Genomic DNA, 69945 nt, shown 5'->3' with positions numbered 1-69945 from the left:
GCAATGGAAGACAGCAACAGCAACAAGAGCAAAAGGGAGGGGCAAGCCTCGTTTGGTACCTTACATTGTAAGCAGCTGTAGGGCTGCTGCAGTACTCACACCCCCATCCCAGCACTAGACAGTGAACCAATCCCCAACTCTAGATCCAATCACTGCCTCTGAAAAGCCTGCCTTGGCCCATGACTGCATGAGGCTTTAGGGGGACATCCAGATACAAACCACTTCCTATGTAAAGAAGTAGAAATGGCAGATAAATATATGAAAAAAACGTTCAGCATCACTGGTCTTTCCAGAAACGCAAATTAAAACAAAGTTGAGATTCCATCTTAACTCCGGAAAGAATAGCTATCATCAAGAAACCAACCGGTAACAAATGCTGAAGGGTCTTTGGGAAAAAGGAACCCTTCTCCACTGCTGGTGGGAGTGTAAACTGGTGCAACCACTGTGGAAATCAGTGTGGAGATTCCCTAGAATCTACCAGAGGTTCCATTCAACCCAGCCCCCTCCTTGCAAAGATCTTGGGTTCAAACCCCAGCGCTGGGTGTGTGTCTGTGTGTCAGAGACCCCGTGGACACTGCTTAGGTCCCACGAGGCTCCGTGGGAGGGGCACACGATGACATGGTCACCACCACACAGGCAGAGCTCAGTGAGGAGATCGCGCACAGCCACCCCGCCGCCGCCTCGCCGGCAGAGGGCGCGCACGCTCCACCCGCGCAGCCGAACGGCGCAGGCCCCGCCCGGTCCCGCCCGCCCCGCCCTCGGCCCCGCCCCTCCCCGCCCCGCGAGGTCCAGGCACCATGGCGGGAGAGCGCACGGCGGCTGCGCTGTCGGGCTTCGTGCTGGGCGCGCTGTCCTTCCAGCACCTCAACACCGACGCCGACACGGTGAGCGGCGTCGCCTCCCCGCCTGGCCACTGCCCGTCCGGGCTCGCGGCCGACCAGGCTTTCCGGCTGCTGCAGTAGCCGTGCGCAGGCCTCCGCTCCGAGGGGCGGGCCGGCCAGGCCGCGCGTGCGCAGCCGGGGCGTGAAGAGCCCGCCCGCGCCGCTTCCCGGGCCAGAGACTCCCGGGCGGGTTCCAGGGGCCGCTGCCGCGCGCGTTGGTCCCTTCGTCTGGGGTCACAGCCTCAGGGGCGGGGTACCAAGGTGTGCAAGGGCGCAGCGCCGCTGTCAGCCTGGGAATGGGGAAGGCGTCAAGGCTGGGGGCACCGCAGAGCCTCACGTGCACCCAGCCTCGCCGACCCAGGGAGGCCCCAGGTCAAGACATGTCCAGGGGCTTTTAGACAACAAAACGCATGGCCTGCGCGTGTGAGCGCAGCATTGGGAGGCTGAGGCAAGAGGATCGCCTCCAGGTTGAGGCTAAACTGGGCTACACGTTGCGGAAAGGCCAGCGAGACTCTGCCCCCAAAACCAGTACATACATGTTGTGTGTTCCCCCAAGTCGCTTTTTAACAGATCCTGAGAGGTTGTAATCGGTATGTTTTGTGTATACCTTTTTTTTTTTTTTGTCAGTGTTTTTCTTTTTTGAGACAAGGTCTCACTCTAGTTCAGGCTGGCCTTGAATTCATTTCTATCCTCCTGCCTCAGCCTCCTCAATGCTGGGCTGACAGCTGTACGACATCATGCCCAGCTGTGTATACTGTTTCCAATAACCTTACATGCTATCATCTAGCAAAGAGCAGATACAGAAGGAAAATCAGACTGACCAAGGCGCTTGTCTGGGGCGAGCTGCGTGCAGTTGTGGATGGAAGGCGCTGCTTTGCGGGTGCCCAGGCCGCTGGCCCCCGGCCAGGCCGAGAAGGAACGCAGGGCCCTGTGGGAGGAGTCCTGTGGTCAGCTCCTGGAGTAGGGAGGTGGCATGCTGTAGTAACATTCAAGAGGGTAAGATTTCATCAGGCACCCTGGCTCTTCAAATGCACGCCCAGGACAAATGGTTCTCCAAAATGCAGCGATGTGGCCGCGTTGGGTGAGGCATTGTCCACGCAGGCTCAGAAAACGAACTCCGAGCTGCAGACCCATGGTTTGCAGTTTTCAGTTCGAAGAGCGGGCTCCTGGCGGAACTTCCAGCCCAGCGTGCAGCCCCAGCCCTCCAGGCCCCGGCCCCGGCCCCAGCCTTCCGTGGTCAACGGCCGCAGTGCCGCCCCCCCCCCCCCGTGTGGGCCGCGTTGCTCAGCCCCTTCCCAAGCTACAACTGCAGTGCGCCGCCCTCCGCCATGCATGGTCAGGTGCCCTGCACGTTCCATACGCGACTTCTCTGTCCACAGGAAGGGTTTCTTCTCGGCGAAGTGAGAGGCGAGGCCAAGAACAGCATCACCGACTCCCAGATGGACGATGTGGAAGTCGTTTACACAATTGGTAAGGCGCCTGTTTCTGTGTCCAGCTCTGGTAAAAGCTGAGAATCACAGATTTTTTTTTTTTTTTTTTTTTATCGGTACCGGGGATCGAACTCACGACCGCCTGCTTGCAAGGCAGGTGCTTATGCCGCTGAGCTAAATCCCCAGCCCCGAATCACAGATATTATTGTTTTTAAATTGTTAAAGGTATGCTAATTTTGGCCAGGCACAGCAGGCACACACCTGTAATCCTTGCCCTCTTGGAGGCCGAGGCTGTAAGGTTTGCTGTGAGTTTGAGGCCAGCCTGGGCTACACAGGGATGTCCTGTCTTAAAAAACGAAAACCAGTGCTAGGACCAGGGGTTTCGCTCAGCAGCACAACAGCTGCCTGGCTAGTGCAAGGTCCTGTGTTCCATTCCCGGTCCCCAAACAAACAGACAGTGGTAACTTTTGTTTTTCTTTGTTTTGTAAGACAGGATCACCAGTGCAGTGCAGCCATCTGCCCTCCAGTTCAGGGTGATCCTTTTTTTAAAAGCTTCTGCCTCTTGAGGGCAAGGATTGTACATGTGCACCACCACACCCAGCTAAGCGAACATTCTGGAGTTACTGTCTTATGCTAGGTACACTGCTAAACTTTCTTTGGTCCAATTATTTACTCTCTTATTTATTGATACGGGAAAGCAGCCTCACGACCTTGCACTTGCCAGGCAGGTGCTGTGCCACTGAGCTATATCCCCTGCCCCAGTAATCTAAAATGTTAGATTACTTCAGCATGGATGGCGGATGGGTTAAGGTACAAGATGGGCAGATTACATCTTGCTTTGAATCATGGGGTTTCTGTCATTTTCACACTGTCTTGTCATGTCTGTGCGCTAGAGTGGATTTCACCAGTTAGCAGGTACAGACTGTCTGGTGTTTTTGCAGTTAGGATTGATCTAAGGGTAACACATAGATTTGCCAGAAGAAAAATGTCTGAAGAAGAAGAGAACGTTCCCTGTTCCTCTTTAGCTGCAATATTGCCATGAAGAAGATTAAAAACTCCCATTTTGAAATATATATATATATATATATATATATATTAAGATATACTAATTTCCAGTAGTTCATTGAAAAAGAAAAGTTTGTGCTTATATTGTCTGATCAATTTTCATGCCTATGTCTAGTCATATGAGCAATGACTTTGAAGATAACAATACACAATGTTAACTGTTGTTACTCTCCTACTATCTTGTTTTGAATTTTATATCATTGTTTTTTTCTCTTTAAAAAAAAATTCCCTTTTAAGATGATAGAGTTTTTGTTTTGTTTTCTTTGATTGAAAGCTAACACCAAGAAAAACTTTTTGTAACAACTACTTGGGATAACGAAAGAGATTCCCTTTACCAGATATGCCTTAATTTTATCAGCTGGGTAAATTTAGAACTTATTGTTTTTCAGGCTCAATGTACACACAGCAGTTTGGACTTCCCTTTTTGAGGCGGATATGATTTCCTGTTTAGTGGTCATGGAGCCTGTGGCCCTGAGCAGGACTCCCAAGTTGAACCCCGGCTCCCCAACCACTATGGGGAGACCATGCAGAGGCCAAGAGCATGTGTCTCGTGGGTTCAATATGCAGAATAAGTGAGATAATCCATAGTGAAGTACTTTTGGGCATGAAGAATGCTCAGTATGCTATTCAGATGGTCACTCATTGACTAACTAAAACTAAATAACTCATATATACAACTTCTCCTTTTCCAGACATTCAGAAATACATTCCATGCCACCGGCTTTTCAGGTGAGTAGCCATAGTGAGAGCAGGTCAGTTACCCGGCGTGATCCCTGTAAGTGGGAGGGTTTGAGGCTTACCCAGCACCTCAGTTATCAGCTGTACATGGAAAGACGCCTTGGGCCGCTGTCTGCAGGGCCGGCCCTTTAGCTAGTGCCACCAACGCTGAGGACAAGTGCTCATCCCACAGGCACCTGCCTGTGTCCTGTGAACCCGGTGAGGCGTTCCTAGAGGTCAGCACAGCCCCTCCTCCCACCCTGATTGCCTTTCCAGCAGCTGTTGCTTCACCCGCTTTTTGGCGTTCTCCTCTGCTAACCGGCTGTCTTCCTAGACCTCTCCTGGTACTCTTCTCGGTGCAGGCTTATGCTGTCAGTCTCACGGAGGGTTAGAATGAGTTTGATCCCTAGTACCAAAAAAAAGGACTGTGAGCCCTAATGGGCTGTATTTGCGGACAGAGGTGTAATGTACACGTAGACAGGGGCCCAGGAGCTTTACAGAGGAAACCACACAGAGCACCACTGCAGTCCTTCTCTCACCCGCCTCAGAGCTGGTGGGCACGTGGCTAAGCGCAGAGGGGCGTGCTGGGGACACAGCAGACAGAAAGGTTGTGTTTTCACACAGTTTTGTGCCTTAATCTTAATACAGAGATGGCAAAGTAGACCGCAGTGAACTGTTTTCATGTGGCCCTGAATCTAAAACTGCATTTTTTGGGTCAGGCATGGCATCACAAGCCTATAATCTCAACACTCAGGAGGCTGAGGCAGAAGCAGGAAGATTGTTGAGAGTTTGAGGCCAGCCTGGGCTATACAGTGAGTTCAAGGCACAGGGACTGCAGAGCAAGACCCTGTCTCAAAAAAAAGGTTTTGAAAGGTAGTTAACAAAACCAGAGGAAGTGCACACGGTAGGAAGCACACACCTAGCAAAGGTCCAAATGCTTGGTCTCACCGTTACGGGGGAGTTTCTTGCTCTGTAGCGATCACCACCTCTCACACTTACCCCCTGGACACCCTGTTTCATGTACCTTAGGGATGGAGGGGGAGGTACCTGGGAGACAGCCCACCAAAGTTCAGAACTAAGTCACTGAAAATCAACTTGTGGGTCACAGTGGGCATACCTGTAACCCCAGCACTCTTGAGGCTGAGGCAGGAGGGTCACTGAGTCCAAGGCCAGCCTGGGCAACAGAATGAGACCTTGTCTTAAAAACCAAAACAAAATGTATGTGAAGTTAGGAACTCTGCACTGTGTGCTTATTTCTGTATAGAAGTTGCACCCTGCCCTCCCTGAAGCCCCGCGTGCATGCGGCTCTGGCCTGCAGGTGCTGGGGAGACAGCAGGAAGCTGTGGTGTGGCTTTCACACTGACAGGAGAGGATTAATGGAAGATCCCTTTGACCAACTTGAAATCTTCCTTCTTTGCACGCTGTCACTTTGTTTTGTTTGCTTTCCTATTAAAAATGTTTTCATGTAAGTCCTTGTAAATTTTACAATTAAAAACACTACTAGGATTCTTTTCAGTTTTACATACCTGAATGTTTTCAGTTTACACAAAATACCACGAAAGCCCTTTGTGATGAATATTGTTTGAATAATATTTCACCATAAAAGTGGAAGGCCAGGTATGGTGGCACATGCCTATAATCCCAGCACTCAGGAGGCTGAGGCAGGAGGACTGCTGCGAATTCAAGGCCAGCCCGAGCTACATAGTGAGTTCTAGGCCAGCCTGAACTACACAGCGAGACTAAAAAGCCAACAAACAATAGAAATAGGTATTATTGATCTTGACACTAAAAATAAAGAAAAAATTTTGGTATCTCTGCTGTAGAAGGGAAAGCTGGAAGTGCCTCAGGTTAGAGTCTTTTCTTCTGAATCTTTGTATATAGTAGACATTTCAGTGGCAGAAGAAAGACCACCAAAGCTCAACCAAAACCTGCCCTTCTCTGGCCTACCCAGGACACCCTCCTCTAGCCCTACCCTAGCACGTTTGTCCTCTTGTTCACGTGCTCCCATGATCATGCACTCATTTGTGCCTCAGTGTTGTACAGAGCAGTCATGAGCAAGCTGAACGGTGGTGAGTGGGCCTTTTAGGGAAACTTGAGTGCTGTACGGATGGATAGTTTAATGTTTCCTTTTAGGCTGAAAACACACAGTACCCAACTTGGCTCTTGAGATTTCTCCACTTCTCCTTTCCCTTGCTCAGGGACTTCCTGTCTCTGTGATTTTGAGTCTGTTAATTTGTGAACTTTGTCTGCTGGTTAGGATTTTATGTACAGACAGGTAGGTGTGGATTTTGGTTGGTAGTCTGCATCAGGAGTAACTGAAATTAATATGCTACTAAAACCATTCAGATTTCTAGCTCATTTGAAATGTCTTTAATTTTAACTTTTTTAGCTTTTATAACTCTTCAGGTGAAGTCAATGAGCACGCATTGAAGAAAATACTTTCAAGGGTTGAAAAGGTATCTCCTGATTTACTTTTTGTTGGTTTTATATCCGTTATTTTCAACTTCTAAGAACTGTACTTGACAGAACTTTTAGGCAGTGATTGTCTTCATGCTGGACCATAAAGCAGAAAAGAGACGGCTTGCTCTCACCGTTCAGGGAGTGTGCTAGAGGAAACAAAGGCAGGCGCGGAGAGCCTTCATCTTCCCTCCTTCCCTGGCGCCTTGATGAGGTGCCTGCCCCACAGCCTGGCCAGCAGGATTCACCCAGACTTACTCCCTTTGTGTGATACGGGGTGTCTGGCGTTGCTCAGGTGGGGTTTGAGCTCCTGGGCTTGCGGACCCCAGCCGGCCTCCCTGCAGTGGGGACTACAGGCCAGCACTCTGGGTGGCCAGGGCTTTTACAGAGCAGTTGGCAGGGCAAGTTTCCTGCCCAGCACTGAGCAGCAGCTCTCACAGGACAGCGGGGACTTGGCCAAAAGTGAGTGAATACTCCAGATGGATTTTCCTAACCCCAAAATCAGGTTTTTCAGAGTACCACTTTTCTCCTAAAACTTTTGTATCTGATCTGAAAATCAGATTTAATAAAAGAAGTGTTATTTTCCAAAATTTATTTTATTTTCCAGAATTCATTGAAAATGCTTGGAGTTCTTCACAGTTATATTTGGCTACTTAAAAAATGTACCTGTAAAGATGCCTTAATTTTTAAAAGCACAGAAGCAATTTTAATTTCTTCAGTTATTTATTTTTTTTGGTAGTGGGAATTGAACTCAGGACCTCACACTTGCCAGGCAGGCCCTGTGCCACTGAGCTAAATCCCCAGCCCCAATTTCTTCAGTTTAAATGTGCAAACATAAAATTGAGTTGCTGAATGCTATAAATATATAACTCCTCTGAATCAAAGTCATTATTTATAACTATGTTCCCATTAAATGGGTTTTTACAGTTTAAAATGATTTTGTAATGCTCATAACATAGTGTCACATTTACCAAAACCCTGCCATGTAATCTTACCAACACTGAAGCCAGCTCCCTGGGTGGATGGTGATCATTCCATTAAATTTCAGGTAAAAGCTGCAGGGAGCCGCCTAGCTCATTTAACAGACCGAATACGCATGCAGGAAATGAACTTGTTCCCAGGGGTGATGGCACTGGTATTTTTTCATGTAAATTTCCACTAAAAATGAAGGTGTCAGGGTAGCAAATGCCCTAAGACACCAGCATAAGTTATTTTTCTCCTTGAAATCTTTGTGTCAAAACTGTCGCCTTCCAACTGGATAAAAGCAGCCTAAGCGGCAGTCAGTTTGCTGACCTTGTAAGGCTGGTCACTCAGTGTAGTCTTTGCCCAGATCTTGCTATGGAGAAAGCCAGCTGATTAAGAAAGCTAACTATGAGCTGCGGAACTATGAGCACTGAGGTGCTCTTCTTTCTTTGTTTCTGTGTCTCAGAATGTGGTAGGTTGGTACAAGTTCCGCCGTCACACAGATCAAATCATGACATTTAGAGAGAGGCTGCTGCACAGAAACCTACAGAGGCGCCTCTCAAGTCAGGAGCTCGTGTTTCTCCTGCTGACGCCAAGTGTAGTGACGGAAAGCTGCTCCACGCACCGGCTGGAACACGCCTTGTACAAGCCACAGAGAGGGTGAGTTCTGTCCAGTGCTGGTACACCTAGACTTTACAGGACATTGGCTGCCCTCATGGCTTTCTCAGGGTCCCTGAGGTTGATCTTCCATCTGTTAACTATGAGTGCCAGCAGGAACCAGACAGGAGGCTTGAAGCCCATGTGGGGTGATGGCTTGTACCCTGTCCTAGAGCCAGAACCCAAGGCCTTCCCACTGAGCAGCAGCCCCAGCCCTGGTTTCATTTTCCAGGCTGAGCTGCCCAGACTGGTCTTGTATTGTGATCCTCCTGTTTCAGCCTCCCAGGTAGCTGGGATCGCCAGTGAACAACAGTTTGATGGGACCAGTGAAGGTTAATAGTTGTGATGGCACTCATAAGGCTTCAGATTTTGGGTTTCAAGTTTTTGGGCTAGGATATTCAACAAGAATGTTTGTGCCATTTTTTTGGGAATGATGCTGGGGAGCAAACCCAGGGCTGCCTGCATGCTAGACCATCTGCCCTCAAATGGGAGTCTCACTGTGTGCCCATACTGACCTGACATGAAGCTGTGCTGTCCTGCCTCAACCTCCCAGGTAGCTAGAGTATCTTAAATGTATATATACTCAATCAGTTAGTGAAAGTATTCTTTCATACAATTTTCTACTGTGTACATTTCACTTTTTTTTTTTTGGACTTTTTCAGACAGGGTTTGCTGTGTAGTTCAGGCTGGCCTCGAGCTCACAGTGATCATCCTGCCTTAGCCTCACTAGTGCTAGAATTATAGGCGTGTGCCACCATGCCTGGCTACATTTCACAATTTTTAAAAGCAAGTTGCTTCATGTCGCTAAATTTTACCTTGTAACTAGTAAGGATTTTTTTTTTTTTTAAATCGTGGGGAATGTATTCTGTTATATGATGTGCTCTTTATTTAAAAAGCTATACTTACACATTTGACTTCAGACTTTTTCACAGGATCCCTTTAGTAGTGGCCAACCTGGGCATGTCTGAGCAGCTGGGCTATAAAACTACATCAGGCTCCTGTGCGTCCCTGGGCTTTAGCAAGGCAGTGAGAACACACAGGTAAGGCTGACCAGCTGCTTTTCCACTGTGTGTGCTCTTGTGTTTGGGAACTGTCTTGTTCCACATGCAGAAAAAAAAAAAAAAAAAAGGAAAAATGATGAATACGTTAAGCAAACTAAACTGGTTTGTTTTTATTTCTTGGTTCTTTAAGACAGGGTCTTGCTATGCAGTTCAGGTTCGCCTCAAACTCACTTTGTAGTCTAGGCTGGTCTTGAACTCACAGTGATCCTCCTGCCTCAGCATCCTGAGTTCTAGGATGACAGGACACACCACCATTAGCACCCTCTTACTCTAAATTCTGGACATTTAGCTGAGGAAATTGTGTTTTACAGCTCTGAATTTTTTAAAGAAGATGGATCTTTAAAGGAGGTACATAAGATAAATGAGATGTATGCTTGTCTACAGGAAGAGTTGAAGGTGAGTTTACACTGAGCATTGAAGGTCACTGTATCACACTGATCATGATAAGGTCTTTGAGGCTCACTCTTATTTGTCAGGTCTGTGGCGTACTCCTTGAACTGCCGAAGAAAACTCTCTTGGGGCTCAGGGCAAAGCTCTAATCTGCCCACAGATCAGGCTGTGGCTTTGCCATTTTCCAGTGTTACCTGCGTTCCAGGATTTGGGCTGAAGAGCAATGCTTATCTGGAGCACATTTTTGTTTTTCATTTTGAGACAGTGTCTTGCTATGTAGCCCAGGCTGGCCTCCAAATGTGGTGATCCTCCAGCCTCAGCCTCCCAAGTGCTGGGGTTACAGGCATGCGCCACCAAGCCCAGCTTCGGTCACGTTCTTGTGGCAAGAGGAAAAGGCAAGAAGGCCGGCAGGAACGCACAGACTCTTAAATCTTAAGACTCCTGAGCAGCGTGAACTTGGCTTCGCTGGCCAAGACATAGCACCCGGCACTGGGCAGACGCAGACTCCTCTGCGGGCGAGGAGGGCACCAGGTGCTTGGCAGCTGCCCAGGTATCACAGTGGCCTCCGTGCGAGGTCCGGTCCCATCAGGAGGCCCACCAGGGTGGGGTCAGGAGCTCAAGAGGCTGGTGGGGCTGTGAAAGACAGAGAGGGAGTAGGACACGCAGCGGAGGGCGAGTGGGCCAGCCTGAGGGAACTGAGCGAGGCTGCCACTGTGCTGAGAACACCTGCCATTCACCTCTCTGCATTTCTGCACATGGTGCCAGTGTGCCCAACCTGCTGTCCCAGTGCCCAGGAAGCTGAAGCACGAGGATCCCAAGTCTGAGCTCAGCAGGGCCACTTGAGAGAATTAAAAGCCTCTGTCTCAGAATTCAAAAACAGGACTGCAGATGTGGATCACTGTGATCCACATCCTGGGTTCTGTGCCAGTACTGTCCAAAAAAAAAAAAAAAAAAAAAAAAAAATCCAGCATATTCTACTGTCAACGGTAGTCGCCAGTCTGTGGGCCTCTTGAGCTACTGCTCCTGCTCCACTGTGATGCATTTTTTTTGTTTGGTTTTGGGGTTTTTTTGTGTTGTTTTTTTTTTTTTTTTTTTTTGTCTTTTTCGTTTTTATCGGTACCGGGAATCGAACTCGCGACTGACTGCTTGCAGGGCAGGCACTTATGCCACTGAGCTAAATCCCCAGCCCTTGCTTTTGGTTTTTTGTGACATGGTCTCACTATGAAATCCAGGCTTTGATCTCACTATGGAGCCCTGGCTGGCCTCAAATTTGCAGCAATCCTCCTACCTCCGCCTCCCAAGTGCTGGGATTACAGGTGTGCATCACCACACCCGGTTAAATGTCTTATTTCTTATCAAGGAATTAACTAACTGCTGTGTAGAAATGAGAAGTTAAATATCTGAAAAGCATTGAGGTCCTCTAGAAATAGCACACTAAAATGAAAGGCAAGTAGTTCACAGGATATAGCACTGAGAATTTTATCTTATTTGGGAATCTAAACTTTTAGTGCAAAATTTGGGGTTTTTATCTGTGCCCTTGGATTATCTTGCAGGATGTATGTGAAAAGGTGGAAGGAAGTGAACGAGAAGTAGAGAAGCTAATGAAGGATGTAAACAGGTTAAAACAAGAAATTAAACAAAGGCAGCAAGCACAGATTGAAGCAGCACGTAAGTAAAGAGCTCACTCTACTCTCCATGCTTCCTTTGCTGATCTAAATTGTGAAGAGCCGAGCATGGCGGTGCACACCTGACATCCCAGCACTCAGGAGGCAGAGGCAGGAAGATTACTCTGAGTTGAGGCTAGCCTGGTCTTCATAGTGAAATGCTGTCACACACAAACAAACAAAAGTTATAGAAGAGCCAACTCTACTAACCAGTAAGTTTGTCCACCTTGGGGTTAAAAGTCATTGTAGCTGGGCTTGATGGTGCATGCCTGTAACCCCAGCATTTGGGAGGTTGAGGCAGGATTGCTGTGAGTTGAGGCCAGCCTGAGCTACATAGTGAATTCAAGGCCAATCTGAATTTGTTTCCTTCCCAAAAAAGTCGTTTTATTAATATTGGCTAGTCTCACTGAACAAAGAACACGGTTCTGTAGTAGATGTATTATTAATGCATAACTTAAATGTGACTTTCTTGTAGAATAGTGTAGCATGTGAACTGGGTGTGGTGCGCACACACAATTTTAGGACTCATGTTAGGCTTAGGCAGGAGGATCCTGAGTGAAGTCCAGCCTGGGCAACTTGGTTGGTGATTTTAGCAAGCCCCTTTCTCAAGAATAAAGATAAAAAGGGCTAGACATGCAGCTAAGTGCGAACGCCCTGAGTTCACTCCCGACAGTCGAGAAAGAAAGAGGGAAAGAAAGAGAAATTGTGGCACAGAAATAGGAATTGGGGTTTATGCATGTTGTTCATATTTTGGGCAGTTTTGTTGCTGAAATCTTTGTGTTGACAAATAGCTGATTATAGAAGCTTTGGAACACATACACTGAACTATGGCTTTGTTTCCTCCAGGTGAGCAGAATGTCCAAAAGGACCCTCAGGAGAATGTTTTTCTTTGCCAAGCTTTACAGACCTTCTTTCCAGATTGTGAATCTCTCCATTCTTGTGTGATCTCTTTGAAAACCAGAAAGATTTCTGAAAGCAGATGTGATGCCTCACACACTGTCGACGTGGCAGACAAGCTGACCTTGATGGTGGAGTATGCTCACTCCCCAGAAGCCAGCCCCACCAGGACCGCCGCGCAGGCGCCTAAGCGCAGAGCTGCAGGCCTGGAAGACCAACAGCAGCAGAAAAAGCTGCGGCTGGCGGAGCCAAGAAACAAGCTGTGTGAGACAGGTACTGAGAGCAGTAACGGAGAAAAGGCATCTGCAACAAGCAGCCCAGAAACAGAGGACGAGAGGGAAAGAACGCAGGGTGCTGACAAATATCCAGAATCCCCCACCTTTTAACCCTGGTGACCAGAGTGAAAGTGTTGACTGTGGAAGGGGTGAAGCTCAGCCACTCTCAGGAAGCCACAGCAAAGCCCACTTGCTTTGGCTACGTTCAGCTGCCCATGTGCTATCTGGTACGGTACTGGTTGTTACCTTGGTTGCCTGCTTACAATAATTCCTAAGTAAGTTCCACTGAACCTGTTCCATAAAGGACTTTTAAACATACGGATGCTTTGTTATTTATACTGTTGCAGTGCTAACCATTAAAGCTAGGCCAACCGCATTTCAGGAGAATGCTCTATCACTGAGCTGCATGCCCAGCCCAAGATGCTTCTATTTGAGAATCAAAACCTGCTTTTCTTTCTAAATTATGGAGGGAAAGACATTGTTTTAAACTGCAAAATATACTCATCAATTCACAACCAGAAAGGCATATGAAGTTTATATGAAAATGTGTTTTACCTAAGTCATGAAAACTCCTACCCCTTACGTGATCGTGAAGATTATTAAGCTGGGCGTGCTCACATGTCTGTCCTTACAGTCTCAGCTGCTGAGCAGGCTGAGGCAGAAAGACGCTTGGGCTCAGGAGTTTAAAGCCAACCCGGCAGCACATTAAGACCCGGTCTCAAAAAAAAACATGTTCTGGCTAGGGATGCCAGTGAGAATGCTGGCTACCATGCAGCATTTGAGACATTCTTACACTGAAAAATAATCTGAAATTCAAATTTAGTTGAGTTCCTGGGTTCCACTTGCTAGGTCCAGCAACCCTAATTACAGCGCAGCTGTCCAGCAGCACACCACCATCTCTCCCCAGTGTCCTCTGCACAAGACTGAGTCAAGTTTTGGATACAGTAAGAACCTGGCAACCCAATGTTTGGGATAGCAGTTGGTCAAGTAGGTGCAGTAGGAATCACAAACTATGTCTGTGTAAGTGTGTGTATGGGCAGGCCTATCATAAGCTTTTATTTTTCTGTTTGGTTTCTGAGACAGTGTCTCACTATGTAGTGCAGGCTGGCCGAACCCGAACCCTAACCCTAATTCATTGGTTCTGCAGAGCTTAGCGGGGTGGGGGTTGGGAGAGTCCTGCCCATCAGTGTGGTCTCCAGAGTAGACATCATGGCCCAGGTTACCCTGCGGGTGTTGGCTAAGGTAGCTTTTCCCAGGCGGGCGCAGTACTTCATCCTAACTACTTGGTGGTTGGCAGGAAGGTCACTTGAGCCCAGGCCTGGAGGGCGGCCTAGGCACTACAGTAAGACCCCATCTCAGAAGATAAGAACAAGGGCACTGGGCTTGTGCTGTAATATGCACATACATGTGTTCTTTACATACAATAGTACACATGTCACTGGGTACCCTGCCATGTTTCACTCCTGGACAGCGTGCTGACTATACACCATGAACTCTGCTCTTCATCAGTTAGTGTTAAAAGAAATCGCTAGATAAAAGTCAGGTGTGGTGGCACATGCCTGTAATCCTAGCACTCAGGAGGCTGAGGCTGGAGGATCACCACAAGTTTGAGGCCGTCCAATGAAACCCTGGCTCAATAACAACAAAAAAATTTACTGGATAGAGATTATGTTCAGTAACAAATGTTACTCTTCTGTACTCATATGCATTAATTATAGGGTGTTTTTGTAAAGTCAGTATCTAGGATTGTCTGTGCGAACTGCTGGGGTTGATCAGTCTGGACACTATCAGTACCACTGCCATGAGAAGACGATCGAGAGCGTCTCCACCATATGTGTACATACATACACCTCCCCCTACGAGTCTAAGGATAATCTTCCACATGGATAACAAACTAAACTGGCAGAGTAAAGACCAGCAGCTCAGTGCAAAGAAAGAAAGATCTCTGGGAATTAGAAGGTGCTGACAGGAAGACTAGAAACTGGAGAAGCTGGAACAACAGCACAGCTAGAGCTGGACAAGAAACTCAGCACAGTCCCCACACGGGAAGCTTTAACCAGGAGCCACTGCAGGAGGGCGTTAACTGCTTACAACGGAGGCGCAGAACTACCCACTGTCCTTGGGGTCTCTGGTATCACCTGCCAGGGACTGGGTGGGTGATGGCCATAAGAGACAGCACAGGAGAGGGTGTGGGCTAGACACAGATCCTAGGAAGTCTGAGCTCCGGCCAGGGAGAACATGGGGTGGGGGCGCCTCAGGGTGAGAGGCAGACATGGCGTGTGTGGCTTCCAGAGGACTAGGAGTGAAGGCACTGTGACCTGACAGTGGCCTGCTTGCAGCCTGGCCCCGATGCCCACATCCAGCACAGAGCTCAGCCGTCTGTTCACTTTATCCATCTGATCACATGAGCAAGCCCACATCCAAAGCATGTGGGCAGTGGGGCCTCTGAAGAGGGCTCGAACACACAGGCAAGAAAAACTAGACAGAGAAAGCTGCGATATGGGGTGCACAAAGCAGGAGCACCTAAGCTGACTACAGCCATAGGGCAGACACCACAGACAACCATAGCCAGCGGTGGACTCATAGCAGCACTCAGCACCCCAACTTTATCAAACAGACACTTGTAGACATAAAAGATCAGATAAACATCAGTACAGCTGTAGTGGGTGACTCAATACCCCACAGTCACAAGTAGACAACTAAACAAAAAGTCAACAGAGAAATAGAATTCAACCCAATCCCTGAAGAGCCAGACTTCACAGATGCCTTCGGAATGTTCTGCTCAACAGCAGAATACACATTCTTCTCAGCAGCAGAGACTATGAAGCATGCTGAACTGTCGTCAGATCTTGGACTGCGAGCACTTTGGTCCATAAGTGTGCTGCAAGATGAGCATACATTTCTAAAACTCAACTTGATAAATGATAAATGAGGGAGGTCTTGCAGTATGAGTAGCACGTCACACCAAGTGTCACATGATCACAACTGCTGCTTCTCATTCTCATGCTGCCTTGATACATAACTCCTTGGGATTACGTGCAGTATAAATTATTCTCACAGACCAGCATATCTGTAAGTGTAAAATAATCAAAATTATCCCATGCATATTACCAGATCGTAATATAATTAAACTAGAAATCAACAGAAAAACAGCCAATGCTAGTACAAAAAAGAAAATAATAAAAATCAAATTAATAAACAGACTAAAAGAACAATACAAAGAATCAACAAACTGAAGAGCTGGTGCATTCAAATAAACAAAATGGATAAACAGCCAATCTTACAAGAGGAAAAAGTCAAATTCTAAATCAAAGCAATTAGAAATTAAAAAGGTAAAATCGCAACAGTTACTACTCGAAATCCAGAAGATTAGTTACTACTTTGAAAACCTGTACTCCAGAAAATTAGAGAATCCAGAAGAAATGCACAAACTGGCCACTGTGCTGCATGCTTGTAATCCCAGCACTTGAGAGGCTGAGACAAGGATTGCTTTGAGTATGAGGCCAGCCTGAACTGCAGAGTGAGTTCAAGGCCATCCTGAACTGCATAGGGAGATCCTGTCTCCAAACAAACAAGAATTAGCCAAATGGGACCAAGAAGATACAAAACCCTCAATAATTCAATAATAGGCAATGAAATTGAAACAGTAATTAAAAAAAAAAAACCCTATCAACTAAAAAAATGCCCAGGATATGATGGATTAGAGGGGACTGAGATAGGGCTTTGTATAGTTTGGCTGGTCTTGAACTTACTTTGTAGCCCACGCTGTCCTTAAACTTGCAATAATCCTCCTGCCTCAGCCTCCCAAGTGCTGGGATAACAGTCATGCACCACCACATCTGGTTCCGGACACTATGGATTTACTGCTGAATTCTACAAGAACTTCAGGGTCCATCTAAGGACGAGTTTCCTCAAACTCTTTAATGAACTGAAAGGGAAGAAGTACTCTCAAAGCCATTCCTTAGAGCTAGCATTACTCTGATTCCAAAACCAAAGAAGGACCAAATGAAAAAAGAAACTATAGATTAATCTCTTTAGTGAATATACAAGCAAAAATCCTCCCCAAGATATTGGTAAACAGAATGAAGCACACCAAAAAGATCATACATCATAAAACAGCTGGGTTTCATTCCAGGCATGCAAGGATGGCTCAATCTGTAAATCAAATGCAATTCATCACATAAACAGAAACAAGGACAAAAGTCACATGATGATCTTAACAGATGTAGAAAAAAGCCTACATCTGTTCACAAATGCAAGACCAATTCATAATAAAGACTCTAAAGAAAGGTATAGAAGGACCTTAGCAGGTGGTACTGGGAAGCTGGTTGTGTGCAGCTAGACCCAGATTTCTCACTGTGTACTAAACCAAGGTTGAAAGGGATCAGAGACCTAAATGATAAAACAAAGCCAGGTGGGTACATGCCTGTAATCCAAGCACTCAGAGCAGAGGTTTAGGCCTCAAATTATCCACCAAGACTCTGTCAAAAACAAAAACAAAACAGAAACAGACAAAACTGATAAAACTTTTGAAGATACAGGTATAGGCAAAGACTTTCTGAACAGAACTCGAATTGCACAAGAAATAGTACCACAACTCAACAAATGAGACAAAGTCAAATTAAAAAGTTTCTCGCTAAATCTGCTGGAAGACAGAATAGGTAAAACTCTTAAATACACAGGTGCAGGCAAAGACTTTATGAACAAAACCCAGTCGCACAGGAAATATCAAAGAAACAACTGGCATCTTGTCTTTTTTGGGGTGGGGAGGGGGGTGTACCAGAGATTGAACTTGTGACCTCTCACTTGCCAGGCAGGTGCTTGTGCCCTGGCCCCTGGGATCTCATCTCACTAAAAAGTTTTTGCATAGCAAAAGAAACCATCAGCAGAGAAGCAATGACTCACAGAGTGGGAAAAAAATTTTGCCAACTGTTCCTCAAAGTGTCAATATCTAGAATATATAAAGAACTAAAAAAAAAAAAAAAAAATCAAACCTCCCCAAAATTTAAAGACCCAATCCAAAAATGGGCATCTGAAATGAACATGCAAGGGCCCAGATACAGCTCAGCAGCACAAGTGCCTTCCTGGCAACTGCAATGTCTTAAGTTTGACAGTCAGTATCAAAAAAAAAATAAAAAAGTGAAATGAATATGTCTTTCTCAGATGAAGAAGTAAGAATGGCAAATAAATGTAAGAAAAATGTTAAATCTTACTGGTCATTCAAGAGGTGCCAACTAAAACAACACTGAGATTCTATCTCACCCTAGAAAGAATGACTCTCATCAAGAAATCAACTGATAACAAACACTGATGGGGCTGTGGGGCAAAAGGAGCCTTTCCCCACTGTTGGTGGGAGTGCAACCTGGTGTAACCACTGTATGGAGATCCCAAAAAAACATAAAACTAGAGATCTCATTCAACCCACCTATTCTGCTTCATGGGATCTTCCCAAATTAAAAGCATCATACTTTAGTGATGTATGTGCATCCATGTTTATAGCAGCACAATTCGTAAAGGTGAAGTCTTGGAAACAGCCCAAATGCCCATCAATCAATGAACAGATGAAGAGAATGTTTTTTTTCATATAATGGAATACTACTCAGCCATAAAGAAGGATAAACACGAGACATTTCTAGGTAAATAGATGCACCTTGAGACCATACTCTTAAGTGAAATAAATCAGACACATGTTTATTATTATTTTTTAGGGTGAGTACCTGGAATCAAACTCAGGACCTTGTGCTTGTCAGGCAGGCACTTATGCCACTGAGCTAAGCCCCCAGCTTCCAGACACACAGTTAAAGATCACATAGTTTTTCTGGTGTGAGAAGCCAAAAGTATAAATAAGGACTGAAATGTATAGTAGATATTGAGAAATGAAAAGAAAATGTTCAAATGGGAAGGAGAACTAAGGAGGAGTGAGGGGGAAAGGACAGGAAAGGAAAAAAGTAGAAGAAAAAATGCAAACAAAGCTTTTGTAAATAAGGGAAAGAGGAGTTGAAGGGAGAAGAGGGAAATGGGAAAAGAAGCAATATATATCATGCAGAAGTATAAATTCCCTTTGATGACTGTGATCATTATATATATATATATATATATATATATATATATACACACACACACACACACACACCAATAAAGTGAAGAAACAACCTATACAGAAGGAAAAAAATTTTACCAGGTACTCCTTGGACAGAAGACTAGGCACATGCCTGTAATCCCAGCACTTGGGAGGCTGAGGGAGGAGGACTGCTGCAAGTAAAAGGCCAGCTTGAATGGCATAGCAAAACCTTGTCTCAAAAACAACAACAACAACAACAACAAAACCAAAGCCACAAAAACTCAAAACTCAAGAACATATTTGCCAAAACAAGAGACCCAACCAGAAATTGGGCAAGTGAAACAGATACTTCCCAAGAAATGCAAATGCACAATAATTATATGGAAAAACGTTCAACATGTCTGGACATTATTAGATTGCACCTTACTCTAGAAACAACAGCTGTCATTAATAAATCAAATAACAAATACTGAGAGACTGCAGAGAAAAATAACCCTTCTACCTTGCTGGTGAGAATACAAACTATTACAATGACTATGGAAATAAGTATGGATATTCTGCAAAAAGCTAAAACAAGCAGGCCTGGTACACACACCTATCATCTCAAAGTGAGTTCAAGGCCAGCACTTGGGACACTGAGGCAGCAGAGAGGTCAAGGCCACCTGAACTACACAGTGAGTCTGTCTGAAACAAACAACCACTAGAACAAGAAACCTGTTTGAAGGATAAGTCAATACATATCAGTTATAACCATTGTATCAGTTATAACCATCAATGTCAGTGGTCTCAATTCACCGATCAAACAAGAAAGACTGGCAGAATGGGTCAAGGAGCAAGATCCAACAATATGCTGCATACAAGAAACACATGTAATTAAAAAAAAAAAAAAAAAGCAGGCCGTAGCTATTCTATTTGCAGACTAAGTGAATGTCAAGCCAAGACTGATTAAGAGAGATAAAGAAGATCACTATATCCTCATAAAAGGAACAATCCAAGAGGAAGAGATAACAATCATAATTATACATGAAACAAGTACCAGTGCACCCAGCTATATAAAACAATTACTAATGGACATGAAAAATCCAGTAAGCCCTAATACAATTGTATTGGGAGACCATATTGTTAAGTAAAATAAGCACATAATAAGCTTAAATATTACATGGCTTGTCTCATATGCAAAACCAAATAAATTAAAGGATAATATAAGCAATAGAAAACAGGTGTGGTAGTGCACCCCTGTAATCCCAGCACTTAAAATGCTGTGAGTTGGAGTCTAGCATGAGCTATAAAGTGAGTTCAAGGCCAGCCTGAACTGCACAGTGAAACTCCCTCTCAAAAAAGACAAGGGGCGGGGGCTGCAGATTTAGCTTAGAGGCATAAGTGCCTGCCTGACAAGCACAAGGTCATGAGTTCAATCCCCATACCAAAAGAAAAACAAAACAAAACAAAAAAACACTATTGAAAAATACAAAAAAAAAAAAAAAAAATGCAACAGAAAGGGCCCAGGATCTAGCTCTACCTGGTAAGTATGACATCATGAGTTTGATCCCCATTACCAAAAAACAAAACACTAGCAATGATGAGGCAGATCTTTTAGAAAGGGAAAGGAACCAAGAGATTGCGGGAGGGGAGAGAAGGGGGTGAGAAGGGTTAAGAGATGTGTATGTCCACGCACAACTCCCCTAATAAGTCATTATGGGACTACATATGTACTACAAACGTGGACTAATAAAAATTTTAAAAACTGTTGAAGGGGAACTCACCTAGGAATGCTTTGTCCTCTGTGACAGCCCGCTGCTCATCCCTGTGCACCCCTGCCAAGAAAGGGCCTATGCTCTCGACCAGCTATGCCTGTGCCAGTCAGCAGCTCTAACTCCGCAGTCAGTCACGGGATTGCATCATAAGCATTCCTGTCTTGCACTCATTTCCCTAAATGCGCCACTTTTAAAGACACAACTGGGCCCTAACACAGAACTGTTCCACAAGTCATTCCCTCCATATTTCCTAGCCCAGTGTCATTGAAAACCACTACAGGAATGAACTACGGCAAAAAGATACAGCGCATTTATACAGGACAATTATACAGCACCACTTTTATTCTGGGCATGAACAATGTACTAAGTATTAACATTTCAAGTACACAATTAATGAACATTCAATGGAACCAGCAGAAGCTTGAGTCTTGAAACACTTTCTACCCAAAGGTTAGTATACTTCAGTGACAGCATGCAACCACTTATAAAGTAAGTTACTGGTAATAACTTCATGAGATTTATTCCCGATATTTGATGTTGCAAACTTTAGGGTCTTTGAGATATGCAGGATCCTTGTGCGTAACTGGCATAAATCCTGTAAAGAGATAAAGTTCTTCACAACAGATAATGAGAAAATATTGACTAGTACAATTCAGTGATTCAAGCATGCTTGCTTACCCATTACTTGAGCTCTCTTAATTGCTTTTGAAATTTCTTTCTGTTTTTTCCCACAAAGACCTATAAAAATTTTTATAAAAAATGCCAATATTTAAAACGATTTTCTAAAAAAAGTTTTCTAAGTCAAAGGCTGATAAGTTCTTTTCTGTAAAGGACAGGAGTCATAAACATTTTGGTTTTTATAGGCAATATAGGCTCTATCAGAACTATACTCAAATCTGATATTTTTATCTCAAAACCATGTGGCAATAGGTAAGCAAATTTACAAAAACAAGTGGCAGGCTGAATCTCGGCTACATATGGGGCATAGTTTGCCAGCACTAAAGTGTAGCCATGCAGGAATGATTACAGAATACTTAACAATATCAAGCACATCATTTTCTTAAGCTCAATTTTCTGTATGCTGTCAGCCTGCACTTAACACTGGGCAGAAGGAAACATACAGAATTATAATCCTTTAGGTCTAAGCAGCTTTCTCTAAGTACTTAACTCCAGTCCTCATAGCACCTGTCATGCAACATCTAAATATGACTTACAGCACAATTTAAACGCTTGTCACTTTCCTTTAATGACAGAAATAACGCAATTGTCACCTACATTTAAATAGCAGTGATTTTAGAAATACCTGTTATATGCCTCCCATGAATACAGCCGGTATATGCAGAAATAAACTGGGACAAAAGCTGTTTATGAGATTTAGAGGAAAAAAAATTATTAATTCATGTTACTCAGTCCTGATGTAAAAAAAAAATTGGGGGCGGGGGGTACCAGGAACAAACTCCTGACCGAGCGCTTGGCAGGCAGGTGCTTATGCCACTGAGCTAAATCCCCAGCCCGCTGAATATAAATTCAAAAAACGAAAACAAAAAACAAACAAACAAAAAAAACTTACACATGACCTTCAAGTTACATAAATATTTAAATCAGTTTCAGACAAATTTAATGAGATAAAAATAACCTTAGCAAGTCAGTTTCTAAGTAACAAAAGTTAACATCTATGCAGTGTGTCAAAAAAGTCTATTAACAGATTAATCAGCATAATCATTCAGAGTTACAGCTGCTTCCTTGACTTTTCCACAGCTGTTTTTTTAACACAGTGCAGCTCCTAACAAGGCACAAAACGTTTCACCTACCATGGCAGCCTGTCGTATCACCATGTGGCTGAGCTACCAGTGTAATGAGCCTTTAAGACACACCCATATGAGTCCTGGGACATTTACTGTAACTAGTTCCATTATTTAAATGCTTTAGCACTTTCTAGATGCCAGGCACTGTTCTTGGCACTTTGCACAATCCTCCAACTATGTGGAGTTTTTTGGTCTTTTTGAGACAGGGTTTCACTGTGCAGTTCCGGCTGGCCTTGAACTCACTTTGTAGCCCAGGCTGGCCTCAAACTCACCTCCTGTCTCAGCCTCCTGAATGCTGGTATCACAGGCATGATCCACCACACCCAGCCTTTCCTACTGTGTTCTATTTCTATAATTCCTAGTTTTTCTCCATCAGTGTCACTTTATACTCCTCTCAGTATACGAACACCAGCACCACTCACTCCATGGAATCTGCCACTTTAATTTGCTGACTGCCAGATGAGAGATCTGCAGCGGTGGCAAGGATGAGGAGGAACAGGAGCTGTTTCCACACTGCCCATGCTCATCACCCCAGAAAGGGGAACCCCTGTGAGGACCCTGAGGTGAACAAATGGGGGAAAGACTGAGCTAAGACAGCAGTAAGTACGGGCGAGCCAGAGCTTCTGGTGGAAGGAGGGCACCTTACATACAGAAGTACAACCAGATTTAAAGGCAGGAAGTTGCAAAAGTTGCCCATACAGGAAGCTCGCTATAAAACTTACACTGTTCTTTTTTTTTTTTTTGAGACAAGATCTCACTATGTAGCCCACGCTGGCCTGGAATTTACAGTGTGATCCTCCTGCCTTAGCCTCCTGAGTGCAGGGATTATAGGTGTCGCCTCTACCCCTGCTTACATTATTCTTGGTTAGCAAGACTAACAAAGAGCAACACCCTAAAACAGAGTACCAGAGGGGAGCAGAACCAGTTCTCACCTGCACATTCTTATAATCAACACGTTTCCCACACAAGATACACTTCTTAAGAGGTTCCTTATAAGGGTTTTCCATTGTAGTAGGCTAGGATAAAGAAGAAAAGTATGATTATAGTGTTAACTTTCAGTTTTTATAAATTAAATCATAAGCTGGGCGTGGTGGCTCATGCCTGTAATCCCAGCACTCGAGAGGCTGAGGCAGGAGGATCATTGCAAGTTTGAGACCAGCTTAGGCTACAAAGTGTGTTCAAGGCCAGCCTAAACTGCATAGCGTGAGACCATGTCTCAAAAAAGACAAAAAAAATTAAATCATAGAGTTGGGCACAGTGGCTCATACCTGTAATCCCAAGACTTAGGGGGCCAAGGCAGGGGGATTGCTGTGAGTTCAAGGGCAGCCTGGGCTACAAAGTGCTCAAGGCCAGCCTGAACTACATATTGAGACTTTGTCTCAAAAAGACTAATTAATTAATTAATTCCACTAAAATTCACCCCAGACCACACAATACCTTCCTTACACTATTACATATTTTATACAACCACTTTATTTTGCGTTACTTTGGTTAAGGAGTATTAATCTTTTAAGAAGGTTTAATGGAGAAAAAATTCAAATTAGAATTTTCTGTTCAAATTCTTCACTAATCTCAGACTGTAGATGAGTACAAATTTTGCAATTCATTTCAAGTTAATATAGCTGGGCATGGTGGTGCACCTCTATAATCCCAGCATTCAGGAGGCTAAGACGAGAACAGCTACACGTTTGAGGCCAGCCTGGGCTCCATAGTATGTTCAAGGCCAGCCTGAACTATATCCTGACACATCCTATTTTACCAAAAGAAAAAGGTCATTTAATCTTATGAAAAACTTTTAAACACCACGGCATTTCTAGGTTAGTACAATCACTTAACACTGTAGTTTACTCACCCCATTTTTTTTATTTATTCTTTGGTTTTTTGAGACAGGATCTCGCTGTGTAGTTTAGGCTGATCTTGAACTCAACACATGGCCCAGGGTGGCCTTGAACTGCCAAGTGATCCTCCTGCATCGTCCCAAGTGCTGGCTGGGACAGGTGTGCACCACCACGCCTGGATTTTTTTTTTTTTTTTGAGACAGGGTCTTGCCATGCAGCACAGGCTGGCCCTGAGCTCAGCAGTCCTCATGCCTCAGACTCCTAAGTAAGCGCTGGGCTCACAGGCTGCATCACCACAATTAGCTCCTCTTTTTCTTTCAGGGTGTCTCATCACTGTTTTTATTTTACAAACAGATAATCCCCCACGGTTTACAGAAATAAAGGATTCTTTTAATTCAATTTTATGGCCCCAGACTACTCTTGAAGCTTAGATTTTTTTTTTTTTTTTGGTAGCACTGGAGATTGAACCCAGGATTTTCACACTGATGTACATCTCCAGATTCTTAAAACAACTTTTATTAGTGAGACAGAATCTAAGTTGCCCAGGCTGGGCTCAAAGTTTTAATCCTCTTGCCTCAGCCTCCCAGACTATACAGGTGTATGTCACCATGCCTCACTGGTGTACAAGACGGTACTGGCCTTTTCGGGTTCTTCAGCTTCCTTACTGCTTCATTTCATCATGAGGCCTCTCTACTCAGGTCAGAGAAGAGATATTTCTTGTTTGTTTTGTGGTACTGGGAATTGAACCCAGGGCCTCCAGCATGCTAGAGTAGCACTCAACTCCTCCCAGCCCTAGAGTTTCCAACTGAGTAGTGGTTTTAAAGTGCATTATTCTCTGTAATTGTACCCACAGTTTCAAGGGACTATGTCTGTCTTTTTCTGTCAAAAGTATCCATAGCTTTCTTTAAGAGTCTTAGTGGGACTGCTGGGCTTGGGGCACACTTGGGAGGCTGAAGTAGGAGGATCACAAGTTTGAGGCCAGCCTGGGCTACACAGTGAGTTCAAGGCCTGCCTGAACTGCATAGTGAGACCTTGTCTCAAAAAGATAAAAAAACAAGAGTGTCAGGGAGATTTATGATCTGACAAAGAGTATCCCACAGGTAAGGCATATATCTAGATGTCCCCCCAAAGTCCTGGTGGTGCTGTTGGGTGTGGTGTGATCACAGCATGTGATACTGGATTAGAGTATATAATGGTCCACTGATTGGTTTATCACAATTCTAAGTGTGGCTCACAGGAAGGCCCACCCTGAGTGTGGGGCGCACCAACCCACAGGCTTGCAGTCTAGATGGACTGAAAGGGAAGCAGTGGCTGCTGCTCACTGCTTCCTGCTTGCCATGCCATGGACTGTTTTTGCTCTGTGACGCCCTGTCATGCTGCCCTTCCTTGGAGCCAGTCATCTATGAACTACAACCTCTACAAACTGTAGGCTGACATAAACCTTCTTTTTAAACCTGTGTTGGATATTTTGTCCCAGCAATGAGATAAATAGCTAAGACACCCTCCTTTATTTTCCCTAAAGTCGGGTATGTAAATTAGATGACCAAGATAAAAACATAGAGGAATGAAACCATATGCAGCCCAGAAAGATAGAAAAGCCAGTTCACCCTTTCTGTGAGTCAGCAGAAGCCATGCTGGGTCTGGGAAGAGTACAACAAGAAGCCATAGCCAGGCGTGGTGGTACATGCCCACAATCCAAGCGCTCAGGGGGCTAAGGCAGGAGGATCGCTATGAGTTCCAGACCAGCCTGGGCTACAAAATGAGCTCAAGGGTAGCTTTAACTGCATAGTGAGACCAGGTCTCAAAAAGTAAAAAAAAAAAAAAAAAAAAAAAAAAAACAGTCTGAGCCTAAGCACCTGCCTGGCAAGCCTGAGGTTGTAAGTTCCAAAAATAAATAAATAAATAGATAAATAAATACAACTTAAAAAATTTTTAAGAGCCAAAAAAATAGCCAATTTGATTCGCCTTTCCTGTAAGCTGTGCAAACCATGAGGGGGCCAGGAAACAAGTTAATTTCCCTTTCTCATGAACTGTACAAATCATACAGGGCCTAGGAAGAGAAATAAGCCAATTCATCCTTCCCATGAGTTGACAGAAGCCATGCTGCATCTGGGAGGAGTACAAAAAGCCAATTCACCCTTCCTGTAAGCTGACCAGCGTGCAGGCTGAGAATCAAGAACACTGCACCTTCCCTACAGCCCCAAGCAACCAGCTGATTCAGAGGACAGGCTGAGTAACTTAATGCTTGTATTGTTTGTTTGACTCTGCAGGCCTAAGGCTGGTAGTCCGAGAATATTTTAAGTGATAACACCATGCAATATAGGAAAAATGGGGGGCTTCTTTCCATCTTGTTTTTGAAATCCAATATTGTTCTGTTTTGTTCCATTTATTATTTTGTTTTATTCAATGTTATGTTTTGACTGGTTTTATTCTGTTTTATTTGATTTGATTTTACCATGTCTGATGGTATGGATAACTATTTTGAAGATAAAATATATTAAGGTAGCCACTGTTAATTTCCTATTATCCTGTTTTAAAGTTTTGTATCAATTTCACTTATTTTGATTTGCCTTATTCTGTTTTATTGTGTTAGATTTTATTCTTTTTAAGATTTTCTTCTTTTAGAAAAAATTTTTTTTCTCTTTTTCCTTTTAAATAAAATTTTAAAAAAAGAAAGAAAAAAATAAGAAAACATAGAGGAACTAGAGAAGTTCTTTTGTCTTTTTTGGTACCAGGGATCAAACTCTCAGTCTCGTGCTTGCCAGGGAGGTGCTTACATCGCTGAGCTAAATTCTGAGCCCCCAATCTCTTTTGTCTTTTTTCAGTTCCTCAAATTTTCTTAATTTGATTTATATTCAGCCAACATATACTGACTGAACACCATGCTAAGTGCTTTGTGTGGTATGACCAGTGTTAAATTAATTTTGCATGTAATAAAAAAAAACCTATGCTGCCCAAAGCCATTCCAGTACTTTAAACCCATCAAAATACACTTTTAGGTTAGAGGAAACCGTATTAAACATCCTGGTGTGAAACTAATTTTGACCTCTTAGTAAGATAGCTCACCAATAGTAATGACTGAGACAAACGCAGGAAAATACCTTTGTTCAGTTATCTACAGTTATTCTATGGATTCAAACTACACTTTGAAGTTCCCAAATCACAAATATCTAGGAAGAAAAATATGGTATTACAGATGCCACACTTCTTTCTAGGAGTACAGAAATTCTCTTACTTCAAAATTTAAGTTACTATAATCAGTGATAATTTCTACACTCAAGAGTAGTAATTTTGTTCTTATAGTTGAAGACCAAGTAGCTGACATACAAGAATTTGGTCATGGCTGGGTGTGGTATTGTATGCCTATAATCCCCGTACTTGGGAGACTGAGGCAGGAGGATCACTGCAAATTTGAGACCTGCATGGGCTACAAAGTGAGCTCAAGGCCAGCCTGAAATGCATAGTGATACCCTGTCTCAAGAAAAAAAAAAAAAAAATAGAATTCAGTCATATTTTCAAATACCTCATAAGAAAAAAATAATTCTTACCAGGTTTTCATCGCTGGTTACTTGTTTGTACTGTGAACAACCTCTTCTCCATAGCACTGCAATTAAACAGCAATAAACCAATTATTTGGTGAGAAGCTAATGAAGATTTTTGTTTTTATGGAGACAAAATGAAAGGAGTCACAATATAAAATAACAATTTTATATCCTTTACACTCACAATTGGTTAACAAGCTTTAATTTAGACTTGGGACAGAGTAAGATTAGCTAATTCCAAAGAGCATATATTTTCCCACTCATAAAACTTTTCACCTGCTCTCCTGACATTTACTTTCCCTTCATTCCATACAGACAGGTAGTCTGGTTGTTTTGTGGCAGAGATTGAAATAAGGCCTCAGGCTACAAGCCACAGTAAACTACATCCTTACCCTTTTTATTTTTTGAGAGTCTTGCTAAACTGCTCGCTCTGGTCTTGAACTCCTGTTTCTCCCAATAGTTTTGGATTACAGGCTCGCGCCATCACACCCATTGAGACAAACTTTAATGCAAACAGGCACTGAAGAAGCAACCCATGGTCTCTGTTTTACCACAGTAAAGATGAGTAACATACTCTCTCCAGAGAGCAGTTACTGTTGGAGAAGCAGATAAGATAAAAATTGCAGGAATTACAGGGATGAGGGTCTGTGTCTCAGTTTAGTTCTGATCCGGGACTTTGGAAATACGTAATTTACAGCTGGATTATATCCGTCTTGCCACGTTTAGAAAATCCCTGTTTTTTTTTAAAGCCATTCTATCCACCTCTTTCAAAGTTTAAAATTTGAAAAGAGCTGTTCATTTCACATCCCCCTTCACTAGTAGTCATCAGTCATTACAGAGTCCCACTCTTCTTGGAGAAATCCAATTGCCTAGAAACCGACCACTAGGGCCACGCCAACAGCTGCAGTGCCATCATGGACACCTTACCCCTGTGAGTTCCAGGATCTGTGAGGCCTACAGCAGACGTGACCCAGTGTGTCAACTTCTTCCTCCCTAGACCACTGCAAACAGTGACCACGGCAGCCATGGTTTCCGGCCCTCCCGCTTCCTTTCCTTTCTCTAAATCCTCCGGCGGGTCCCTTCCGGTACACTCCTCCGCACAACCTCGTACTCCACTCAAAGGTTCCGTGGGCGGACGCAGGACGCGCGCTGAAGAGTAAGTGACGTTTCCAACCCGCGTGCGCAGCACCTCTGGGTTCCCGCTCTCCGGGTGAGTGGTGTCACGTGACAAGGTGGGCCCGAAAAGGGCGAGCCCCTGCGGTGGCGCCCTTGCTTCCGATCCGGGAGCCCGCGGGATGATTTGATGCGGATGGAGAGTCGGGTGCAGTTTCTTCCCGTCGCTGCCTGAGCAGCGCCAGTCACGCTCCCCAGCCTTTGAATTTGGCGGCTGGAACTCCGGACGCCATGGAGGAGGGCGCGTCCCGCATCCGCCGGCGGGTGTCTGCCCGCAAGAGGACCCGGCCGGGTTTGGCGAGCGCGTGTGCTGCCCCCGCCGAGGGCGAGCGCGCGCCGGGGAAGGACGACGAGGGGGCGCGGGGCCGGCGGCGAAAGATCGCGCAGCCGTCAGAGGTACAGCCGGCGGGCAGCCCGGGCCAGGGACACGCCCGCCCCTTCCGACGTCGCAGCGGGCCGCGGGGCGGGAGACCCAGTGCAGGGCGCGCGGAGCTGCGGGGCTGGTGGCCTCCTTAAGGTGGCGGCGGCTCGCTGTTTCTCTCCCGCCGCGGCCGCTGCGGGGCGGCATTGCTGAGGTGCTGCCCGGTCCCAAATGGGAAGCGTGGACTGCAGCACCTACGTTAGTGACAGCGCCTCCGATGTTGCTGCGCTTCCTGCTTTGAAATGCGCTCTCTGAACACTGGTCGCCGTGTGAAGCCAGCTGTGTGACCTGGTCTTACTGCAGTGGTGCAGTGGGAGTGCTGACTCAGAATTCTGTGTTCTTAATGGCATCACTGTGCTGCAGTCCCTCGGTTTAGTAGCTCAGCCCAGGTCGGAGTGCGCGCTCTGTATCTTAGCTTCAGATTGAGAATAGTTTCCTTGTAGGATCTGGTAGTACAACATAGTTCTGTTACAGGCCAGGCTTACTTTTATTTATTAGTGCACCATTGACTCTTCCTCCTTTCCGGCGCCTTCCGACTCTTGGTCCGGTTCCCATTTGCAAAAACTTTATTTTCATCATTTTTCTTTTTTTGATCCATCCCCTTGTTTCCTCCTTCATCCAGCTCTTGTTCTCCCATCTGTTTGAAAAAGAGCTCCCTACTTTCTATATATAATCTATTTTGCATTCTCTCTCAAAGCACATTACAAGTGATAGTGATAGACGTCTACTGAGATGTTAGCTCTGTGAGAGAGACAGTATTTTATACTTCTTTTTTTTTTTTTTTTTTTTTTGAGACAAGGTCTCGCTGTGTAATTCAGGCTGGCCTTGAGCCCATTAGCAGTGGGCCTTCTGCTCAGCCTCCCAAGTTGTGGGATTACTGATGTGCACCACCATATTTTTAAGTTTCTTGTATAAGAGAAACCATGAGATATTACAGGTAGTATGTCTGACTTACTTCATTTAGTATTATGATCTTACGTTGCATCTGTTCACCCATGAATGCCTCAAGTTTATTTTTATGCCAGAATAGTACTCCATTGTGCATAATCACCATATTTTCTTCATTTGTTGATGGGCATTTAGGCTGTTGCCAAGATTTACCTATGATAAATTGTGCTGCTATAAATGTGGGTATGAATGTAACCCTGAGATATGATGTCTTTTAAGTTTTGAGAAGAGACCTAAAAGGGGAATAGCTAGGTCAAATGGAATTTCTACTTTTAGTGTTTTGAGAGCCTGCTAGAGGAATGTCTCAGTTACCAGAAGCTTATAGAGCGCTAACATCTCAGTAGACGTCTATCATTTGTAACGTGCTATAAGATGTTGGCATGGGTTTAAAAAGCAAAGTGGCTCAGTAGTAGTCTGTGCCATGCCCTGGGTTCAATGCCAGCTGCAAAAGAGAAGAGAATCCCCATCACACTACAGGAGCAGTGTTGGGCAAGTTGCTTCACTTCTGTTGGCTTCCATCTTTTTCATATGTAAATCAATTCTGATCATGTTATTCATGGGTTAGCTTGCACCTAACAGACCTAAACTGAAACTTTAAATTTTTAAATTCGTAGTGGGGATTGAACCTGGGGCCTCAAGCATGCTAAGCAAGTGCTGTCTCATGGAGCTTCCCAGCCCTTGAAGCTTTTATACTTAATGAAACTAAATTTGCTTCTAAATATTTTTGTTTTCTTTCCAGCATTATGACAGCGAAGAGGACATGTTTGGTGACTATGATAGCTTCACTGAAAATTCCATGTTAGCCCAAGTTGAGGACCTGAAACAGAAGTATATGCAACTTTCTGAACAGGGAAGACATACTGCAGACTTTGCTGCTGAAGATCTTTGCTCAGAGAACATCAAAAACAAACTGAGTGTTATTCATGTAAGTGACTTTACTGAATATGGAAATGATGAGCAGACGGAGAACCAGACTGGGTGCGGTGATGGTGCTGCTGAACCTGGAGATGGTTCTTTCTGTGATGTGCCGTCTTCCCAGGTTTTATATTTCGAAAACCTGAAGAACTCTTCAGGTCATTTGCACTGCCAGTCCACTAAGGAAAGGGATGGCAGCTCATCCTCATGCAAGACTGGGAATGAAGAATTACAGCACCAGCCGCAGCATGAATTGTCTTCTGAAGTCCAAACTGGTTCAGACACAAATAGGAGAAAAAGTATTAAAGATTTTCTAAAAAGTGCCATGACTGGAAATGCCAAGGCCCAAGCACCAGTATTTTCTCGGAATAAACAGCTCAAAGAGGCTGTCCTCTCTGAAGAGATTAATGTTGCTAAGGAGACAATTGCATCATCATCCAATGACCTTGGTCCCTTCTATTCATTACCCAGCAAAGTGAGAGACCTTTATGTTCAGTTCAAAGGAATTAAAAACTTATATGGTAATGCTTTTGGCTGGAATGAAATCAAAATTGTCCATCCTTACTGTGATATCAGCACAGATAATAGAAGCAATGCTTTCATGGTCTCAACCTGAAAAATGAAAATGTCAGTTGTCTGTCGACCTTCTGTCCCTGTCCTGCCACTGTTGAACCTCTTTCCTTCCCTAGAGTCACACTTCTCAAAGCAGTCATTTTATTGTCTTGTTTCTTGCCTCAGGTAGTTCTTCCTCCCACTCCATTCTCTGGGCTCTGGCTACAGGCTTGGCAACCCCGTGTCTAAACCACTGATATCTGTGGAGCAGCTTACCTGCTGCTAACCATACCCTTCTTAAAATTCTCTCCTTTGACATGGTGCTCCTGCATGTTTTTCTCTGATTTTCTTCTGGGTGCTTCATAGTTTTCTTAGCCATTATTGGCTGGCTCTATTTAATCTATGAAAACTTAGTTGCTGAAATTCCTTTGAACATTCAGATGTCTTGAATGAAAGAATTCAGTAACACTATTGGTTAAAAGTAAGCATCTTGATTTATTTGTTTATTATTTCTTTACTTTTGGCTTGAGAAAGGATCTCACTATGTAGTTCATACTGGCGTGGCCTCAAACTCACAGTGATCCCCCTGCCTCAGCCTCCTTAGGGGTGGGATTATAGGTGTGTGCCACCATGCTTGGCAAGTAAGCATCTTTAAAAGACAGCTAACTCCAGGTCAGGTTAAAGTACAAAGAAACACTAATAAAAACCATAGTGTGTCTTGTAATTTTTTTTTTTTTTTTGTAATCTTGGGTCCTTTTATAGACTTTCAGTTGTGTCGTTTTTTACAAAGAAGGAACAGATGCCACCATACTGGGAGATGAGCCTATCAGCCTGTTACTTGATAATTATTTCTGTACCTCTGTTGGAGTCTCAAAGACTTTACATAGATCATATATAAGGCTGTGGATTCTTAGAGAAACAATCGGGAGGAAGATGTAGGACTGGAAGCAGTCTAATCCCCGACCTCACCCAAGTCCAAGGAATTCCAAATTGTGAGGTTCGTGCTTTAGGAGCTAATGAGCAGAACTGGCCATGAAGTGGACGTTAGCTGTCTCCACACTTGCTTTTCGCCTACTGCCTTACTCTAATCTGCACCTCCTGCCAGAATGAATTCCCTGAAGACAGGACTCCTCTAAGAGTTTTTTCCTTTGGTAACTAGCACCGAGTGTGGTGTGCTCTAATAGATTCCCACCTGCTGTAAGTTGCTAGTCATCTTACGAATGCTGGCCTTGGTAACCTTCACTCCTTACCTATAAAATGGGGCAGTACTTGTGGGAGTTACATTCTTTGTCACAAACATGCCAAATTGGATACTGTAATGCTCACTGAAGTGATATCTTCTAACTAGGAATTTAAGTAAATAACTTTTTCCAGTACTGGGGACTGAACCCAGGGTCCTACACTGAGCTATGTCCCCAGCCTCACCCCCTTTTTTTGAGACAGTCTTGCTATGTAGCCTAGGCTGGCCTTGAACTTGCTACAACTGCCCCATCTCAGCTTCTGAGTGCTGGCTTTAAAGGGGTGCACCACCACACCTTGCTTTGGCTCTTTTTTCATATGTAAATATGATTTAGTAATACGGCAAATTTAAGGCATAAATGTGTGTGGTGACTTTGACTACACTAAAGCAAAGTGTGAGTCTGACTATATGGCCATCACCTGGGGATTTGCACACCGCTGTTCTCAGCGCAGCTGGCTGCCTCCCAGGCTGGGGGGGGGGGGGGCACTTAGCTGCCTGTGTTCCAACGGCCTCAAGGGCCTTCTGATGTGAACCTCTACCTTACACTTACTCCATCTCCTTTGCCTTTCTAATCATGAATTGTGTGCTTAATGTGTTTTATGTAAGTGCTGAGAGCTAGTTGAGATCATTTATTGTTTATTGTGTAAAAATGGATAGTCTCAAGCAGTATTTAGGCACTACAGGGGTTTTTTTTGTTTTTGTTTTTTAATAGTTATTTGGTGCTAGGGATCAACCCAGGGCCTTTGCATGCTTAGGAAGCACCATCCTAGTATTTTCAAAATATTTTTATTTTTAGAAAAAAACACAGGGCTGGAGCTATGGTTCAGTGGTAGAGCACTTGGCTATGGTAGTAGGTTCTGGGTTCAGTCTTTAGCAATGTGAAAGAGAAAAAAAGGGTAGTCATTTGTAAATATTTGGTACTCAATGAAAAAAAAAAGCAAACCTTTCATTCAGACATTACTATTTGTAGTACCTTTGAGATATATCCTGTTAGTAATTTTCTTTCTTTCTTTCTTTTTTCCTTGTGTTTTTTGAGACAGGGTCTCACCATGTAGTTCAGGCTGGCCTTGTACTCATACATTTTGAAGACTTTTTTTTTTAATGGTTTCATACATTGTTAAATTATTCTTCAGAGTAACCATACTAGTATTCACACCATGTCTTGGATCTGATGAGTTTTCATGAGTCCCACCTGCTGTTTTGTGTGAGTGAAGCCAAGACGTGTAAGTAAATCAGTAATTCTAGTGTTTTATGGTTAACATTTTAAAATGGTGTTTGAACCACAGTTTAGATCCCCAAGGGAGTTAGATAAAATTTTTGTTGGTTTGTATAAAACCTCATGGATTTTCCCTCCTCCTTCTATTTCTCTTTCTCTTTTTGTTTTTGAGATAGAACTGTGTAGTTCAGGGTGAGATTCAACTCACTATGTAGCCCAGGCTAGTGTTGAACTCATTGTAATCCTCCTGCTTCAGCTTCCCAAGTGCTGGAATTACAGGTGTATGCCACAGCCAGCACCCCTCCTTCTCTTCTTTCTTTCCCTATTTCTCATTCTTTTTTTTTTTTTTTTTTTTACCAGTACCAGGGATCAAACTCAAGACCACCTGCTTGCAAGGCAGGTGTTTATGCCCTGAGCTAAATCCCGAGCCCGTTCCCTCCTATTTCTAAGATGGCTTTTGGGTTAATGAGGAAGATAAGCTTGCGTAGTCTTGCAGAGCATAAGAAGGCCTTATTCACACAGGTTCTAGGTGTTCTTTTGCTTCTCCGGTGTCCTGAGATGCCCTTGTCCCTGGCTCTTCCTGTCCTGCTATCTCTTAAATCTGCAGCTGATCTGTCTACTGATCCTAAACTCACTGGCCACATGGCATTTGGAGTAGCTGACGTTTAACGTTGACTATAAGTGCATTTACCTTTAGGACATGATTGCCATCAAAGAAAGGATTTGATTTTTCCTTCATGGCAAACTTCCTTGAGATTGGGAATACAGAAATGGAAACTAATGCCTTTTCTTTCTTTAAATCCCACAACATATAATACTTAACACTGAGTTCCTTTTTCCCCATCCTTAAATTCCACAGAATGGCAACATACCTGCTTAACACTGAGTTGTGTGCAAGAACGAAAAAATTTAATTTATTCCTTGCCAACAAGTGGTGGGAAAACCCTTGTAGCTGAGATCTTAATGCTTCAGGAATTGCTTTGCCAGCGGAAAGATGTTTTAATGATCCTTCCATATGTGGCACTTGTGCAAGAAAAGGTATGTTTTTAAACAAATGTGGTTTGTTACTGTAATGACATTAAAAAATAAATGTTAGTGGGGAATAACAACTTTCTATTGACTGTAAAGAAATACCTCTTCGGGCCTTGGATTTAGTTCAGCAGCACAAGCACCTACCTAGCAAGCACAAGGTTGTGAGTTTGATCCCTGGCACCAAAAAGAAAAAAAGTACCTCTTCATGATGGAGAATGAATATATTTAGAAAATGTAAAAATAGCATACTCATTTGAAATTGCTTCAAATACTAATTACCTATCCTAGAAAGTTTTACCTTTTCTAAACTGGTGCGTGGCCCTCCATCTTAAATGTTTTCAAGCAGAAACTAATGAATTTTTAAATTAATATAAATAAGTTTTTCTTTTTGACATCAAAGGAAATAAGTTTATTTTTACTTTTATCATGTAGTTTAAAACTCACATTTATTTGGAAAGTCAATCCCTTATTTTCATGGTATTTTGTAGGTGTATGTCTAGTATGCGATCTATTCCCAGCAGTTAGTCTTAAACACTAATTTAGCTTTTTAAAAAAATTCCTGTGACTTCTAACAGTTCTTATTTGTGTTTTGTTTCTCTTACCTGATGTTTAGATTTCAGGTTTGTCCAGTTTTGGTATAGAACTGGGCTTCTTTGTTGAGGAGTACGCAGGAAGCAAAGGAAGATTTCCTCCAGTGAAAAGGAGGGAGAAGAAATCACTGTACGTCGCCACCATTGAGAAGGCACACGGCCTGGTGAACTCCTTGATTGAGACCGGAAGGATTGGTAGTCTGGGCCTGGTCGTCGTAGACGAGGTTGGTTGCTACTTCTGCAATTTATCAACTTTTTATTATCCTAACGCGATGTATTTGTGGAGCTGATCATGTGGGTCTGATTAGTACCTCTAACAATAAACAGCTGTTTCAGTATCCAGACAGTGTAGGTGTCTTCGGACTTTCTCGTTGCTGGGACAAAATACCCAGCACCCAAGGGTTTTTTTGTTTTGTTTTTATGACTAAGAGAAGATGGTTTATGTGAATGTGGAGCAAATTGGTGGAAGAGAGAGAATGCGCGGGAGACGATGTGAGGCTGCTGGGGTGGGTAGGGGACTCGAAAGTGAAGTATTTGTGGGTTCCTGTCTGCAGCTCCTTTTCATTGAGTTCCTGTGTAGGCCCCCGGAATCTGGTTGGCTCGCTGGCTGTCTTTTGATCCTTCCCTTAATTTCTTCCAGTCCCGTGACCGTTCTGTTTGGTGGAGGCAAGGATTATGGGGGTGGAGAGTTAGGTTTAAGTATTAAATAAAGGGTTTATGTTCTTCTTGGGACCTTTCTGAGTTTGGTTTTTTGCCTGTCTTTTTGATTTGCTGGAGTCTAGCTGTCTTTGTCTTTTTAATTGCTTGAGCCTAACCTGTGGAGGCCACTGACCTTAGTAAGTCTTTCCATTAGCTCCTGACAAAGCTCAAGCCTTCAGGTACCACCCCCCTACCCACCTCCCCCTCGCCACATCCCCCTTCTGAGACACCATTTACCTGCTCTTGTGGAAATGGAGGGGTGGATCTGGCGGCTTTGAGCTGAATGGGGTCCTCAGCTGGGAGGTTCCTCTGATGGGCCTCAGCACCTCGATAGTGGGTTTCTCTGTCTGACTTCTGGGGTTTGGCAGCCTCTAGATGAGAATAAACACACTTTACCAGGAAGAGATTAAGCACCTGTAACCAAATTGTGACGATACAATGAAAGGCAGATTGGGGAAGGAGCCATGGCAGACAGCTGGCCTATAACCAGCTAGCCCTGAAGCTGTCGGCAGTCTATATGTCTAGCCTGTGTCATTACTATCATACTATAGCATTCTTACTCAGTATCTCTGGCTATACGCTTTTGTTGCTGAATGTTCAAGATCAGGTTAAGGTGAGACCTTTGTCAATCATAATTTGCCTCCTGCATACATAAACATATATATACATGCATATGTGTATCTCAAGGTCAGTTAAAACTCCTCAAGCATTACTTTTGGGGTCATGGTCAGAGCCCCTGAACTTTCAGTTCTTCTTCTGGCAGATGTGACAGCCGAAGTTAAAGAAGGCAGGTTTATTTTGGCTCACAATTTGTAGAGATTTCAGTTTATAGTCAGCTGGCTCCAAGGCAGGGTGGCATAGCAGAGGGGCATCAAAGAGGAAATAGTTACATGGCAAGGCAGACGGGAGGAAGGGAGGATCAAGGCATGAGGGCAGGGACCGGGGATTTAGCTCATTGGTACAAGTGCGTTTCTGGCAAGCACAAGTTCCATCCCCAGTACCAAAAAAAAAAAAGGACCAAGGCATGAGGAGGGACCTATATTCTAGAGCACACCCAGTGACCTGCCTTTTCCCACCAGCCTTTACTTTCCCAGCATCGCACTTGGCTGTAACTATCGATGGCCTAATCCGGTGTCACATACCCATGACCCAGACACCTCACAGAAGCCCCAGCTATGAGCATGTGAGGCTTTGGGGGCCATGCAGATACCAGGCATGACAAGTGAAGACATTCCATGCTTGGTGGTCTTAAATTTGATTTTCTTAAGGTATTTCTTAAAACTTGAATATGTCATATTTAGACATTTTTATATTCATAAGTACTACAAATTTCACATGTGTCAGAGTGTTGCCACAGAACTCATTAACTTAAAGTACCAATAGGCAGATAAGGTCTTTTTTTTCCCCCTGTGGTGCTGGGGAACAAACCCAGGGCCTTATGCATGCAAGGCAAGAACTCTACACCGAGCCACGTCCCTAGCCCCATAGATAAGGTGTTGATGCTATAGGTTTTATAACCAAAATATTGAAGAGTTAAAAACCAAAGGTTGTACAGTCATCCCATACAGAGATGTTTGTGGTTTATGTGAGCATTATGTGAAGAATCACTCTCCACTTTTTGTTTTGTTTTAATCTCAAAGTTGCACATGATTGGTGAAGGGAGCCGTGGTGCCATACTGGAAATGACCCTAGCAAAAGTCCTCTACACAAGCAGTAAGTATTTTCAGACTTTAATCCAGAGACCTAGCTATAAAGAATTCATGTGATCACCAGGTTATGCAGATGAAGGTTTTACCTTCGGTTTTAAATTTCTAAACTGAGTTTATAAATGTGCATTGGGGGAATAGCTAGGTAAGCAGAACTATGAAGGTAAATGATACTAGCATTGGAGGAATCTCTGTTACTTTCCTACCCTTGCTAGCTCCTGTCACCACAGTGTGTCTCTTTCTCTGAAGTGGAAAGGATGTTGCCCTGGCCTGAAGGACAGCTCCAAGGTCATGTGCGAGAACACGCAGAAAGCTGCCTGCAGTGCCTGCCTAGCACCCAGCCTTCAGCAAGGCTTTGGCTCTGCCAGCTGCCTTTCCCCCTCATCACACCGGTAAAGAAGTACATTTAGTCACTTTAGGAACTACTTGTGGCACTGAGTAGTCTTTTTTTTTTTTGAGACGAGGTCTCGCTGTGCAGTTTAGGCTGGCCTTGAGCTCACTTTGTTGCCCAGGCTGGTCTCAAACTTGCAACAATCCTCCTGTCTCAGCCTCCCGAGTGCTGGGATTACAGGCATGAGCCACCACAGCTGGCTCTGAGTAGTCTTGAAATGCAGAGAAATGCAGATTACAGATGTCTCCGTATTGATGTAAAATTGCAGGGCTTACATATAGGACAAGGATTAGCCATGAAGGGAGGAGATGCTGTAGGTTGATCCTGGGATTTCATACATTCTAGGTGCTTTACCCCTGAGCTATCCCTTGGACCTCCAAAGTTATTTTTAAACATTTGACAGCAGATGGTAGCATTTTATAATCATTTATTTTTAAATTATTTATTAAACATCTACTATGTGCCAGGAGGTACTACGTCAAGTGCTAGAGATACAGAATAAGTAGAATAAAGTACTGTACCTGCCTTTAGTCTGTATTTCAGTGAAAATAAACAGATGGTAAGCAGATAAACAAGACATAGGGTGTGTCAAATGGGGTAGATTCTGTACACCTGAAAGCAGAGGAAGACCAGTCAGCCACTTCTCAATCTCAGTGTATGCTGTCTTTGCCTTAGTTTTTCTTTAGTATCTGTTTATTCTTTTCCCTTGGGTGTGGGAATATCCTTCTCTCTTGGCTTTCTCTGTACGAGGGACCCTACCTTAGCACTGAGAGATACACATCATGATGACTAAGGACACACACAAGTGAGATCCAAATCTTGGCCCTAACCCTCACCCTCACCCTAGCCCTAAATTGAAATATGATGTAATTTGTACTTCAAAAAGCTTGAGTTTTGGATTCTTTTTATATGAAGTCATCTTGGAGTCAGGAAATCCAATCCTACATTAATATATATGAGGTACAAAAATGTAAGAGGAAGGGCTGGGGGTTTAGCTCAGCCGTGTAAGCGCCTGCCTTGCAAGCAGGCAGTCGTGAGTTCGATCCCCGGTACCGATAAAAACGAAAAAAGACCAAAAAAAGAAAAATGAAACAAAAAAAAATGTAAGAGGAATGAAAGTAACAGACATACCAATCTGTACAGTACAGCCTCACAGTTAAATGTTTTTCCTGTCTCAGGTACATGGCCCAGGGAGGGAGGTCGTGCTGACTTTGCCTGCTTCCTAGGGCATCACACATGGGGAACTGGACTGGAGCCTTCCACACTGATTGGCTGCAAGGAGAGCAAGAATTAGTCTTTTAGAGCATCTAACGTGGTACCCACCACTCAGTGGATACTTACTTGCTGTTGTGTAGCTGTCTTTCAGTCACTAGTACTTAGCAGTTGAATCAAGTTATCCTCTTTAGTTTTTCCTTCTAGATTTTGTTCTGTGATACCTCGCTGGCTGCGCACTTTACACAATGGTGTTACAGCAGACTCATGTTCCTGTTTCCTACAGTGATGACCATCCATAGTCCTGAGTTTAAGCACTTCCTGTGTACTGACCACTCCGACTCTGTACTTTCAGCTCTCACTTCTCTTTTGAGTAACACCATCTACCAAAGGCTCGGTCAAAGCCTAATTAATTTCTTTTGGATCCATTTTTTTCTTCTTATTATTTTTACCTTTTTATTAGTACATTTATAATATATAACATTTACGTTCTGTGGAAGGAACTGGTACATGTACATAGCACATATCAACTCATTTTTTTTTTTTTTTTGGTCTTTTTTCATGACTGCCTGCTTGCAAGGCAGGCGCTTATGCTGCTGAGCTAAATCCCCAGCCCCTGTTAACTCATTTTTTAAAATCCACTTTTCCTTCTTTTCCTCTCCTCTCCACTCATCTCTTGAGTCCCTTCTTTTTATTTTTCGTACATGTTTGTGATACATAATGTTTACGTCCCCTATGTGGAGTCGGGGCGTGTATATAACACATCTTAACTCCTTTCATAAGCTTCCCCTCCTCCCTTCCATTTTTTTAAACAAAATATAAAAGGATAAAAATCATACAGAATTTAGAAAAAAATAGTAAGAAAAATAGTAGTTAAGTCCATTGCATATTGTTATATTAAAAATTGCATATTGTTAATATTAAAAATATTTGTTCATATTACAAGATTTAAGCATGAAAAAAGATCAATCAATGAAAACATAAACTTTTGATGAAGAGAGATTAGTAGCATAGTTATCTATCCTGCATGTATGTACATCCACACATATGTACATATATACCGATATACATATAATCTTTTCCTTTCCCCTATCCTAATTGTTCTTTCCTTTTGAGTACTTTCTTTCCCATTCATTTTCATAACGTCTCTTCTACGTTTTGGATCTTATTACTTTCAGTTTGTTTTTTTTTTTACACTAGGGAGTCAATATAATATTTACATGCATGAGTTTGATTTCTCTCACTTATGAGGATGGTCTTAGGTTGTATCCATCTACCTATAAAAAGCCTCAAGTTTATCCTCCATTTAATCTTTGGCATGTGTACAGCCAGTTTTCCCAGCACTATTTATTAAAGAGGCTATCTTTCTTCCAGCTAATGTGTTTGGCACCTTTGTCAAAGATAAGGTTGGCTTTGTGTATCTGGGGTTGTTTCTGTATCTTCTTTTTTTTTTTTTTTTTTTTTTGTCTTTTTCCTTTTTATCGGTACCGGAGATGGAACTCATGACTGCCTGCTTCCAAGGCAGGCGCTTATGCCACTGAGCTAAATCCCTAGCCCCCTGTTTCTGTATCTTCTAATCTGTTCCACTGACCTTTGGGTCTATTTTTCTGCCAGTACCACACTGGGGTTTTTTGTTGTTGGTTTTTTGGTACTGGCAATCAAACTCATGACCTTGTGCTTGCCAGGCAGGCACTTAGGCCACTGAGCTAAATCCCCACCCCTATACTGTTGTTGTCACAGTAACTTTATAATTTCAAGTTAGGAACTGTGATGCCCCATGCCTTGCCTTTGTTGCCCAGGATTGCCTTTGCTATTCTAGGTCTCTTCTGGTTCCAGATGAATTTTGGGATTGTTTGCTCTAATTCTGTGAGATACACTATTGGAATTTTGGTTGAGAATGCACTCAATCTGCATAGTAATTTTGGTAGTATGGCTGTTTTCACTGCATTGGTTCTGATACAGTATAGCTCTCCATTTTCTAATATGCCCTTCAATCTCCTTTGTCAGAGTAGTGTAGTTTTCAATGTAAAGGGCTTTTAAATCCTGTGTTAGATTGATTCCTAGTTACAGATGTTATAAAAGGTATTGTTTCCCTGATTTTTCTCTTAGTGAGCTTGTTATTTGTGTACAGGAAGGCTGTTGATTTTTGAATGCTGACCTTGTAACCACCTGCATTACTGAATTTTCTTATTAAATCTAGAAGTTTTTGGTGGAGTTTTGGGGTCTTCTAAGTAGAGTGTCATGTCATCTGCAAATAATGTTTAACTTCTTCCTTTCTTATCTTTATTCCTTTTATTTCTTTCTCTTGTCTAATTGCTCCAGCTAAAGTTTTCAAGACTATGTTAAATAGGAGTGGTGATAGACATCCTTGTCTTGATACTGATTTTATAGTGAAAGCTTTCAGTTTTTGTCCATTTTGTATGATGTTGGCTGTTGGTTTGTCGTAGATGGCTTTCTTTCTTTTTTTTTTTTTTTTTTTTTTTTTTTTTTGATATTGGGAATCAAGCTCACATCCAAGCAAATTCCAGGCAAGCACTGTGCTGCTGTGCTATATCCCCACCCTTACCAGATTGAGATAAAGGCCACTATTCTGATTTTCTGCAGTGGTTTTTTTTTTTTTTAAATCATGAATGGGTACTGGAATTTGATAAAAGCTTTTTTCTGCATCTGTTGAGAGGATCATATGATTTTTATCCTTGATTCTTTAGTATAGTGTATTACATTTATGGATTTATATATGTTGAACCATCCTGATCCTTGGGATGAATCCCTCTTGATCATGATGTATAATCTTCCTGACTATATGCTGCATTGTTTGCCAGTCTTATTAAGGGTTTTTGCATCTATATTCATTAGGGAAGCTGGCCTGTAATTCTCTTTATTAGTTGGGTCCTTCTCTGGTTTTGGTATCAGGGTAATGCTTGCTTCCAGAAATGAGTTTGGAAGTATTACTTCCCTTTCAATCTCGTTAAATTCTATAAATTTCTTGTAGAATTCAGCAGCAAATCCATCAGGGCCTCAGCTTCACTCTGTTGATAGGTTTTTATTTATTTATTTTTGGTACCGGTGATTGAACTCACGACCTCAAGTTTGCCAAGCAGTCACTTATGCCACTGACCTAAACCCCCAGCCCTGTTCATAGGTTTTTAATTTCATTGATTGATACTGATTTACTTAGAATTTTTATATCTTATTTTAGCTTTGGTAATTCATATGTATCTAGGAATCTGCCTATTTCTTCTGTATTTTCCATCTTATTAGAATACAAGTTTACAGAGTAGGTATAGATGATTTTCTGGATTTCTGCAGGGTCTGTTATGATTTCATCCTTTTCATTCCTAATTGCATGGATATGAGTCTTTTTTTTTCCTTTTTTGATAAGACTGGCTAAGGGTTTGTCAATTTTATTTCATCTTTCAAAGAACCAGGTCTTGGATTCACTAATTCTTTCTATTATTTTTGTTAGTCTCCAGTGTGTTAGTTGCTGCCCTGACCTTTATAATTTTCTCCCTTGTAATAGCTTTTGGTTTAGCCTGTTCTTTCTTTTCTAGAAGTTTGAGCTTCAACATTAAGTTGTTTATATGCACTTGTTCTGTTTTCCTGATATGGGTATTTACTGCTATAAATTTCCCTCTTAACACCGCTTTGTGTCCCATTAGTGTACTTTTATTTTTTAAAAATTTGACAAAGCTGAGCATGGTGGTACACACCTGTAATCCCAGCACTCGGGAGGCTGAGTCAAGGGGATCACCTTGAGTCTGAGGCCAGCCTGGACTCCGTAGTGAGTCCAGACCAGCCTGAACTACGTAGGAAGGCTCTGTCTCAAAAAACATATCTAATGAACAACTTTCCTCACAGCAAGCGGTCGGGACCCACCTACCTTGTCTTCTGCACTCCGCTGTGTCTCTAGTCCCACCTCAGGCGTATTTTGAAAATGCTTATACGGATGATCCAGATAAACAGCCATACACAGATTTATACTCAGATTTTTGCTCAGACCTCTGAATCAGTATCATACTTCTTTCCAAGCTTGAAAGTTCTGTAGAATTCTAAGTAGTACCTTTTGGAGTAGCTGAAAGGTTTCATCTTTGGAATACTAGATTAATAGTCTGGTAGTGTATAGGTTGGTGACCTTAATCAGAAAATCTAAAATCCAGTGTACTTCAGAGCACATGATGGGTTGCAGTCAGAATACAGGCGTCCTAAAAATTTTGAGTGTGGAAGGTATGTGAAACGGAAGTACATTCTATGTTGTGCCGTGGGTCACTTCCCCAAGATGCTATTCTAGAAAGCTAAAAAGACTGGAATCTGAATCACTTGTGGCCCATGTGGTTCAGGTGAAGGGTACTCAACAGGTATTTGCCTTTTCTCATCCCTCTGCCCTTGCCCAGATTGCTTAGGAAGAATTTAGAGCATTAAAACGTTGCCAACATTCTTTTATGGTATAGTAACACTTTTTTTTTTCTTCTAATAACATATTTTAATACTCTGAGGTTTTTTTTTTTTTTTTCAGAAACAACTCAAATTATTGGTATGAGCGCGACATTAAACAACGTCCAGGATCTGCAGACGTTCCTGCAGGCAGAGTACTACAGCAGTCAGTTTAGACCAGTATGTACTTTAGGTTTACACATATGACTGACCCTCTCCTCTGAGAAACAGAGACGCGAGCTGGTGACTGAACGCCTCTGTGGAGCAGGAGACATCAGTTTCAGCCACCGAGACTGCTTGGGATCGTGCAAGTGGACCTGAACTCTGCGGGTTAAGGGGTCTTGGCTGGGGTCCCTATTGCATCTGTAGCATCTGAAACAATGGCTACTGAGCCCGCAGGGGACATTCATGGAATGAATTTTTTTTTTTTTTAGCTTTATTTCATTTTTTCATTTATTATTCTCCAAAGTAAATTTCTCATTTGGCCAAAATTTAGTGAGACGTATTTGTCTCCTTAAATCATTATCTGAAAATATTTTCAAGTGTCTATGCTGTGGTAATTGTTATACTTATTTTAATGAATTAAGACTTAACTCAGAGGGTTTTTTTTTTTTTTTTTTTTTTTTTTGGTACCGGGGATGGAGCTCGAGACCTTGCACTTTCTGGACAGGCACTTAGGCCACTGAGCTAAATCCAGGACAAATTTAAAATTTTTTTTTTTTTTTTCGTACTGGGGATCGAACTCATGACCTCACGCTTACCAGGCAAGTGCTTGAGCCACTGAGCTAAATCCCTGGCCCCCTTGACTTAGATTTAAATTTAAACTCCTCCATAACAACATTCCCAAGATGGTTGAAGAAAGTAAACAAATACACCTCAGTTACTTGAAAGTAGCTTAAAATGAACATGTGCTATGTACAGTACCAGTGTGAATGTTACTGTGTCAAATAGGTTTTCAAAAATAACTTGAGAATCACCAAATTTTGATTTGAAATTTGATATGTTTACATTCACACCAATATGCAAATTTTTAAAAGCTATTTTTTGACCTTGCATATCACATTAGATACTGTCTATTTTAAGTGTAATGAGCTGTGTTTGTAAACTGTTTGTTCACAGATAACTTACATTGAAAACAATATAGTGGTATTTAGAATTACAACTGATAACTGACAGAATCACAACAAAATTTTCAATCTTCAGAAATAACTCCATAACAACAAGTGTAAACACCAAAGGTCACTCACACTCCTGTAACAGATACAACACGTGTGGTTCCTCTGCATGTGTGACTACAGGGGCTTTAGCTACTATTTTATTTAAGGGAAAAAGGGTAAAAAAGTGAAGCAAGAACTTTTAAGTTGAAGCATTTTTAAGATTTGGCTATCTCAGAAAAGTGAAAATCTGTGTAGCTGTCCTTTTCTACCTCATACTTAACAAAACTTAAAACTGAAGAGTTTCTTCTCATTTCACGATATCTATTGTACATTTTAGGTCTGACTACTCTTTCAGCTCCTCACACTGGGGAGACAATAGTGTTTACACAGGTGAGTCTGGTTTATTTCACTTAGGAGTACGGTCTCGGTCTCGAGTTGCATCCATTTACCTATAAAACCACCCAGTTATAGCTGAGTAGTACTCCACTGTAAAAAAAATACCACATCTTTTTTCTGTTCCTCAGTTGATGGACATTGGGGTTGTTTCCAAGATCTGGCTATTACCAATTGTGCTGCTATAAACATCGGTGCACATATATCACTGTGACATGATGTTTTTAATTTTTGGGGGAACATAACCTGAAGGGGTAAAACTGGGTTAAATGACACTGCTAATCCTAGTTTTTTGAGGAATCTCCAGTCTGATTTCCACAGTGATTGCACCAATCTATACGCCCATCAACAGTGGAGAAGGGTGCTTTTTCCCCACAGCCCCTCTAGCATTTGTTATTGCTTGATTACTTGATGATAGCCATCTTTCTGGAGTGAGGTGGAATCTCAGTGTTTTAATTGCATTTCTCAAATGACCAATGATGTGGAACATTTTTTCATATTTTTATTTGCCATTTGTATTTCTTTATCTGAGAAGTGCGTGTTCATCTCTGATGCCCATTTTTGGATTGAGTTTTTGACTTTGGGAGGTCTGACTTTTTTTGATTGCTTTATATGTTTTAGATATAAGTCCTTTGTCTAAGGGACAACTGGCCATAATTTTTTCCCATTCTGTGGACTGTCTTTTTACTCTGTTGGTGATTTCTTTTGATGTGCAAAAACTGTTTAATAAGGTGAGATCCCATTTGTTGATTTCCCATGCAATCTGGGTTTTGTTCATGAGTTCTCTGGCCATACCTATGTCTTCAAGATTTCTATTTATTTTCTCTTCCAGTAGGTTTAGTGTTTCTATTTTATTTTATTTGATACCAGGGATTGGACTTGTGACCTTGCACTTGCCAGGCAGGTGCTTGTGCTGCTAAACTATATCCCCAGCTCTAGTGCTTCTGTTTTATTATTTAGATCTTTGATCCCTTTTGACTTTAGTGCATGGTGACAGACATGTGTCTAGTTTTAATCTTTGGCCTGTAGAGAGCCAGTTTCCCCAGCAGCATTTACTGAAGAGGCTTCTTTCTTCAGTGAACACTCTTGGCCCCTCTATCAAAGACCAGGTGGCTGAGTGTGTTTGGAGTTGTATCTGCATCTTTTATTCTGTTTCACTGATCCTCAGGTCTGGTGGGTTTTTTGGTTTTGGTTTTGTTTTGTTTTTTTAAGACAGTAGTTTTATAGAAAGAAGGAAAGGAACAGGAAAAATATGTATATATACAAGATAGTTAAGATAGTTATACTACTAATTTCTCTTACTTCACTGAAAAGAAAGTTTTGTGCTAATACTGTTTTGGACAGTTTTTCATTCCTGTGTCTTGGACTCTGAGGAACTGCATTGAAGATGACAGTACATGATATGTTAACCATTGTTGCTCTCCCATTGTTATGAAACTGTGTGGGTTTTTTTCTCTTTAAAGTGTTTTTTAAAAACTGAAAGAAGGACTCATGTGTATGTGTGGTATTAATTGAAAATTTCCTCTTAATTCAGGTTGAGTTAAAAGAATATCTGAAGATAAATGACACAATATATGAAGTTGACCGCAAAGCTGAAAGCAGTATCACTGTCTCACGCCTCCTTCCCCATCAGGTAACATCAGTAATCCTGCAGTATTTTTTTTTTTTTTTTTTTTTTTTTGTCTTTTTCATTTTTTTCGGTACCAGGGATCGAACTCATGACCGCCTGCTTGCAAGGCAGGTGCTTATGCCGCTGAGCTAAATCCCCAGCCCCAATCCTGCAGTCTTCGCTTCCCACACTTGTACCCGGCTGTCCTGGGCACCACAGGGAGTCACGCTGGGGCCACGAGTGGTCATGCATATTGTGGCGTGCACTGGACGACACATAGACTGCTCGCTCGGCTAGTTAGTTCCCGTCTTCTTCACAGTGGCCATTAACAGCCTTGCACTTGGTGAGCAGGTGCCCCACCCCTGAGCTCTGCCCCGTCTCCAGATTCCAGCTTTAACCCAAATCACACCGTATTTCTTTCCTCAACATTTTACCTTTGGGGGCTGGAATTTCTGTAGTTGCTGAATGCAGCATGCCATGTGAAAATCAGTCTGGAGTGATGGTGGCTGTGTTACCTCAATCCAGAGTTTTAAAGATGCTAACATTGTGTTACTTCCTGTTAGTGAGCCATGTGTCTACTGAAGAATTAAAATATTATTTATTCAAATGGCTACTAAATTGGAGGAAGTAAAAATTTATGAAGTTGTTTGGACCTGACTAATAAAACTTAAATATTTATTTTGGCCTTGGGACTCTGAACCAAGAAAATCTGGAACCCTCTTCTGTAAATGTTTATTCAGTCAGCAGCATGAACAAAGAATAATTATAGTCCATATAGTTGGTATATTGAATATAAAAATGACTGCCATTAATCCCAGCTATCAGGGTGGCTGAGGCAGAAGGATCACAAGCTCAAGGCCAGCTTTGGCAACTGAGTGAAACACTGTCTCAAGACAGTAGTGTTGTCAGGTGCACACACCTGTAATCCCAGCACCCCAGGAGGCTGTGGCAGGGGAACATGGGTCTGCGCGCAGCTCCAGCGTGTAGCAAGACAGTGTCTTAAAAGGTAAAAGTTAGAAGGAAGCTGGAGACACAGCTCAGTGTGAAAGCCTGGATTCAATCTCCAGTACTTGCAACCAGTCAGTCCATCAGATTTTCTCTTCCTCCTCTTCTCCCTCCTCTTCTTCCTCTTCTTCTGGTTGCTGCTTCTGTTTTCTTCTGGTTTTTGAGGCATAGTATTACTATGTAACTCAGGCCGGCCATGAATTCACAGTGATCCTCCTGCCTCAGCCTCCCCATCCTGGGGTTACAGGTGTGCACCACTATGGCTAGCTCCAATCAGATTTTTAAAGGGTTGGATATTAAAAAGAGAAAAAAGAATTTTATAGCAGGTTTTGAATTCTATAAGATATTCTAAATCTATATCTTAATTTTCAATAAAACAAAAAAGACTAAAGAGATTTTAAATAACTATTCTTTTCTTTCCAAGTTCCTTATGACTGCAGATTTCAAGTGTTGCCCTAATTCAGCATTACAGTATTTTTTATTTCTGAAAGTATGTCCTTTAGTGTTAGTAAATCTGTGTTTTTGATAACTCCTGGTAGTAATAAAGAGCATATTTACTGATAATTAATAAAGAACTTATTCATTCAGCTCTTCAACTACTGTCAGGTCAAACATAGAAGAAGGATATATCTGTTTCTCTCTGTGGACTTTCTTGTTCTGCATTGGTACAAATGGGCATGTAGTAGAGTTATTAATAACATCAATTACTTTCACTTCTGCAATTTAATGCACTTCTTTAATTCTTTTTTTTCAAGCTAAGTATACCTAACAGACAGACCTGTAACAAATAACCTAAGCGGAAGGTAAACTTTAACACTTTGATGTTAATAAGCTCCATCTTGTCTTTTAAATGATCAGATTCACTGAGAAGTTCAGTGGTTTACTTACCTTTCAAATTCACAGTGGTTTAATTGGAATAGTTTTATTTTCAGTTGTTTGATTTTATTGTCTGTGATGGTATGAACAGCTATTTTGAAGAAAACAAGAAATTATAATAGCTAGTGCTGATTTAATATCAGCTTGTTTTGAAGTCCCATCAAACTTTTGTTCTTCTGTCTCCATTGGTTTTATCATGTTATCTTATTGGATTTTATTATATGTGATAGTCCAAACAAAATTTTTTATAGACAAGGAGATAATAAAACCATTGTTTGTTTTCTGTTAGTTGGTTCTAAATACTCTGTAATACTTTTACCCTCTTGAATGGTTTTACACTGTCTTGTTATGTTTGATATAATTTCATATTATACTCAAATATTCACGGAAAGAGACACTATACGGTAACTACTGTTAGGTCGGGTTATCCTGTCGTAAAACACTACGTTGCTTAAATTGTTCTGTTTTGACCTGTGTTGTTATGTCCTCTTTCATCTTAATCTCTCCCTTTTTTAAATATATTTTTTAAATTAAAAAAAATCACGGTGGTAACAAAAACACATGTTTGCAGTTACTAAGTCCCTGGTTCCTGCATCTTGTTGTTTTGCAGTATTCTGATTCCTTAAAAAAGATGGATCCTGATCATTTGGTGGCATTGGTGACAGAAGTTATACCCAATTATTCCTGCTTAATTTTTTGTCCCAGTAAGAAGAACTGTGAAAATGTAGCAGAAATGTTATGCAAATTTTTAAACAAGTACGTTAACCTTTTACAAGTATTCTGTTCTATTTATACACGAATTATAGGCTGTTATGTTATTTCTTGAATACTCATTACTTCTTGCATAACATTATTTGTTTTACTAGATTTTGAAGCAGTTGACCTGAAGAAAGAAAATTAAACTGTGAAATTCACATTTAAAATAGACAGTTTACACTGGGCATGGTAGTGCACCCCTGTTATCCCAGTACTTGGGAGGTTGAGGCAGAAAGATCTCTGTGAGTTCAAGGACAGCCTGAGCTACATAGTGAGATGCTGTCTCAAAAAATCAAAATAAATAAATAATGAAATAGAAAATTCCCAAAGTTACAGTAAGAAAATGCTAACCTGTATAAACTTCTTTTAGATGAGCAATTCAGAACCTTGAAAGTTGAGTGAATCACCTTGGAGAGCTTAAAAATCCCAATGTCTGTGCTACTGCTTAGACAAATCAGAGTTTCTGGGAGTGGGACCAGGCAAGTGCCACATACAGGGGGCTAACGAAAGGACTGATCACTGTGGGGACAAGTGACATCCTCCTCATAACCTTTTCAGGAATGAAATGCCAGAGTTTCTGTTTTCACTTACATCATGTGGATGTGTGAGTTTAATTTCCTAGGTAGCTTAGCAATACATTGGTTTGGAATTCTGTGATTCTTCAGTGTTGACTGTTTTGCTCAGTATGAAGTGACTTTAGATACTAATAGTTCAGGAGACACCTGTTTGTGCCCTGTGTTGTTTTATCATTTTTTGCAGACTTCTTGGCTCTTGGCTAGGACTCCACACTAGTAAGAGACTGTCAACCTAGATTCTAATCTAATTACCCTCCAGCTCTCTTCCCAGTCTTCCTGCCGCAGATTCATCTACAGTGGAGTTACAGTCATTGAATAGTACATGTTTGGGATAAGATCAGGGAGTTGCTCACTTTGGTAGCAGATGATCTACTATTATAGTGTGAATTACCATGCAAGTATTCTCATTGTCTTAGAATAAGACATTAATGTACTCAGTAAGTCATTTATTTTCTTAGGATAATTTATGATAGATACTTGAATTGGTTATTTTTCTTAAATAATCTAAGGTGACTTGAAGTGATTAGAGATGCTAACATTTAGGATATTACTCAGGTTTCTAAAGTTCTAGTGTTTAGGCAGTAGTTTACCACATGACCGTGTAATAAGTGTAATTTAATGCCTGTGTCTGTCTCCAGGGAGGAAAATGTGTGCCTCAGAGTAGAACAAAGCATGCCCTATGGGATGCATACAGCAGAAAAAAAACAATCAGGGCATACGGAGCAAGGGGCTAAACCGGTGTGCAAGGATGAACCTGAAACTATACACAGTGTTTTTTTACTTGAATAGACATATTTTTTGTTCACTTTAGCCGGGTTTTCATAGAGTCCAGGACTCCACAAGAAGATTGAGTTCATGAGGTCAGAATCTAAACTCCAAGCCCCTCCCTGTGCACTTACATTAGTGTAGCTTGTTACGGCAGAGCTGTGCCCGGCTGTGCTCAGGTGAACATGCTGCGCGCTCCTCCTTCACTGTGAAGTCAAGAGCGCCTGCTTCTCACTGCGTGTTTTCCAGGGAGTACCTGAAGCACAGGGAGCAGGAGAAATGTGAGCTGCTGAAGAACCTGAGGGACAGCAGCGGGGGCCACCTGTGTCCTGTCCTGAAGCGCACCGTGCCCTTCGGCGCCGCCTACCACCACAGCGGCCTGACCGGCGAGGAGCGGAAGCTGCTGGAGGGCGCCTACTCAGCTGGCGTCCTCTGCCTGCTGGCCTGCACGTCCACGCTGGCGGCCGGGGTCAACCTGCCTGCGCGCAGGTAGGCGGGGAGCGCTGCCCTGATCGCAGCGAGTTAGCTGGCACGATCCCAGGACAGGATGGGAAGTTACCGGATGTTTGCTGGATTGACTGATTGGTTTATTTCCTTGAATATTTTAGTGAAAAATGACATTAGATTTTCTTCTGTTAGAATTCCTTCCTTCGCATGTGCTCTCCCTATCTGGGGTTTGATAGTAGGGTCTGGAGTTCTGCTTGTGTAGAAAAAGTTGGCATACTTTTTACCATGTTTGTCCTCTGAAAGAGTTTATTTAACGTAAGAATTTCCTTGAAATCTTGAAATACTGTCTATAAGATCACTTAAGTCCAGTATCTTTTTTCTTTTTCATATATCTAGCTAGATAGATATACAAAGTTTTACTTTAAATATATTACTGCCAAGTTGAACTTTTTTTTTTCAAGTTGAACTTCTTGTCAGTGTAATAGGACCTTTTTCCTTCATTTAATGATTTTGCTTTGAATAGCATCTCATTTTTTGCTAGGTTCATTTTTATTTTATTTTTAATCTTTGTCACTGATAAATTTTCCATTTTTCAGACACCTGAAGAACACATTGGAAGCAGTATATCTTAATTCTATTATTTCCAGTGGGCTACTCTTAAAATTTTAACCTTTGAAATCAAAATATTTTTCATCACTTCAGAATTAATAGCCTCTCCCTGAGCATAAAGGAATGGTGACACTTGTATGTTTTCTGTCCTATGTATGTTATAATTGCCTCAACATTTTTTTAAAGTTTACTTTTATATTTTACATTTTTCGTGGTGTTGTTCTCTGCTTCTGTAACTTCAGCTAGATGAGTTGAGGTCTCTTAGACTGAACTTGCAACTTACAAATTGAAATCTAAATGACAGTGCTGGCAGTTACTTACCTGAGCTTCAGACAACTCTTGTAAGAATATTTAAATAAATAGGCTGCTACTAGCTTTTTGTGAGAATTACAGGTAACTTCCAATCTTTTGAGTTAATGTGTTACTAAAATAACATTACCTAGATGGGAAAAGTTTTAAAAATAGATGCTATTGGTATAGGTGGAACATCACTTGTAATTAATTTTATGAATTCCCTAGAGTTATTTTAAGAGCTCCCTACGTTGCTAAAGAATTTTTAAAGAAGAGTCAATATAAACAGATGATTGGCAGAGCTGGCCGTGCTGGAATAGATACCGTTGGGGAAAGTATACTTATATTACAAGAAAAAGACAAGCAAAAGGTAAGCTCAGTCTGGCTGGTGGGTCCCCGACCACAGTGGTCTGTGTTCTACTCTTGTATGAGGTCATCTTTTAAAAACTAATCACTAATTTTTTATGTGATGCAGCCTTCTATATGATGAAAAATCAGGGAATATAATTTGAAGATTTTTGCATTTTAGAGATGAAAAGTATTTTTCCTATTTATCTTTCTTAATTTTATAAGGATACCTGGTAACTTCTCCTTCTTTCATCATTTGGGGTGGCTTGGTTTGGTTTGGGCTGGTCTCTGTTGGCTTTCTAAGATTTATACAAATATAAAATCTTTACATGAGACACTATTTATTCTTTGTTTTTTTGTTGTTGTTGTTGTGTTTGTTTGTTTGTTTGTTGCTGGGGTTGAACTTACAACCTTGCGCTTGCCAAACAGGCGCTTATGCCACTGAGCTAAATCCCTGCCCCCCCCCTTTTTTTTTAATTTTTTGAGACAAGGTCTCTTCATCTTTCTTAGACTAGCCTTGAACTTGTGGCAATCTTTCTGCCTCAGCCTCTTAAGTGCTGGGATCACATGCATGCACCAGCATGCGTGGTATAACACCATTTATACTTAATAGTAACTCAGAACCTAGTATTTTAATCCTGCTTTAACTTCTGTAGGTCTTGGAGCTAATAAGCAGACCACCAGAAAACTGTTACAGCCATCTTGTTCAGCAATTCACCAAGGGAATCCAAGCTTTGTTTCTCTCTTTGATTGGCCTAAAGGTACTTTTTAAACCTTACTTCTGTTGGCTGAGATAATGAAGTTAAAGTTTATGTAGACACTAACTGAACCTCATTCATAGACCTATCTTAAAGCCCCACTTCCTAAACAGAAAGCTGTAAAACACTGCTGAGAAAAATTAAAGATTTAAGTAAGTGGAGAAAGATCCACGCATTGAATTGAAGCATTTCATTTTGTTCATATGTTACTTCTCAAGTGGATCGATACAGTCTGTCTGATCCCAATAAAATCCCAACAGTTTTTTTGGGTAGAAATTGCTATATTTTGGTGGAAGGACTCAGCACGTCCCAGGACACCAGAGCATGCAGGGTAACGGTAGACAGAACTGCTGTGGCCAGAGACTGTGGGTTCATCATCCTGGCCACGCCCAGCTGTTTCACTGAGATTGTTTTAGTGACCAGACTACAGCCTGAAGTCCAGGCAGCAGGCAGCTCAGTGGCAGGCCGTCACTGAGCTGCCCGCGGAAGCGGACCCCAGTGGCCAGGGCCAGGCCTGAGCAGGCCTGCCCATCAGGGCTGCTCGCCCCCTCACATTGGAGCTCACAGTAGCGCTCTGCTTGTGGGGCAGCCTGGAATTGTAGGCAGGGCTGGCAGCCAGGGCCTCTGTTGGGCTGGAACAGAAGTGGAAATCAAGTCCTGCACGCGGGAACTACTGGGAGGTTGAGGTTAGAGCAAGGAAGGGCGAGGTCCTCCATTTGGGCAGCGTCAGAGCAGGAGATGGAGGTGAGCTCCCAAGGCCCATCCTCCCTCCCAGTGCTCAACTTCACCCTCAGCCCCTGCCTGGTGCAGCTCGGTCTCACCCACCTTCAGGCTTTAGCTTCCCATCACTCCTGCAGGATGCCTTCCCTGTGCCTGTGTCCAGCCAGTCCGCAGGTCTACGTTGCTCTCCTGGAGCAGGGCCTATCAGCCAGGCACTGTGCTCTCATTGCTTGCCCCAACAGAATGTAAGCCTTCAGAGGCACGGCTCCCCTTTTTCTCATTGGTCACTGAGTCCGGCACCTAGTCAGTCCTTGGCATGTGGATGGCACACTACATATCCGTGTTATTGAAACTGACCCTGGAGTTGAGCCTGGCTGAACTTGCAGGTTGGGGCATCAGTGAAGAATCCAGGCTTGAGAAGGGGTTAGGTTGGAGGCACAGGCTGGCCTGGCAGAGTTAAACAGCTGTGTTACAAAGCTTTTCAGGGAGGGATAGAAAAACAACATACACCTGTGATCCCAGCACTCTGGGAGGCTGAGGCAGGAGGACTGCAAGTTGGAGCCCATACTAGCAACTTAGGGACTTAGTAAGACCTTGTCTCAAGAAACAAAAAAGGGAAATGTATGCTCATTTAAAAAAGAAAAAAAAGGTCAGTAAGGCCATGAAAACACATTAAAGAAATAAAAAAATTAAAGGGGCTAGGAAGGTAGCTCTGGGGATGGGCCCTGGATTCAGTTCTCAGTACCACAGATTGAAGGAAAGGTAGAGGGGTGGTGAAGGTGCCTCTGTAGTTGGGAGGGAGCAGGCTGGAGAGCGCACTGCCAACCCACAGACGGGGTCCGTCCTCGCTGCCTTTGAAGTATGATCAGCGTAGTTGAATAGACACTGAGAATAATGACTATGAAAAGGGAAGAGAGAAGCGATAGCGCAGTGCCTCGCCCGTGGTGGGTTTGTTGTCCCTCATCTGGCTCAGGTGAGGTAGCCCCTTAGGGCCCTGGGGCAGGGTACCCCGGAAGTGTGAGACAGCGATGCTTCCTGATGGGCCTATTCTAGTTTCCCATGCTGATTTCTTTGAAATTGGCTAACAAAAGATTATTCTACTGCAGAGTCAACTCTATGGCTGCACACCAAGTAGGATTTAAAGGGCCTCTAAAATTACACATCCACTCTTTGACTGACTATATGCTGGCTTTTTAATGGTCATCTTGCTTACTGTACAAAATGTTGCCTCTAATTAAGGAAAATGCTCCAATGATGTCCTAAATTGTTTCAGATTGCAACAAATCTTGGTGACATATATAACTTCATGAATGGTACACTCTTTGGTGTTCAGCAAAAGATTTTATTGAAAGAAAAAAGTCTCTGGGAAGTAACTGTTGAATCACTTAGATACCTGACAGAAAAGGGGCTCCTACAAAAAAAACATGTTTCGGAGTCTGGAGAAGAGTTGCAGTGTAATTTTCATATTACCAAATTGGGGCAAGCTTCTTTTAAGGGTAAGATTTTACTTATGTATTAATATAACCTGAGGAAATGTGCTGGGGAGAAATAAAATTGCTCTTTCTTTGGAGTGCATTTGTGGTTTATATCAGTAACATTACTCTTACAAGCTGATGAGCTCACGTCCATCCTAGTAAAGATGGGCTACGTTTGCCTTTCTTTCAGGAACTATAGATCTGGCTTACTGTGACACTCTCTACAGAGACCTGAAGAAGGGTCTGGAAGGTCTGGTGCTGGAAAACCTCCTGCACCTGATCTACCTGACGACTCCCTACGACCTGGTTTCTCAGTGTGACCCCAATTGGATGATATACTTTAGACAGGTGAGAAGAGAAGGTTTTTAAACTTAGCCTTTGCTTTTAGGGATAATATGATTTTTATAATGAGTATTTACTTTTTTTCTCTACTGAAATATACTAAAATTGGGCCTTTTGTCTTTCAGTTTTTAAAAATAGTAATATGGCAATAGTATCTGGTTTGACTTGAGCGTTACTTTTCTATTAAATATATTCAATATTGGGGAAAAAAACAGGAAAAGAACAAAAAAGAGGAGAGGACTATCCCTGGTCTGCTTCCCCAGGGACAGTTCTGCCGGGGTGCATCTTCACGCCCGTGTGCAGGGAAAGCAGGGGAAGCCCTTGCCGTGGCTGCCGATGGAGTCCTCTGCAGGCTGCGTGGGCGCCGAGCACTGTGGGCCCGAGGCCCAAAGACATGGCTCAGAGGGGCCGTTTATTTGTAGCCAGTACAAGGTGGAACAAAGCCCAGCAGGGCACAGGCTGCTGTGATGACCGTGGAGCACAGGCTGGCAGAAGGCACACACCGGGCAGACGCAGTGCGCACCTTTTTCCTCTGTGCTGAGGGTGGAACCCAGGGCCTCGGGTTTCACGGATGGACTTTACCACTTGTTACATTCCTGTCTCCTGGTCTTCAGCTCTGGAGCTCAGGAACTCTTTCTGTTTGGGGGTGGAGGGAGTCTTTTTGAGACAGGGTCTCACTATGCAGTTCAGGCTGGCTCTAGGCTCACTTTGTAGCCCAGGCTGGTCTCAATCTTTCAGCATCCTCAATCTTTCAGCAACCTCCTGCCTCAACATCCTGAGTTCTGGGATTACAGACATGTGGCACCATGCCTGGCAGCTACTCTGCTGCCTTTTCAATGTCATATTTGAAAATAATTACCATAGGCCTTTTTAAAAAGTGGTGCTATGTAGTACAGTTACTTTTGAGACCTTTCCCTCTGCCATGGCCACGGCAGTGTTAAGCATTGTACTGGTCCCTGGAAGCCAGCACTCGTGGCTGTGTCCTTAAGAGACGCATTGTTAGACACCTTCACCAGTCTGCACCCCAGAGTGAACCCCAGTGAGTACAGCTAGCGTGGCCTAGCCTGTGTTCTCTTCTCAGGCCACAGTCATATGTCTGGGAGGTGACTGAAACCCTTGCGAATGCTTAAGTTTAAAAGCATGCATTGTAGTAGCAGACACACTGCCAGAAATCCCACCAACACACTCCTGCCACAGGACATTGACCCTGGCAGTCTGTCCACCCTGGGGCCCTTCTCAAAGTCCTCTTTTTTTTTTTTTTTTTTTGATCTTTTTGAGACAAGGTCTCTCTGAGGCTCTGGCTGGCCGTGGACCCACTTTGTAGCCAGGCTGGTGTCAAATTTGCACAATCCTCCTGCCTCAGCCTTCCAGGGGCTGGGATTACAGAAGTGCGCCACCAGGCCCAGCCCTCAAATTCCGGACTCAAGGGTGTTTTTATAAATCTCTTTACTTCTGATTATAATCAGAACATAAAATGCACCCACCAACAAAAAGGCAGCTCCTGAACACATGGTGGAGCACCACAGTCTGCCGTGTTCCCAGAGCTGTACGCTGTGGCCTCGGGCTCTTCCCCACAGTCACAGTGACCAGGGAGGGAATGTTTTAAGTCCATTCAGAAAACTAACACATTAGTTAATTCAGGGTTGAGGCAGCCACAACAGCACAACGGAAGACGGGAAAGGGGCTTCCAGAAGTGCTACGGCCGTGGCGGAGTGATGGGCTGAGTGTGTCCAAAGCACGGGGAGCCAGCATCACGCTGAGGGGACTTGCGGGGGTGCAGCTGTCACTGCAGAAAGCTTCCAAAGAGACAGGCACACCCAGTGTGTGGCCAGTGTAGGCTGAAACATCACTTTGCCACCGAAGACTGATTCTACTAAAGTATGTCATATTCTAAAGTTATAGTTTTAAAACTTGTGATATAGTAAATAAAGTTATATGAGCTTTATCGTTAAACTCATGAAAATGTGCCCTAATAGGAGATTTAGTTCAAATGATAGGTTTTCTGAAATTTAATCTGAGTTTAGTTCACTGTCTCTCTGTGCAGATTGGTCAGCTCAGTCCCGCTGAGCAGCGTGTGGCCACGCTCCTGGGGGTCTCTGAGAGCTACGTGGCCAAGAAGGCGGCAGGCCAGGCCACCAGGAAGGTACCGTCACCCTTCTCCTAAGTAACGACTGAGTGTGCTGAGCCAGACTAACACCATTACCCACTCCTTTGCTGTCCTGGTCCGTTAGCTCCCGTTCCAGTCCTGGAGGGCAGAGGGCACCCCACGGGAGGGTGACAGGCTGGCATACCGCCGCGTGGTGCCTCACGTTGTGGTGGCTCAGATGCAGTCAGTAGGCATGGACTGAGTGTCAACACGTAAACTAATTTTACTTTTTCTTTTTTTAAATTTATTCTTTTTATTGCTATATATTTGTCATACACGTTGATCACATTCCTCAAAGGGAATTTGCACCTGTACATAACACATCTCAATTCTTTTTCCCCATCCCCCTACCCTTCCTTCAACGCTTTTTTTCTCCTCATTTATTTGGGTTTTTGTTTTTGTTGTTATTGTTTGTTCATCTTTTTGAGACAGGGTCTTGCTATGTAGTTCAGACTGGCCTTGAATTTACTACGTTGCCTACAGTGGCCTTGAACTCACAGCATTTCTCCTGCCTCAGTCTCCCAAGTGCTGGGATTACAGGCTTGTGCCACCATGCCCAGCTTCTGTTACTATTTAGTCAATATATTTTGATTAAACTAATGTCTAAAGTAGTACAGTGTGAATTTATCTTAATTACGAATGAGTTACCAGTTTAATATTTTAGAAGTATCAATACTAGGACTTCTGAAGAATGTTATATTTACTAGAAATCAAATTGATTTTGCCATGTCAAAAACTATTTCCCATTTTTAACAAGTCTTGCAAAAGATCTTAAAATTGATATTTTGCCATGCAAAAATTATATCATTTTTCTTGGCTTAGGAAATACATTCTAAGCAAAACCTACATTAGCTCAATTTATAGTTAAAGACACATTAAAATTGGAAATGTAAAAAGCTGTCTTATCCTATTTGCTATTCAGCTCTTAGGCTTTTAATCCTAATGCTGTTAAAAAGGGAGATCCATCCTAACTCTCATTTCCAACATTTTTCTACTACAGTAGAAGATGCATTCTTTTTTTTTCCCTTGTCTTTTTCCTTTTTATCGGTACTGAGGATCGAACTAATGACTGCCTGCTTGCAAGGCAGGTGCCTATGCTGCTGAGCTAAATCCCCAGCCCCAGAAGATGCATACTTGGTTCTGGGTTTGGTTTTGGTTTTTGTCACCGGCTGGCCTCAAACTAACAATCCTCCTGGCTCAGGCTTCCAAGTTCTGGGGCTACAGGTATGAGCCACCACACCTGGCAGACAAACTAAATTTTATATTGTATACTTAACTTTTCACGTTCTTTTTTCCCTTTGATTTTAAGCATGAGTTAGTTTCCAAATTAGCTTGATACGAGCAGTGAAACACCTGATGTGGACAATAGACACCACAAGAAAAGGAGGTACACACAACCAGTTATTAGCGACAGGAAGCATTTTTCTCATTGTTTTGAAAATAGTAACAATTTCTCATGACCATGTGGAAGTCACAGCGTATTTACTCACTTTACAACTTTACTCACTTTACAAGCCTATCACCCTGTTTATCTGCGAGCATTTGTGTAACTTACAGCCACAGTCATACCCATCCCCACTATGTAAGTGCCACGGAAAATGTAAGAGCTGCAGGGCTCCTCCCTGTGTGTCCTGCATTTCCTAGAGCTGTTGTAACAAATTTCACCATCCTGCACTGAAATCAAGAGGAAATGCTCGGTGTAGCTCTGCTGCAGAGGGACCACATGGCATCCTGTGAGACTGTGGGCCCAGCCCCTCACACCAAAACACCCCAGAAGGAAAGCAGCACCCCTAGGAATCTGTCCTCTTCCGATTCTGGAGCTGGGAGCTGCAGGACACAGGCCCCTCGTTAGTGGTTCCTGCAGGGGCAGGGTTGTCTCCGCCCTTGGTGCTGGCTGTGCACAGAGGCCCCGCTCTACGCCAGCCTGTGTCCTGCATGACTTCTCAGGGTCCTCTCCTTCTCACGGGATAGTAGCCACTGAATTGAGGGCCCATGAGGCCTGGGTGATTTCACTTAGAGATCCATAGCAACATAGAGAGTGCACTGTGGAGACCCCGTTCCCAAGTCAAGTCACATCCTGGGTACCAGGTGTCAACACTGGATCTTTCTTTTTAGCGGGGGCATCATTCAACCTGCTGCACTACCACAGAGGGAACTTTAAATTGGAAACAATTTGCCATATTGTTCTGTAGTTGGAAAGATGGTCATCTGTTTGTGTACACACACTAGCAGTCAGACTGGTACCTATGGAACCACTCTGTTCTTGCCACCTGCATTACAACTGCTTCACTTTAACCTTTGCCCAGTTTGATATAACCTGCACTTTGACGTATATTTACTTGATGGTGTCTTTCTAGAAAGTGGACAAGGATGTTGTCAACAGACTCTACCTCTCTTTCATCCTCTATGCCTTGCTCAAAGAGACCAATGTTTGGGGCGTGTCTGAAAAATTTAATATTCCTCGAGGGTCTGTACAAAATCTCCTCATGAGCGCTGCCTCCTTCTCGTCCTGTGTGTTGCATTTCTGCGAGGTAAGGCCGCTACAGTGCCAGTGTGTGCTGTGCACCTCCTACCTAGTCACACACTGTCACACTCACATGTATTATTCCAGAACATTCAGAATTGTGGAGGCTGTCCTTGTTTATATCTGCTTACAGCATATTATATACATTTTACGGTAAGTTTATAGAAATTACTAATCAGCTAAAAACACTGAACAGAGAAGTAGGAAGTGTCAAATTATCCCACTTTTCGGACCACTAGTAAAGCTTCAGGTATTTATTTGGCTTTGTCACCAGCTGGCCTCAAACTTTTTTGTCTTTTTGATACAGGATTTCACTGTGTAGTTCAGACTATCCTTGAACTCACTTTGCAGTCCAGGCTGGCCATGAACTTACAAGTGATCCTACTGCCTCTCAGCCTCCCAAGTTCTGGAAACTTCAGGTGTTTAGAATTAAATATATGTATATATAGTTGTTGTTGCTACCCAATTATCCAGATTTTTATTTTGAAGAGAATAAAACAAAAACAATGGGAATAATACTGAATTTCAAAAACTAGACAGAAGGCAATCCCTCATAGTTGCTGTATTGCATATTGTTAGCCTCTAAAAATGCTCGGCTACCGGGCCAACAAAGTCCGTCAGTCAATACAAGCATTAAATTCTCTGTGTACCTTAGTTGCTATCAGCTGAGCTTGTGTTCCTCCAAATCAGCCAGTTGCCTTCCCAGGGTAGGGATGGGGTCTGTCTCGCAGCCTGAACACTGGCCGGCTCATGGGAAGGGCAGGCTGACTTCCTGACTTTTTTCCCTGGCTCATGGCCACTGCTGACTCGGGGAAAAGCAGGCCCAGAATTAACTATTAGAACAGCCATTTTCGGTGCATGCTTGTAATCCCAGCACTTTTGGAGGCTGAGGGAAGAAGACCATTGGAAGTTTGCAGCCAGCTGGGGCTGCAGAGTGAGCTAAAACCATCTTGAGCTGCATAACGAAACCCTGTCTAAAAGACAAAACTGAACTAAACTAAAACAAACTTTTTGCATAGATTCAAAGTGTATAGCTGTGTATAGCTTTCCTGCGCACACTGAACGTATAAACACTCGCCAAGCAAGTGACCCCTGACCAGCATAGAAATATATATATGTTTTTAAGGCAAAATAATATGATGAACTCCCACTACTCACCTAACTTCAATATTCTCGACTCATGATTTCCAGTATTTATATATTTAAATAATGGTGTGTTGAACATCATCTCACAGTTGAGTCTTTCTATATCCAATATTTTGTCTTCAGGATAAATTCTGAGAAAAAGTTTGTTTTTACTTGAAAAAGAAAAGCTACATTGATTTCCTGATGTTTTAATAAAAATGAATAGAGTTTTTCTAGACTTATTTTTCAGTTTTCACTCTTTTCTCTCCTAAAACTAGTCCATGGGAGTCCTCCTAGTCTCTGCTGTGTTTGTTCCTAATATTTTGGCTTAGACTCATCTTTCCTCCCAGCTTAGCCAAGCTGCAGCATTCACACACAGGCGCACCCTCTCCAACCCCGTCACACAAACCAGACTTTGAAAAATGCTCCCAAGTTACCCTTCTGTATCTCCTAGGAGCTTGAGGAGTTTTGGGTTTACAGAGCCCTTCTGGTGGAGCTCACCAAGAAGCTGACCTACTGCGTCAAGGCGGAGCTGATCCCGCTTATGGAAGTCACCGGAGTCTTAGAGGTCAGTAGCTTCCGGTCTCCCTGGTGGGGTTATTTCTGCTCACAGAAAAGTCAGCCATTGCTGTTCTGTGAAGTCGGTTGCAGGGCAAGTCATGGAAGAGCCTGACTGCTCATTTGTCAGGCGAGGCTTTTATTTTTTAAAGAATAAATTGTTGCCGTAGTCTCCCAGAAACCCCTGCTTGCAGAGAGCAGACCCAGTGAAAAAGCCTGGTTGTGGGGCAGCACACAGCTGTAGGGGTAGAGGTGTGGTCCCTGAGAATGAGTGTGCTGCCCCACCAGGGAGGGATTCCCTGCAGGAGTACGGACTCTGTGCTGCTCACAGCAGTGTTGACTTGGTGGCAGAGAGCCGTTGGTTTCCTAAAAGAGGGAGAAGAAAGGGCTGTCTGCTGGCTTCTCAGCTTTCTTTTCTTTTTTTTTTTTTAATTTTAAAGGCAGTGGGCTGGGAATTTAGCTCAGTGGCACAAGCACCTGCCTGGCAAGGCAAGGTCATGAGTTTGATTCCCCGTACCAAACAAATAAAAAATTTAAAAAAATATTTTTAAAGGGAGTAAAATAGAACAATGAGAATCATATTGGACTCTAAAAACAAGACAGTGGGAAATCCACAGTAGTTACTATGTTGATATTATCATCCTCTAAATAGATGCTCAGACTACCGACTTTAGGTCTGCAAAGTCAGTCAAACACTGCAAGTGTTAAGTTCTTTCTTTACTTCATTTGCTGTCATCTCAGCCTGTGTCCCTCCGAATTGGCTGGTTGCTTACCGGGGGGCTGGGAAGGTGGGTGGAGAAGGCATGATCTCTCCCTGTCCGGGAGCAGGCCAACCCCCAGCCATCTCAACATCTACTGGTGCACAGGAGGGCACTGCTTCCTTCTCAGCTTCCTGTTTTCAGTCAGCCTTCAACTTCAGTTTATTTTCAGTTACTTAGCTCCTGGCACTGCTTGGGCATGTGCACACACACTCCATTGATCCCTAAGCAGGTGATGGGAACATTTCAGAATATCGTCATTAACATTAACAGAATATTGGGCTAGAGTGTTTTGCTTGCACATCTGAAATGGTGCCAGTAGCCTAAACGCCTTAATGGATTTCTTGCTCCTGACTTTAGCACACGTTAGCTAACTTATGCTACCTTGCAGTCAGATTGCAGCCACCTAAATGCACCTTTGAAATGTCTTCAAGAGTCTGATCTCTTCATACTTACTTTGTTGTCTTAATTTATTCCCGTGTGTTTTTTCCCCCTTATCCCAACTGTAATCCTGATTGCTGTGACACTGTCCAGGGTCGAGCGAAACAGTTGTACAGTGCAGGGTATAGAAGCCTGACACACTTGGCCAATGCTGATCCGGAAGTGCTGATAAGAACCATTGATCATTGTTCACGGCGCCAAGCCAAACAAATTGTTTCATCTGCAAAGGTGAGCAAGAATATTGGGCTTTAAATTTTCATAGTTTATTGGGCTATAATATTGGGCTATAAACTTTTATAGTTTATAATGTTAACTCCTCATACTTTACACACCAGAACCATGTACTGAACATCACATAGCAGTCTAGTTTTATAGACAGAAATGTGCACCCCAAGCCGGGAGTGGTGGTGCATGCCTATAGTTACAGCACTCGGGATACTGAGGCAGGAGGATTGCAGTGAGTTCAGAAGCAGCCTGACACAGCCTGTCTCAAAAAAATAAATGAATAAAATGAAAGGCAGACACACTCAGAATTTGTAAGGTATAAATACTTCGTGTACTAAGAAGAGGAAAAGACCTCTTAAAGACAAGGCAAGTGTGGTGGCACAAGCTAAGCCCACCTGTTGGGAGACTGAGACAAGAGAATTGCAGGTTTCCAGCTTGGGCAACTTAGCAATACCCTTCTCAAAATACAAATTGGAAAAATGCTGGGAATGTAGCTCAGCAGCAGAGCAAGCATAGCGTTCCGGGTTCAGTCCCACGAACCACCAAACATAAAAATCAGACAGTTTCAGGGGTTTGTTGAAGTCCAGGGAACTGTGCAGTCCTTGCCCTCCTCCCAGATGCCCTTTCCTCAGCACCCCCACATCTGGTCTTTTGTCCACTCGCACCCGCACTGACCACAAAGTATCCTTCAGTGGGGCTTGTGCATTGGGATCTCCAAGGAGCACAGAACTCACCCCAAGATACTGGGCTACACCATGCCACAAATCTCCACACTGAGTCAGAGCGCCGCCCTGTGGAGCTGGTCTGCCCCTGTGCTCAAGGTGGTGTCCCACACATGCAAGATGCAGGTCCGTTCTTGTGTCCCGCGCAGCTGCTGCCTTCTCTCTCTCCTTGGTGCTGAATAATGGAGCTTTGTAAGTCGCTCACAGGCCTTTGCTAGGTGCAGCCCAAGCCAATTTGCCCTTTTGCTCTGTGTGGTAAAGCCATCCCACAATTTAGGACTATCTCCTTCTTGGTATCAACTACAGATTGGTTATGCTGTATAAACAGAATAAAACCAAGTGAGACAAACCAGATTAAAGCCAATCAAAAAAAAACTAGTGTAAGTGACACAGAACTTCAAATCAATACAAAATCAATAATGGTTACCATAACGCCTGTTCTTGTCTTCAGAAGAGCTGCAGATACCTTCAGACACAGTAAAAATCAAACAGAACAGAATAGAACCAATAAAAACAAAACAATGAGTGCAATAAAGGACTTCAAAACAAGACAATAGCAAATCCAAATGGCTACCATAATGTATCTTGCTATCTTTGAAATAGCTGTTCCTGCCATTGGATATAATAAGATCAAACAAAACAAAACAGAATAAAACCCAAACTAACAAAACAATGAAAATGATACAGGACTTCAAAACACAGTAATAGGAAATTAATAGTGGCTGCCGCCTTCAGAAGGAGATTCCCCCTTAAATGCCATAATGTGTACGTTACTCTCTAAATAGAAGATCAGACCACCTACCCTAGACCTGCAGTCAGTAACCACTGACATCACAAGCATCAGCTTGCATTTCTTCTGAATGGTTACCATCGCAGCCTGTGTTTCTTCCTGTCAGCTGGTCGCTTACAGGGGCGGGAGTTTGGCCCTTCCTGTTCCCCAGCCCACACACTGGATGGGGCTGGGGTCTGCCTCTTTCCTGGTGGCAGTGGCAGTCCACACACATGGTGCTGGTTTGCAGGGAGGGTTTCTCAGTTCTTTTGAACTTTATTGTTACAGTATTGTCACTATAAAGCAAAACTGAAAGTACATTTTCGCCTATCTTTGAAAGATGCTTACATGGAATAAGTTATCTTACAAGATGTTATTGAAAAATTCGGTGAATACTTAGTTTTGTTTTTAATTACAGTAAAAACAGAGTGCCATTAGTTGCCCTCAGAGTATTCCCCATCAGGCTGGAGATCTAGCTCAGTGGCATGAGCACTTGCCTGAGAAGCACAAGGTCCTGAGAAGTAAAAGGTCCTGAGTTCAATTTCCGGTACCAAAAAAAAAATACTCCCCATCACTTTCAACACGCTGATCCCATCAGCCTGCCACCTTCTGAAGAGCTCTGAAGCCTCTTTCCTGCGTGTCTGCAGTTGCACGCCCTGAAGCCTCAGTGTCCTGAACGGATTCAGAGCATTCCCTTTCGTGGTTGCGCTGACTGTGGGAAAGATCTGGACCTGGGGAGGACGGCACTGAGGACCGCAGTCACGTCCCCCAGGCCACTTCTCATGGACAGCGGCCAGCAGTGGGCAGCACTCACTGCACTTCTGACCGTGCCCCATGAAGACACCAGGACAGAGCCTCCAGAACTGCTTCCAGCAGTGGGAGGCAGAGGGAAGAAGTGTTTTAGGTGAGGGACAAGGTTCTAGGGGACTCATGGCAAGGTGTCTTTCACTGTAATTTTTTTGTTGTTGTTGGTACCAGGGATCGAACTCAAGCCCTCACACTTGTCAGGCAAGTGCTACTGTAATAATTTTTAACTTATACATTCACTTTATATGTTAGTCACACCTCATAACTGATCTCAACAGTCCTATGGGAGAGGGTAGTGTGCATCATCCCTAGTTTGTACAGGAGATCACTAAGATGGACTTGGCTGCATTAGGAGGTCTTGGGTAATAGGAACAGATTGCTAATTCCATCTTTGTATCTCCAGCACGGTGCATGGCTTACAGAATGTGTTCCATAAATAGGAGCAGAGATGAATGAACGCTGTCTACTGAAATGGTTTGTGCAGGGGCGGTCCATAAAGAGCCAGGCCCTGAAGTCTGCCCATGTATTATGAAGGGTATAAATGACACTTCAGGCGTGCTGGGCAAGGTCAGCAGAGCAGGTGTGGCTGGGCGGGCACCTGGGGTCCCTCAGGGCAGCCAGTGCTCCTTTGTCACAGACGCATCTCCCGCTTGGGTCCTCAACCTCTCTTCCACTCTGCATGCAGCTTAAAAGAGTACTTGGGAGCACCTCGCGGTCATACCATTAGGTGAGGCCAGTCAGATACACACAGCGTAAGCACGTGGCCTCTCTTCTGTGAGAGCTTAGCCTGAAAGGTGACCATAGGAAGCAGGAGACAGACCCTTCTGAGGTGGGAAGGTGACTGAGATGGGTGGGGACCAGGAAGGGAAGGAGAGGAGGGAAGAATTGGGAAGCGCTCAGTGCATGTGCGCCTGCACACAGGCCCTAAATGGCAGGCGCTGTGAAGGGTGGACTTGGCATATGATTAAAGCAGAGGGTAAGGGTGGCCCTGCGGGGCTCTGAGTAGGGCAGTGGTTAAAGGTTGCAAGTAGGGGACCACAAATGGAAAAAAGGAAGCCTGTTGTGATTACATTAAAGCTGTGTGCAGTGGGGACAGGAATGCCACGTCTTGTCCTTTTACCAATACTGACTCTGATCGTTTGGTTAGAGTAAGCAAATTTCATCTGCTCAGCGTCTCCACTGTAAAATCACTCCTCTCCTCTTGGTAATTAGTATTTGGGGAGTAGATGTTTTTGAGATGATGGATATTGAGTTCTTTATTAAACCTTCATACATGCATGTAGCATTTTCTAGTGAGTTTTGTATAACTCAGTTATTTCTTTTCTTATCTTTTTTTCTTTTCTTTTTGGTCTTTCTGAGACACTGTCTCACTGTGCAGTTCAGGCTGGCCTTGAGCTCACTTTGTGGCCCAGGCTGGTCTCAAACTCACAACAATCCTCCTGTCTCAGCTCCTGAGTGCTGAAATTACAGGTGTGTACCACCATGCCTGGCTGTAATCACTTTTAAATAATTCTGCACAATTTGTCCTTTATCAAATCAGCAGCATTTTGTGATTTCCCCCTGTATGTGATTTCCTCCTTCATGTGATTTCCTCCTGTGTATAATTTCTTGAGACAGGGTCTCGTTTTGAAGTTTAGGCTGGCCTGGAACTCACTGTGTAGCTCAGGCTCACCTGGAACTTGTCACAATCCTCCTGCTAAGGACTGGGATTACAGGTGCAAAACCACCATGCCCTGCTCTCCTGTATATGATTTCACTAAGCTTTTTGATTATAAAAGTTTTGTAACAGAAGTACTTATACACAAGCCCCAGCTGCAACTAATGCCAGTATTTTATTTCTGATTTTAAAGGGAAAGTGTTACTCAGCAGAAATTTATTGAAATCTTGTATACTATGTGTAGAAATTCTTGCTGATTTTGTTGTTTTTGAAATTAGCAGTGTTCACTTTAAGCGCTTAAGTAAAACTTTCTTTTGAAATACTGATGAATTATAAAAGCATACTGAATTCTGTGGAATAATAAAATGAACATATATAAAAGATAACTTTCAGGAGGTAATTAATTTTTGCAAAATTGTCTGAGGTTTTATAGGTTAGAAATTAATGTTTAAGGGGTCAGGTCTTCATTAGAGCCCCTCTGTGTTTGGTGTACTGAGTGCTCTGCTCAGCTAGAGGTTTTGAGCTCAGCCTCTTCATGTCACTTACTGCTGTCACCGTCTGAGCACTCTTCTGTCTGCGTCCTTCAGTTTCATGTCTGGACTACTGGCCTTCGGGGTTCAGGCTCCTCTTGGGCAGCAGTGTCCGCCAGCCTCGTGTCTTGGTCTTTATTGCAGATGCTGCTGCAGGAGAAGGCAGAAGCTCTGCAGGAAGAAGTAGAGGAGCTGCTGAGGGTGCCCACCGATGTCCCCAGGGCTGCAGCCTCTCCAGCCCAGAGGCCCGAAGCAACGTGAAGAACAGTTTTAAGTTCAACGACTGTATTTATTACATGAAAGAGTCCCTGCCCTCTGTAAATGAGAAAATTATTTTAATTATATGCCAAGAACTATGGATGATGTGTTTTGTTGTTACTGTTTTTAAGGCAGGGTCTTGCTGTGTGTCCAGGCTGGCCTTGAGCTCCTGGTGACCCTCTGCCTCCGCTCCTGAGTGCTGTGGCCACAGGGGTTGCCAGCATACCTGGCGGGTGGACGGTGTTTGAGTGTACCGCTCACTCATAATTGGAGAGAGCTGCCCACTGATGATCCTTCTTCAGGACATTGTTTCTATAACGTCCACCACGGAATGAATCCCAGCTTTCTCAGCATGACTGGATCTGCCGTTGTGACCATACCTTGCGTTAGCCTCTCAACCACATGTTTCTTATCGTAGGTAGTAGGTCCAGAGCCTCGAACGAGTACCACTGAGCTGTGTTCCGCCCTTCCGCCTCTTGTCCCACGGGACCATTTGAAATCCCCAAAACCTTAGCTGTGATTTCTGTTTTGTTTTGCTTTCTCAGACAGGGTTGAATTGGCCTCTACGTAGAGGCCAGACTGGGCTCTCACAGCGATCCTTCTCCCTGTGGGAGGAAAGTAGGTCATTGGGCATATACCCTCAATGAGCACATTGAACTCCACTTCTCTGCTCTCTGCTTTCTGGGTGCCGTGAGATGCACAGCTCCACCATAGGCTATGACCAGCATGCTCTTTCCTGCCACAGGCCCAAGGCAGCCACGGGCTGAGACCTCAAGACCATGGGCCAATTAATTCTCTTTCGTTTTTAGTTCAGTCACAGTGACAGACATTGGATGATGGGATTAGCCCTAAAAGATGTCAAAGTGTAAAGAAATTGAAACAGTTCTAGAAAATAATAGGAAACTAGGTCAGGGGAACCCATGGAGATGACCCAATATTTATAAACTTAGTGTGTGATAAACACGGCTCTTTTCTGAGTGGTAGAAACCCACATGTGCCTGCCTTAAGCTCAAAGCGTATTTAGTAGCCATTCCCTCAAGCACTGGGCAGCTGGGAGTCTGAGGTCAGCTAGAGCCAGAGATGCTCAGTGCTACCCACAGCCTCCACCCCCTCTGAGGGGTCAGCTTCAAGATGAAAACAGAAACTACTCAGCTGCTAACTCCAGTTGGGAAGATCCTGGGAAGAGTAGTGACCCCATGGGTCCGTTTCCCGGCCCTGTGGCCTGCGACAGAGGTTCGGCCTTGATTTCCTAGAAGACAGAAGCATTGGTGGCTGCAGGAACCAGCAGCTCTCCAAACACGGTGCAGTGTGGCCTG

At 43.2% G+C, this 69945-nt stretch overlaps 3 protein-coding genes across 14 annotated transcripts; 2 read left to right on the top strand and 1 right to left on the bottom strand.

Annotated features, from left to right (window-relative positions):
- The first annotated feature begins 751 nt into the window (after positions 1 to 751).
- Abraxas1 (abraxas 1, BRCA1 A complex subunit) lies at positions 752 to 12775 on the top strand. Of its 6 annotated transcripts, none has more exons than XM_063249346.1 (9): positions 752 to 884; positions 2261 to 2351; positions 4069 to 4105; positions 6483 to 6549; positions 7980 to 8173; positions 9103 to 9210; positions 9543 to 9627; positions 11175 to 11289; positions 12132 to 12775. In XM_063249346.1, the coding sequence occupies exons 1-9, from the start codon at positions 798 to 800 to the stop codon at positions 12566 to 12568; spliced, it is 1221 nt and encodes a 406-aa protein (XP_063105416.1). In that variant the 5' UTR covers positions 752 to 797; the 3' UTR covers positions 12569 to 12775. The 6 variants fall into 6 exon arrangements, with proteins under 6 accessions (XP_063105416.1, XP_063105415.1, XP_063105420.1 ...); XM_063249345.1 differs by having other exon boundaries at positions 9091 to 9210; XM_063249348.1 differs by lacking the exon at positions 752 to 884 and adding an exon at positions 1123 to 1142 and having other exon boundaries at positions 9091 to 9210.
- A 2319-nt stretch (positions 12776 to 15094) lies between these two features.
- Mrps18c (mitochondrial ribosomal protein S18C) lies at positions 15095 to 28573 on the bottom strand. 3 transcript variants are annotated; one of them, XM_063249351.1, is made up of 6 exons: positions 28385 to 28573; positions 27464 to 27519; positions 23010 to 23093; positions 21576 to 21633; positions 20951 to 21010; positions 15095 to 15527 (listed from the first exon to the last, which is right to left on the bottom strand). In XM_063249351.1, exons 1-6 carry the CDS (start codon positions 28482 to 28484, stop codon positions 15490 to 15492), a joined length of 396 nt encoding a protein of 131 aa, XP_063105421.1. In that variant the 5' UTR covers positions 28485 to 28573; the 3' UTR covers positions 15095 to 15489. The 3 variants fall into 3 exon arrangements, with proteins under 3 accessions (XP_063105421.1, XP_003469464.1, XP_063105422.1); XM_003469416.5 differs by lacking the exon at positions 15095 to 15527 and adding an exon at positions 20583 to 20867; XM_063249352.1 differs by lacking the exons at positions 15095 to 15527; positions 20951 to 21010 and adding an exon at positions 20583 to 20867.
- Positions 28558 to 68729, top strand: Helq (helicase, POLQ like). Of its 5 annotated transcripts, XR_010047683.1 has the most exons (19): positions 28686 to 29026; positions 30739 to 31435; positions 34782 to 34960; positions 35568 to 35768; positions 37884 to 37956; positions 44066 to 44163; positions 47068 to 47166; positions 49634 to 49779; positions 51369 to 51608; positions 52695 to 52836; positions 53471 to 53575; positions 55566 to 55788; positions 55958 to 56115; positions 58154 to 58252; positions 60613 to 60786; positions 62359 to 62472; positions 63755 to 63889; positions 66588 to 67654; positions 68516 to 68729. XR_010047683.1 is itself a non-coding variant. In XM_063249342.1 (18 exons), exons 2-18 carry the CDS (start codon positions 30760 to 30762, stop codon positions 68630 to 68632), a joined length of 2979 nt encoding a protein of 992 aa, XP_063105412.1. In that variant the 5' UTR covers positions 28558 to 28667; positions 30739 to 30759; the 3' UTR covers positions 68633 to 68729. The 5 variants fall into 5 exon arrangements, 4 of the variants coding, with proteins under 4 accessions (XP_063105412.1, XP_003469451.3, XP_063105413.1 ...); XM_063249342.1 differs by lacking the exons at positions 28686 to 29026; positions 66588 to 67654 and adding an exon at positions 28558 to 28667; XM_003469403.5 differs by lacking the exon at positions 66588 to 67654 and having other exon boundaries at positions 28694 to 29026.
- Positions 68730 to 69945: the final 1216 nt, after the last annotated feature.

Source organism: Cavia porcellus, unplaced genomic scaffold, assembly GCF_034190915.1.
Source record: "Cavia porcellus strain 051 isolate PalLab524CR breed Dunkin Hartley unplaced genomic scaffold, mCavPor4.1 scaffold_5, whole genome shotgun sequence".
Lineage (NCBI taxonomy): Eukaryota > Metazoa > Chordata > Mammalia > Rodentia > Caviidae > Cavia > Cavia porcellus.
The sequence above is the reverse complement of the archived record's forward strand: the minus strand, read 5'-3'. Positions and strand labels throughout refer to the sequence as shown.

Excerpts from the sequence above, each read along its gene's own strand:
- Abraxas1 (XM_063249345.1), top strand. The coding sequence starts at position 798 with ATGGCGGGAGAGCGCACGGCGGCTGCGCTGTCGGGCTTCGTGCTGGGC. Across the intron at positions 6,550-7,979 it reads TACTTTCAAGGGTTGAAAAG|AATGTGGTAGGTTGGTACAA; the intron begins GTATCTCCTGAT and ends TCTGTGTCTCAG. Across the intron at positions 9,628-11,174 it reads GTCTACAGGAAGAGTTGAAG|GATGTATGTGAAAAGGTGGA; the intron begins GTGAGTTTACAC and ends ATTATCTTGCAG.
- Mrps18c (XM_003469416.5), bottom strand. The coding sequence starts at position 28,484 with ATGGCTGCCGTGGTCACTGTTTGCAGTGGTCTAGGGAGGAAGAAGTTG. Across the intron at positions 21,011-21,575 it reads TCATGGGAGGCATATAACAG|GTCTTTGTGGGAAAAAACAG; the intron begins GTATTTCTAAAA and ends AAATTTTTATAG. Across the intron at positions 20,868-20,950 it reads TAAGAGAGCTCAAGTAATGG|GATTTATGCCAGTTACGCAC; the intron begins GTAAGCAAGCAT and ends ATCTCTTTACAG.
- Helq (XM_003469403.5), top strand. The coding sequence starts at position 28,862 with ATGGAGGAGGGCGCGTCCCGCATCCGCCGGCGGGTGTCTGCCCGCAAG. Across the intron at positions 49,780-51,368 it reads TTATGCAAATTTTTAAACAA|GGAGTACCTGAAGCACAGGG; the intron begins GTACGTTAACCT and ends CGTGTTTTCCAG. Across the intron at positions 63,890-68,515 it reads AAATTGTTTCATCTGCAAAG|ATGCTGCTGCAGGAGAAGGC; the intron begins GTGAGCAAGAAT and ends TCTTTATTGCAG.